The 72,089-nt window shown below is 38.4% G+C and overlaps 3 long non-coding RNA genes across 3 annotated transcripts; 1 reads left to right on the plus strand and 2 right to left on the minus strand.

The window, feature by feature from the left end:
• Positions 1–13,673: 13,673 nt before the first annotated feature.
• On the plus strand, positions 13,674–18,083 carry LOC111092469. The gene is made up of 3 exons (XR_005378278.1): positions 13,674–13,838; positions 16,722–16,896; positions 17,588–18,083. It is a non-coding gene; the product is annotated as an uncharacterized LOC111092469 (long non-coding RNA).
• Positions 18,084–18,649: 566 nt separating this feature from the next.
• On the minus strand, positions 18,650–41,625 carry LOC111092445. Its single transcript, XR_005378770.1, has 5 exons — positions 40,981–41,625; positions 37,019–37,226; positions 36,389–36,437; positions 34,979–35,048; positions 18,650–19,405 (listed from the first exon to the last, which is right to left on the minus strand). It is a non-coding gene; the product is annotated as an uncharacterized LOC111092445 (long non-coding RNA).
• A 94-nt stretch (positions 41,626–41,719) lies between these two features.
• On the minus strand, positions 41,720–42,632 carry LOC119865956. The gene is made up of 2 exons (XR_005378771.1): positions 42,579–42,632; positions 41,720–41,862 (listed from the first exon to the last, which is right to left on the minus strand). It is a non-coding gene; the product is annotated as an uncharacterized LOC119865956 (long non-coding RNA).
• Positions 42,633–72,089: the final 29,457 nt, after the last annotated feature.

Raw genomic sequence — 72,089 nt, forward strand, 5'->3', positions numbered from 1 at the left:
AAAGAAAAAGGACCGGGTTGAAGGTCAAGATAACAGGCTTTGTTTTGAGCATACTGAGTTGGCCTGTGTCCCTGTCAACTGGACACACAAGGAAAGATGTGCAGGGATGTCTGCCTGTGTCAGCCTCCCTTCACCAAAGGACTTCAGTGGTGGAAAGATGTGAGCCTCAAATCAAAGTGGCCATAATGGTGGAAACCAGAATAGACATGAAGGGTAGAGGGTAATGAGAGATGAAAAGAGAATAACAAAGTCACAACAGAAGGAGTGTTCCAGAAGGAAGAATCAAAAACAAAAAAGAATGAAAGAACAAATAATGGAATTATAACAGTACCAGAGGTGTAGAAAATGGGAGTGAGGAATGAGGGCACAAAGCAGGGGTTAAAACTGTGGAAAACATGACAGATTAATATTAAAGATGAAGGATTTATGAAAGGTCATTAAATTTGGGGATTTCCATCAACTGATTTCGGTTTGGTAATATCAATAGAATAATTCAGATGGCAATCTCCTACAGTGCAGGGAAGTATGTTTTGATCATTTCAGGAATTCTGATGGTAACATGAAGGTAAGGGTGTAGTATTAGTGGAAGAGGATGGAGGGATGTTAGGAAGCTACAAATAATCCAGAGCTTCCTATAGTCTCTTATCCTAGCAGCGTGGAGCACAACATATAAAATGCTTCTGCAAGAAAGAAGATGGCAGATTTGGTGCTCAGATGCTGGTGTGGATGGGCCAATTCTAGCAATTGGGCCAATTCTTAGCAATTCTAGCAGTCATCTCTTGTCAGGCCCCTAGAATCTCTGCACCTGCATGTTCTTCACGTGGGCACACATTAGGTAATCCTGAACAAAGTAAAAAATGAGCAGCATTAATGAGGTCCCCTGGTAGACACATTGCTGTTTTCCTACTTCATGTCTGGCCAGTCTGTGCCAACTTTTATCCCAAAGTACAAGAAGTATTGTCTGTCACTCTTGCCCTGAGCAGAGGAACCAGCATCTCAGGAGAAGTGATCTATGGAAAGTAAAACAGAAGAAATCTATTAAAGAAACAATCGAATGTACCCAAAAGACTTTGGATACAGTTTTTTTGCTTTTGGTGCCCAGATGAAAATTTTAAAAGATGATGTCATCATGATTAAAATTTGCCTTGTAGTGAAACTATCAAAGGTGGAGAAAGCATGGCTTAAAGGCAGTGTGAGCACTAGTGGCCAGTTGGCAGGTCCAGCTCAGTAGCCATCTCCTCTGGGATAACCCAGGCAGAGTTAACAGTCACCTTCTCTGTTCCTCTATCACATCTGATCCATTAAAAAATACAGTTCCCATCATCTTCTATATTTATCTCCTCTTCCAGGCAAGATACTCCTTATAACAAGGCCAGCATATATTTTATTGATAACTTAGAATTTTGGAGACAGACAAGCAAAACACCCAGGAAAAAGTTGAAAGATTATGTGCTAGACACAATCAAATTGAATATAAAATTAGTTATATCTGTAAGGATTTAAGAGCTGCAGAGAGTTAAGAAATGTTCATAACTCATAAACCTTTATAGAGCAAATTATAGTCTTCTTTAAGCTCCATTTATTGGCCATGCTGAATTTGTGTGTAAATATTTGAGTTCATATTTATATGTTTCTTATTTAACCATCAAAACCTGCATCCCATGTGTTTGGTATTCTTATCTCTGTCTTGAAGATCAGGAAACAAACATGAAGAGGGTTACACACAGTGGGCTGAATGGCAGCCCCTAAAGAAATCAGATCCTAATTCTTGGAACCTGTGGATGCTCCAGATGAAGTCTTAACAGATGTAATTAAGTCAAGGATCTTAACTCAGGATGGGGAGATTTCCTGAGAATTCAGGTGGACCCTAGTTGCCATCACATGCATCCTTAGAGGAGCAAGGCAGAGTGAGACCTGAGCACCCACAGAGGAGGCTGTGATGTGAAGATGGACCAGAGAGAGATTCGAAGATGCTGGCCTCCAAGCGATGGAGCTACAAGCCAAGGAGTGCTGACAGCTGCCAGAGGCTGGAAGAGTCAAGGAACAGATTCTGCTTTAGAGCCTTCAGAGGAAGTGTGGCCCTGCTGAGACCTTGATCTTGGGCTTTTGACCTCCAGAATGGTAAGAGAGTAAATTTCTGTTGTTTTAAATCACCCAGTTTGTGGTAATTTGCTACAGCAGCCGAGTAGCTTGCCAGGAGTCGGGTCATTACTAACAAAGCCAGAGCTGGATTCCAAGCCATCCTGATTCCAAAGTCTCGGCCCTGTAGGAGAGGACTCAGTATCTCCAAGGAGAAGGACGGGGTGTATAGACCATTGAAAGAGACAAGATAACCACTATGGAGAGTGTACTTCCCACTTCTTTTCCTTAGAAAATGACATGCTAAGTGGCCCCTCTTCCTTCCTGTCTCTACACCATTTCTTTCTACTGTGGAATGATTTCAAGGAAATATAAGGAAAGTTTAACCTATAAACCAAGTTCCTCTGCCCATAAATTGTACATTAATCTTTGAAGTTAGAGGTCGTAAAATTCTAGAGGAGCAAACCATAGTCTAAATCATTGCTTCTGCTTGACAGGTTTGAGAGTACTGGGCTGAGGAAAGAGAGAAAGAGATATTGTTACTTTAGATATAATTTTTAAGCAACTAAAATTATACAGGATTTTACCAAATCGAAGAGGGTATCTATTTTGTAATATAATGACATCAGCCGCTCCCACTGATAGTCCCTGCTCTGCCTTTCAAGGGCAACAACCTCAGGTGCCCTGAGTTTCAGCACTGGAAAGGATCCTCTGGGGAATTATTTCTGCTTTACCTCTGGCTTAAAAAATCCTTGATTCAAGACACTTTCATGGCATGGATTTTTAAGGCAATGCTCCTACTGTTTACCCAATGAGTGTGGTGCTTATAGGTAAGACCTGCTTATCAAATGAAACTCCCTTTTATCTTTAATTTATAGAGACTTTTTTGTCACGTGTTTGTGTTGAGCCTTATAAAAGGCTTTCTCTGTAGCTCTTGACATGTAACTAGAGATGTTATCTTTTGACTTAATATGGTGAATGGAAGTTTTAGATTTTCTAAGATTCAACTACTGTTGCATTCCTCAATTAGACCCCATTTGATTATAGGTATTATATATTTTTTATACACCGTTGGATTTGACTTCCTAATATTTTAAGATTTTTATATTTATATCTTAGAGTTGTATGGGCTGAGGATTTTCTTTTCTTAAACCACCGTTTCTGGCTTTGAAATCAATGTTATACCGATGAGATGGAGAGTTGTTCTTTCTTTTTATTTCCAGAAGGGAATTGTCTAAAACTAAAGCTATTAGTAAAAAATTCCTGGAAACCTGAGCCTGGTATTTATCTTGAAACACTATACTAATGTTTCAAATACTGTAATATTTATAAGGTCATTTAGACATTCTATTTCTTGTGGGACCAATTTTGGAAAAATGTCTTTTCTAGGAATTTGTCTACTTTGTGTTTTGATATCTGTTGGTTAAGTTGTTGATGACATTCTTTTCGTATGGTTTATGCACACGTTTTCTTCTAGATTACATTGATAACATCAGATATTTGTAACTTTTCTTTTTTCTTGATCAATTTTGCCAGAAATTTTGTTGTTCATCTATAAAAAGAATCAACTTTTGGTTTTAGTGATCCAACTGGATCTTTATGTTCTATTTTATTGCTTTCCATTGTTTTATTATATACTTGCAGTTTCTTTAAATATATTCAGTGTTCTTTTTCCACCTACTTAACTTGGATGCTAAACTCACTTACTCTGGGTTTATTTTTTTTTCTGATGTATTTAAGACAATACACTAAAAAAAAAAAAAATGTGGGTTTGCCATGTGTCCTCATTTTGATTCAGTTCTAGGTGTTACATTATGATTTCTTTTTTGATTCATGAATCTGGTTGATATCTGTTTTTACAAATGCATTGAAGTTTGCCTTATGGCCCAGTAAGTGAGAAATGCTAAAAGACTAATTCTAGTCCATTAAAGTGTATCCGATCATGCCAGGCCCCAAATCACTAGTCTGCAGTGGTTCCCATTTTTACCCAGAGTAAAAGCCAGTAGTCTCAGAGTTCCTGGCTTGGTTCTAAGGAGTTCTTCCTCCGCAGCCCATGCCTCTCTGACCTACTCTGCCACCGTGCATAGTCTTGGGCACTCTACTTTGGCCACACCAGTCTCCTGGCTCTTTTTGAAAGACACTGGGGTACTCCTGCCTTAAAGTTTGCTGTGTTAACTCTGGCTGCCATTGCTCTCACCACCTCTAGGATGACTACCTCACTGTCAAGTCTTTGCTCCAATCTTATCTTCTCAATGACTTCTCCGAAAATCTACCACCTACCACCACTCTCTCATCTTATTTCTTTTCCGGGCATCTTATTGACTTCTAATACACTGTTTAAAGCCCTGTGTGATCTACCTGTTAGCCTTGATTGGATCACTTTGCCTCCTCATGCTTCAGTCTCTATGTGGGTAAAATTAAAGGTCTAGAATATAAACAATATATGAATAATCTCCTCTCTTTTGCAAATAGAAAATTCTGAGATTTGGTTATTTGAAGTTTAATATTAAGCCCCGTGTTTTGCACTACATGGTTCTCAACTAGAACAGAGCAAAATGCATGTGTTGGGCAGAGTTCTGAGAGGACAATAAGCATTTACGAGGAGGACCAGCGGCACATACATCATGGAAACCCCTGCATGACAACACTGCACCCAAGAGTAATGTGACATGAACAAATTGATTCTCATTTTTTCTGGGAGCCATGGTGTCTGGTGGCTACTCTGAATAATTAGCTCACTCATGCTAACTTGCTGACACATTATCTTGGGGAAATGCCAGTCACTCTTTCTGTCCTAGTGATGAAAAGTAATTTGGATGTATGAAAAAGGATATTCCATTAAAATACGACTCCTAAGAGGGGTACCTGGGCAGCTCAGTTGGTTAAGTGTCTGACTCTTGGTTTCAGCTCAGGTCATGATCTCGATCCTGAGATGGAGCTCCAAATCAGGCTCTGTGCTCCAGCAGGGAGTTTGCTTGAAATTCTCTGTCCCTCCCCCCTCAGATAAATAAATCTTAAAAAATAAAATAATAAGAGAAAACCCTAGGGTAGATTCTTTCTTACTGGAGGAGCCATGAAAGGGAATCTGACTGACTATATAACTGCCAATTCCAGGCTTTGGTTAAATACAACACATTTCACTGCTAGAGGAGGGTGTAGTAACTAAGAACAGCTGATCTCCAGTTAGACTCCTGGGTTATCATTAGTACTCAACTTTTGAAAACACTACTCAATTTCTCTGAACTTTGTTTTCTCCATCTCAAATGTGTTCTATGATATTTGCAGCCTCATTCAAAAGTACACGTAAGTTCCGATCTCTGTTCCACATAACAAGGACAGAACAGAGAACAATATATAACATGCTACTCATTACTGAGTTTGAGGTTTATTCACAGAACAGGCAAAGGGACTTAATTTGCAAGCAGGAAGTAGCATCATAGTAGGATGTTCTGACTAACACTTAAGATGCACGATGTATTTGAGTCAATTCTTTTAATTTTAGTGAGGTGTTAACAGGATGCCTGCAATTTGAGAAGGAAAACCATGAGGGAAAATTGTTTCTAGTTAATATATTCTGGTGGAAATGTTTGTAATACCCAAACTACTTAAGATGCTTAGCAGCATTAAACTAGATATAATAAAAGCAATAAATGAATCAAAGTGAATTTGGCCTTGAAGTTTTTGAGTGATTCCTGATTTTACAATAAATTACAGCAGGATGTCCTTGATGACTCTCAAGCAGGAAAGCAATCAAAAAGGTTTGTACGTATCAAGAGTGTCACATCTTTTCGGGTGTCTATTTGTCACTTTCTCACCTAGGGCAGCTGTAAAAACTAGGTGATGAATTTCACTTTATTCTTACCACTTCAGACATCTGGTGGATGCAGTCTCAGTAGACAATAGATTCAACCAGGGTAGGATCATCTTTAACATTTTTACTGAGCATGCATCTCAAAAGGACCTCTGATCAAATTAGGCTAAGTCCTAAAATTTAAAGCAAGTTTTAAGTAATTGCCTATCTTTCAAAGCTAACCATTTCCTAAATTATATCTGTGGCAACAAGTCAAATAATCATAGATCAGTCATTAGAGATCTACTTCAAAACTATTAAAAGGTGACAGGTCCAGGGAGAGCAAAAGGTTTAAAAGGCTCTAGAATTAGAATAAACCATTTTATTAGTAATGTTATAACCCCCATAGGGTGGCATGCATTGTAACTTAAAGCACATTCATCACATTTATCACATTAGATTTTATAGTCTTTTGAATAAGATCTGACCACATACCACCCCCCTGCCCACCAGCTTTTCTTTTATTCATTCAACAGTCATTACAAACCTGCCATGTATCTGGTACTTGGGAATACAAGTCACATGGGTTCTGTCCTCCATATCTAGTGTTCAGAGAAAGACCTGAAACTAAAGATTCTGCATGCAGTCTGCTGGAGGAAATGCCTCAGAGTACCTAACACAGTTAAAGAAAAACATTACAGGTGGGGCTATGATTAGATTGAGTCTGGAAATAGTAAAAATAAGTGTGGGAGAAGAATGATAAAACCTTACTTCAGACAGATGAAACATCTGCAGAAGCCCAAGAAGATAGAGGACATCGTGTGTTTTAGAACATAAAGTAGCTGGCATTGCCTGCTTTGTTAGGAAGTTGAGGACAGCAGGAAAGTGTCATACAGTGAGGGCTGGCTATGGTTGGCCTGCATAGGTTCTTGAAGAGTTTGTTGGATAGAATTGGAAAAGACCTGGGTAAGTTGTAGGAGACACAGATCCTATATCTGGCTGCCACCAACTTTGTAGATATACTTAGAAAAATAATATATTTATTCGGTGTCTGCTTGGGTAAGATAATAGTGTTAGATTTTTATGAATGGCTGTCAAACATTAATAGCCTCTAAAACCTTTCACACTGAATTCATTTAAAGTTAAAAACATACATATAACTTCCATTAAAAATTTTTAACAGACTTAAGGGGATCTTACACACACAGTAAGTAAAAGGTAAAAACATCCCATAGAAAATGGGAGAAATATAATTAGTCCATTCAGTGAGGGTAACCCTGATTGGCTAATAATTATTTGGAAAGATTCTCAACCTCAGGGGTAACCAGGAAAATTTAAACTAAAACCACAAGAGGATTCAATTTCATATTTATCTGGCTGGTCATAAATAACACTTGAAATATAACCAATGTTTGGAAAAATATATATTGGCTAAAGGAAATTTAGGGTCCAGGTTTCCATACAAGCTGGAATTCAGAGCAGAACTTTGTGGGGGAATTGGAAGGTAAGCATGAAACCTTGGTCACATGGGCCAAACCCATGAATTGCAGTGTGGAATGAAACCGCATGCTCAACATACATGTCATGACCCATGGAACTACAGGTACCCTAGTCTTGTTTTAGTCACTGGTAGAGATAGAGCACAGGATGAGTGTCATAGGATGAGATTCCCATGAGACCAAGAACAAAATAGATCTAGACCTAGATTCTAAGTTTGTGGTTCTCAAACTTCACTTTGCCTACAAACCATGTGGGGTGGGGGTGGGGGGCTTTCTTTTTAAAAATACATTTTCAGAAATGAAGATTTTTGTTTGCTGAAGGGCAAGGGAGTAGAACTCCAGCATAAAGCAACAAATTTTACTCAGCTGTGAGACAGAGGTTAAAGTTCAAGGCTGTCAAAGCCACAGAAACTTAGAGGCTAACATTCTTAGAAAAGAGAATCCCAGAAAAGTGGCCCTAAAACCTATGTACAATCTACTCAAATAGTTGGCCGACTCCTAAGCTATGCATGTGTAAGATAAGCATCCAGAAAACATAAAAGACAATAGCAGCTAGGAGGTTCAAGTTGTGATCTGAGATGTCAGTGGTTAACCTGTTCTTGGGAAATTGAGAACAGAGTTTTTATAATTTTCCAAGTTGAAAAAGTCTGTGAAAACTCTAGGGGCTTTTCTTTACCCTGGAAGGCTTATGCTAGAGAAGTAGGACCTGTGCCTAAGAAATAAGAGCAAGGGTTTAGGAATAAGGGGTATGATCCTAGGAGTAAAAGAAATTCTGAAATAGTAATTGCAATGAAAACCAGGCTACAACAGAGTGACCCATTGCCACTGTATCTGCCCACCTCTTTAGAGGAAGATGATTTTTTAAAAAATACAATGTGTATTATTAAATAAAAATAAATAGGAGTCTCAGTTACAAAGGTACTTGATTAGAACCAGTAAAAACAAGAGACATTAGAAACAAACCCATAGTGAATAAGATATTGGATTAACTGGGCAGAAACTCTTCAAAGAAATGAACAAATAAAAAACTCCACTGTGATTTATATGCTCAAAATTATAAAAGAGATTGAGAATGTTTAACACTATGGCAGCCAGGGAAGTGTGACGCTGAGATCATATTTCAAGAGAGAACTTGCTATCAGAGATGTAGTTAGCAGATGGCCTTCAGCTGCTATACTCAGGATCCTCTACAGCATTTATAACAAGGCCATAGTCTCTCCAGAAAGCTCTGAGTCAATGACTGAACATGGCAGGTATACTGGTCACACATTTCTGCTTTATCGAGGACTCCTTTGTAAGCAATCTTTGCTCTGGTGTTCCCATCAGCCTGATTAAGACTCTCGGAGCTACACAGCTCTCTATGGCTCTTTCTACCCAAGCTTCCTGATGATTCTTGATTAACTATCCATCTTGACTCTTATCTCACATCATATGTAAGCTTTAGTTCTAGATGGATTGTAGACCTAACAGTGAAAAGTAAAACAGTCCAACTTCTGGAGAAAAATAATGGAGGGTATATTCTGATCTTGATGCAGGCAAACACATTTTAGCCAGTAGTAACTATAAAAGAAAAGATCAGTAGATTAGACTTAGTGGATTTTAAGAACTTCTATTAATGAAAAACATCACTGAGAAAGCAAAAGGGCAAGCTACTTTCTAGCAGATGATATTATTGCTTATCTGGGAAAATATTCATATCTGCAATACATAAATAACTATTACAAACAAATGAGAAACAGACAAACAGCCCAATTTAAAAACCTGGGCAAAACACTTGAACAGGCACTTCCCAAAGGAGGATATCTAATCGGCCAAAAATCAAAGGTACCCAACGTTATTAGTTATTAAATTAATGACATAAATTAAAATCACAAGACAACTATTTGCACCAACAGGAAAGCCTAAGGTGAAAAAGTCAATGCCAACTTTTAGTGAAGATCATAACAACTGGAAGTCATATGTTACATGGAAAGAGTCCATTGGAAGACTTCTAGCATTGAGGAAAGCCAAACAGATGCCTAATTAATGACCCAGCAACTCCATTGCTAAGTACATGTGCAAGAAAAATTAATGCAGGTATCTGTCAAAAGATATTAATTTTATTTATAATAACTATCCACATGGCTAAAGGAAAAGCTCCTAAATGAAACAAAAGGGACTTCTGCAGTCAAAGAAAGAAATTCCATCAAAAGGAATCATGAGGAATGCCTAGGTGGGCTCAGCAGTTGAGGATCTGCCTTTGGCTCAGGGCGTGATCCCAGAGTCCCGGGATCGAGTCCCACATTGGGCTCCCTGCAGGGAGTCTGCTTCTCCCTCTGCCTCTCTCTCTATGTGTCCCTCGTGAATAAATAAATAAAACCTTAGGAAAAAAAATCATGAACTTGAAGTTGGAAAGAGCTTACACAATCCTTTAGTCCAAAGAGTTCAGGTGTGATTGCCTCACAGGAGATGATACTTGAGGGTTTCAATTATGGACTGGCATATGAACTATGTTGGGAAACATCAGAATTGTCTACGTGGCCATGGACATAACAGGCAGATTTTAAAAAGAAAGAAAAAAGAGGACTCCCACCTAAAGTAATCTGGGAAGAGCTGGCCTTGGTAAGATGATATCATAGTGTAGTCTTGACATCTAAGGGCCGGAGCATGCAAAATACAGAGACTCAAGTGAGGATCACAGAAGAGAATGGGAGAATATTGTCAGGCAGCTTTGTTTGCCATTAGATTTTTACTACTTACTGCTATCCTATACATGGAGACTTTCCCGGTCCATTTTGTAAATGCCTTATATTAAAATTGTAATAACTGTCATCTTCATGTCACTGTGGTGTTTAAAAAAAAAAAAATCATCACACAAAAGCAAGGAAATGCCAGCTCAGAATCCATGAGATTTCCCAGAAGTACCACAAGCTTTCATGAATCTATCATCAGGGTTTCTCCATGAGCCCCATTGGCTCTGACTCAGTTTCCCATCCTATGAAGTGAGCAGAAAAGTTACTGGTATTGTAAGATGGGTGTGGTGACCTAATGAACTCCTGTATCTCAATAAAGCTTGAAAATATAGAAAAGATTTTCGTAAAAGGCCTAGAAGACCCCAGCTACACAAGAGCTTGTCTGTACCTTATACACCAAGAGAAGTGATATCAGAAACCATTTTGATTTTCCCATGACTATGGGGCAACTGCATTTTAGTCTTTTTTTTTCAGCTTTATTATGATTGACCAATAAAAAATATATTTAATATATATATTTATATTTGGAATATATTTAAGATGTATAATGTCTATATATCTGTGTGTGTATGTGAAATGATCATAGTCAAGCTGACTAACATATTCGTTGCCTCATATCATTAACCTTTTTCTTTTTGTGTGTGGTGAGAACACTTAAGATCTATTTTCTTAGAGAATTTAAAGGATTATAATACAGTATTAGTAACCATAATCACCATGCTGTACATTGGATCCCCTGATTTTTTTTGTCCTGGATAACTGAAAGTTTGTACCCTTTGACACCATCTCCCCATATCCCATACTCCAACTGTGTGTGCTTTATGCTCAGTACACCTAGGCTGACCTGCAGAGCTACAGTTGTAGAGAGGTGTCTTCTCTTAGGTGATTTGGAAGAGATAATGAGGAATCCATGTAGCTACACACACCTACCCTGAGCCATATTAACTATATCCCTCCATAGTCAACACCAATACCCATTGTATCAGTGGAGTCATCTTGGATTGTGGTATCATCTTGAGATGTCATGTGTTAAAACTCATTTTGGATTTCTCTACTGCTGAAGACTATTTCTTTAAGAACTGCAAGTCTTGCCACAGGATTGATATCCTGAGAGCCACCTGGACTTCAGATGGAAACTAGACCAATTAAGTGGGTATTTGGAATTAGAAATGAGATTCAGCTCCACTGAATCAGTCTGATATGGACTCTTCAGAGGTTGTAAATGAGCCTCAGAAGCTATTGAATGGCCAGGTGCTGTCTGCCATATAAAAGAAAGCAGCAAAGTCTGCTGGCTGGGTCTGAGGGGCAGAGATAAGAGATAGGGGTGTAGCAGTGACAATTTTATAGATAGTTCCTGGTCCTAATTCCCAAGCAGCCAGTCAGCATTCCTGAGTTTCAAGAGATAACCCTGTATCCTTTTAATGAGTTCCCAGTTCATATTTAGCTAGCTAGCTGGTTTCTGTTACTTGCACATAAGGATCTTGACTAAGATTCCCAGGATGCATTTTCTCAAATGTTAAACTATAAACTATGTAATGGTGATAGTATAGCGCTGTTCCTTCTATGAACCTTCACACAGTTTCACATTCTTTTTATGAGACAAACTGATTCAAGTTGCAGATAATGACTCATATGTTTTGAAGAACTTGCTTTTGAAATATGTGGACTACCAGTTCTGCTTTTATTATTTTTGCTTTTTTTTAAAGAGGAGTACAAACACTTTATTTTTCACTCTTTAGATGATGCAAGAGATAGAGGTAATGCTTCTACCTAACTGGCAACACACTTTGGATTGAATCAGACTCTTAATTCAACTGGTATTCTCTAGAAGTTATAAAAACTTGTAGTTAAAATGCTTCAAAAAGGGGAAAAAAGAAGCAAAGTCAAATTCATTATGATTCTAGAAAGACCATTCCACCTTCGCCAGCTAGTTTCATGACCATAAAACTTTCAAAATAAAAAGTGTTCAACCTGGAGATTTTTTTTTTTGTTTTGTTTTGTTTTTTTCTTTTTAAGCTGTTAATTTCTTCACAGGTTGACCAAGAGTTTCCAGTAGGATGGAGCGCCTGGGTAAATAATTTCCACTTAGGTAAGTTAGCTAAAGGGCTGCATTCTTTGCATGCTTCCCAGCTTCTTTGGTTATCCATTTGCAAAGGCTCTTGTTTTGAACTCCATGAAGTCTCTCATTCCTACAGTGTTCCTGCCTGGTAGCCAGGAGGCTGATGGAATCATGCAGCTTCTTCTGGCATGAGCTCCCAGGGTTCCACACTGCCACAAGCTGAGCACAGAGATGTGAACTCATTTGAAATGTTTATTACATTTTATGATTTTAATTCATTTCCTGCTTCTGTGAGGTTACCAGGCTATTTGCTGGAATAGGAAAGTATACGGTGGCCTTCCAATAATGATGTAGTTTAATATTTTTGGTAAAAAAATTCTCAAAGTTTTTCAGTTACAAACTAGTCAAAAAAATTCACACTGGGGCAGAGAACTCTCAGCTCTGGCTGACAATACTTGAGCAGCAAAATGCAGTGTTTCAAAGGACTTGGGAGTAAAGGACCCCTTTAGTAAAGTTCTTTTTAGGAAAACTAAAAATCAAAACAAAACAAAAAGTCACCAGTCTTTGCAAGGTTTCTTGTTATGAACCAAATTGATCATAATATATTGTCCTTTGTATATAGTATTGGATTTACTATAATTTTGTTCAGGATTTTTGCCTATGTTCATTAGGAATACCAGCGGGCAATTTGTCTTATAATGTCCTTGTCATTTTTATTATCAAGGTCATGCAAACCTCAAAAATGAACTGGGCAGTCTTATATCTTATTCCATTTTCTGGAAGAGTTTATATAACACTTGTGCTATTCTTTCCTCAAACATTAGAAAAATTCACCAGTGAAGCTATTCATACCAGCAACTTCTTCGTAAAAAAAAAAAAAAAAAAAAAGGGTTAATTTCACAATGTCTTTAATAGTGTAGGGATATTCATATTTATTGTTTCTCTCCATTTCATTATATTTGTCAAGTGATTTGTCCATTTCTTCTATATTGTAGCATTTATTGGCATAAAGTTCTAGATAATTATAATAGATTGAATTGAAGCTCCCATTTGTGGCTCCATTTCTCTCTAATGTACACTCATGGTCCCCTAGCTGGGCACAGCCTGTGCAGCTGAAACCCAACAGTCCCACAGACATAGGAGAGACAATAAATGATTATAGTTAAAAGCCACTGAAATTTGGTATGGTTTATTTTGCAATAATCCAGCAATAAAATAAAAACTCATGATTTGTTTTGTGAATGTATGTGAAATGGTTAATTTGTGTTTTATTTTCATTTTTTGGATCAGTCTTACAAGAGATTTAACAAATGTATTGACCTTTCAAAAACTGTTGCTTTGTTTTGTTTACTAGTGTATGCTTGCTTTCTATTTCTTAGATTTTTTTCTCTCTTATATTTGTTATTGCCTTCTATTTTCTATGGGTTTAATTTGGTGATTTTCTTGATTCAAATATTACCTCTATTTGTCCTCTCATAGTAAGAATTCTTTTTTTTTTTAATTTTTATTTATTTATGATAGGCACAGAGAGAGAGAGAGAGAGAGAGGCAGAGACACAGGCAGAGGGAGAAGCAGGCTCCATGCACCGGGAGCCCGACGTGGGATTCGATCCCGGGTCTCCAGGATCGCGCCCTGGGCCAAAGGCAGGCGCTAAACCGTTGTACCATCCAGGGATCTCAGTAAGAATTCTTAATACATGCATGTTAGACATTTTCATTTTGTTCCAGAGGTTTCCTATTCTTTTTTCTTCATGCATAAGTATGTATCCTTTCTGGGACATGTCTTCCAGTTCACTAGTCCTTTGCACTACACTTTGTGACCCATTATTATACCCATCTAATAAATTGTTAGTCTTAGTTTTGTATTTATCTGTTCTCAAATTTCTATTTGACAGTTTTGATGGATTCTGAGTGTCTCCTGCAATTCCCTATCTTTTCCTCTAGTTTCTTGATATGTTGACCATAATTATTTTAAATATTCTGAGAACTGTAATATCTGAATCATATATGGATCTGTTTCTATCTACTTCTGTTTTCCTTTATTTCTACATTTCTTCAATATTTTAGAATATTTCATATTTTTGATTAGATGCTGGACATAATGGGTAAAAACTATATTATTTCCTTCAAATAATGTGTAGTTTTCTGTTGAAGGGTAGACTCAGTCCTGTTGAAGATTGGTTCTAGATCTTGGTAGGCATGGACTATTTCAGTTTTGGCCTTTTCCTAGGGCATGGCCCTTCTGGAGTTTAAAGATAAAACTTGATTTGTTCATCAAGCTCATTGTGGTAAGCAAAATAACATATCTCCAAATATATCCATGTTCCAATCCCCAGGAACTGTTAATATATTAGATTCCATTACAAAGGAAAATTAAGTTTGCAAGTGGAATTAAGTTTACCGATCAGCTGACCCTGATATGAAGATAGTATCTTGAATTATCTGGGTGGGCCCAGCAAAATTGTAAGAATTATTATCAGTGGAAGAGAGAGGTGGAAGCATGAAAAAGACTTTAACAGCCATTGATGCTTTGATGATGGAAGCAGATCATAAGCCAAAGAATGCAGCCAGCCTCTGGAAGTGGAAAGGCAAGAGGATGGATTCCTCCCCCAAATTGCCTTCTCACTGTCTGATTTTAGCCCAGTGAGACCCATTAGGCTTCTGACCTCCAAAACTGTAGGGTAATAAATTCATATGGTTTTAAGCCTCTAAATTTTTAGTAATTTGTTACAATAGCAATAGGATATTAATGCCCATTGCTGTGGATTAAGTTGTGTACTCCCCAAATAATGTGGGGAAGCCTTAAGTCCCACTATGATAATGCTGGGAGATATATGATCTTTGCAAGGTAGTTAGGAGAGGACATGATGGTGGTGCCCTCTGGTGAGATTAGTGCCCTTATGAGAAGAGACACAGAGGGCTTGCTCCCTCTCTCTCTGCCATGTGACAAGACTGTGAGAAGGTAGCTGTCTGCAAGTTGTTAGGAGAGGCCTCCCCCCCATGAACTGAGCATGCTAACACCTGTCCACAGACTTCCAACCTCTAGAACTCTGAAAAAAATATATTGTTTAAGCCGCCCCAAGGATGGTATTTTGTTACAGTGACCTGAGCAGAGTAAGACCTACATAAAGTCAGATGGAGTGTTTCTCACTCTTCAGCATTAGGCAGCTATTGAAATCTCTGATTAGTTCTTTTGCCTCCCAAATTCTGTTTTCCAGGGAGTTTCTTAGACTCTTAACTTCTCTATAAGTACCCCCAAGTGTCTGCCTGTAGCTTGAAGGGAATTTCTTTGTATGTATATTTGGGTCCCACCCCCTCCTTTTCATTGTCCCTCAATATCCTGCCACTTTGACATTTGCACCTCTAATTTACATTTCCTCTGACCAGTCAGACTGGTATTTGCAGCTTGGGTTCCATTTCCTTCTGCTCCACTGAGCTGGAAAATATGGATAAATGGGGACCTTATATCTTGTGCTTTCTTGCTTTTAAGAATTGCAGTCCATCTAGTTACTGTTTGCTATAATTGTTCATCAGTGTCTTCAACAGGTCTTTTCCGCTATGTCTACTTTTTATATTGATGTCATTGGGAGGCTTAGTTCAAGTCAAGCTACTTTGACATGATTAGAACTGTAACTCTGAATTTAATTCAAAACATTAATTTTGTATTTTAATATTTTATAAATCCCAAGATCTTAGTAGATAAACTAGGAATAAATGCTGAATATTTACCATTTACATAGACATGGATGGAACTGGAGGTATTATGCTGAGCGAAATAAGTCAATCAGAAAAATATAATTATCATATAGTTTCACTCATATGTGGAATATAAGAAACAGTACAAAGGATAATAGGGGAAGGGAAGGGAAATTGAATGGGAAGTCATCAGAGAGGGAGAAAAACCATGAAAGACCTTTAACTATAGGAAACAAACTGAGGGTTGCTGGAGGGGAGGTGGGTCGGGGAAAGGATGGGATAATTGGGTAATGGGTTTTAAGGAGGGCACGTGATATGATGAGCACTGAGTGTTATATGCAACTGATAAATTATTGAGCACTACATGTGAAACTAATGATGTACTATAAGTTGTCTAATTAAATTTTTTAAAAAATAAAAAAAAGAAATAGAGCAATGGGCATGAAGTGTCCAGTTCAGTGAAGGGAGTACTCCGTGAATTTGAACAAATGTCTTTACCCTGGGACCACTACTCAGATCAAGATATAGCACATCTCCAGCACCCCAAAAAAGTTCACCTGCCCTTCCCCCATCCCCGGCCCAGGACAACAAATAATTGATACCAACATCAATTTCTTTGCCTGTGTTACATTTTTATTTTAATTAATAAAATCACACATATGTTAAAAAATGTTTTACAAAGGAAGAATTAATATTGTACTTCCAGATGAGTCTATTCCATTGCTTTTCATCTTTTAGGCCCCTTTTTTTTAAAGAAAGTTCAATTTATTGCATAGATATCATATTAGGAGGGCTACCCTTAACAATAACAACAGACAACTCTACCAATAGCAGTTTATTTTTTTTTATTTTTTATTTTTCCAATAGCAGTTTAAAGAAAAACAAATTTGTATTTATATAAGAAGTCTAGAGCTGATTAGTGTCATCAAAGACCCAAGATTTTATCATCTTCCTGCTTGGCCATTCTCATCTTCACGCTATTAAGCCTCACAGTAGCAGGAAGGCTGCTGGAGCTCCAGTACCACATCCTTTTCCTAGTCAGGTAACGAAGGGACAAAGGATGGGCAGCCTGGGTGGCTCAGTGGTTTAGTGCTGACTTTAGCCCAGGGCATGATCCTGGAGACCCAGGATCGAGTCCCATGTCGGGCTCCCTGCATGGAGCCAGCTTCTCCCTTTGCCTTGTGTCTCTGCCTCTCTCTGTGTGTGTCTCTTATGAAAAAAATAAATAAAATCTTGAAGAAGAAGAAAAAAGAAAAGGATCAGCCAAATCTAAACTCACGTGTATAGTTTCAAAACATTTTATTGTGGAAAACTTTAAACATATACCAAAGTAGAAAATCAAGTGTAAGGAACTCCATGTACTTATCAAATAACTTCAGTAATGATCAACTAACGCCAAGCCTCTCCAGCTATAATCCTACCCAGTTCTCACACTCCAGAAATACTTTGATGTAAGCCCCAGTCATTTTTATCATTTCATTTGCAAACATTTCAGTATTTGTCTCTATATGAAAAAGTTTCTTTGTTTAGACACAAACACACCACTTTTGCATGTCTAAAAAATTTTACATTGGATTTAAAAATAAAATATTTGATATTTTTGTAGATGTCATACTTTTTTTTTTTTTTTTTAGTTTCTTTGAAACATCATCCCCTGCAAATTCCTGACATGGTTCTTAAATCTTTTTTTAAATAGATGCATAGATAATATTTCTTTTTTCTTTTCTCTACAGTGCATTTGTTGAAGAAATAAGACTGTATTTCCTGTGATTTCCCATGGTCTGGGTTTTGCTGATTTCTTTCCTGTGATGTCATTTAATATGCTTCTTGTTCTTCTGTGTTTGCTATAAATTGATAGTTGGATCTAGAGGCTTGATCTAATTCACAGATTCACATTCAGCACCGTTTGGCAAGAATACTTTATAGGTGTGGTGCAGTCTTCCATCAGGAGACAGATAACCTGCATCCCCTTTAAAAGTAAACTTTCCCAGAACACTCTGTCATCCTCTCCTCTGCCAAACAGTCTTCTGCTTCAGACTTATTGGCCAGAACTGGATCATGTGACTGTCCCTAGCTGCTAAAGAGGAAGGAGATTAAACATCTGACAAAGCGAGCAGGACTGGGGCTTGGCCAATTACCACTCCGAACTAGCTCAGGGCTCTCTTGCAAGGAGGGCCACAGGAATTACATGGACAACAACACTGTCTGCCACAAAAACCCATGATTAAATGTAGGTAATAAATGTTTTTTATAAAGCATTATGATATAAATAATATTTATTGATGGCTATTAAATATTAACAAGGAATGATTAGGTTAATGATAATTTGTCGTAATACTCTGTTATATTTCAAGTAAGTTCAGCTGTATATGGTAGTTTGTAGTAAGTACAATACAAAATGGCCCTTTATTTTTTTTTAAGATTTATTTATTCATTTATTTGAGAGAGAGAGAACAGGCCCGCCTGTGAGGAGGGGGCGGAGAGAGAAGGTGAAAAGCTGACTCCCTGCGGAGCATGAAGCCTGACATGACATGGGGCTCAATCCAAGGATGCTTAGATCATGACCTGAGCAGAAACCAAGAGTCAGATGTTCGATTGACTGAGCCATCCAGGTACTCCCTAAAATGTCACTTTATTTTAAAGACTATTTATTAGAGCAGTTTTGAGTTCACAGCAAAATTGAGTAAAAGATACAGATTTTGGGGTGCCTGGGTGGCTTAGTGGTTGAGCATCTGCCTTTGGCTCAGGTCATGATCCCAGGGTCTGGGAATCAAGTCCTGCATTAGGCTCTCTGTGGGAAGCCTGCTTCTCCCTCTGCCTATGTCTCTGCCTCCCTCTCTCTGTGTCTCTCATGAATAAATAAATAAAATAGTTTTTTTAAAAATACAGATTTCTCATTTACCCCTTGCCCTCATACCTAAAGAGTCTTGACCATTTTCAATATCCCCCACCAGAGTGGTAGATATGTTACAACTGATGAGCCTACAATGACACATGATGATCACTCAAAGTCCATTGTTTACAGTAGGGTTCACTCTTGGTGTTGTACAGTCTATGGGTTTGGACAAAATATATGATGACATGTATCCACCATTATGGTATCATGCAGAATATTTTTACTACCCTTAAAATCCTCTGTATCCCACTTATCTATCCCCTCTCCACCACCCCCTGGCAATCCCTGTTATTTTTACTGCTTCCATGGTTTTGTCTTTTCTAGAATGTCATATAGCTGAAACACACAGTAAGTAGTCTTTCAGATTGGCTTCTTTACTCAGTAATATGCATTTCAGTTTCATACATAATGTTTTCATGGCTCAATAGGTCATTTTAGTGCTAATTAGTATTCCATTGTTTGGGCATAGCCTCTTTGGGTTGATTGAATGGATAGTACGTTTACTAGAACAGTTCATAGAATATAACAGAGGGCATGTTATATAGGGTGAGGTCCAGAAGGGTCCAAAGCACAGGAGTGTCTGTTCCTATGGAGCTGGAGTCCACCACCCTCCTGGCACATGGAGATGTTCAGCAATCTAGAAGTTCTCCAAACCCTGTAAATATTTTTATGAAGGCTTAATCACATAGGCATGATTAATTATTAACTCAATCTCTAGCACCTCTCACTTTCCTGGAAGATGAGGAATGGGACTGAAAGTTCCATGCTTCCAATTGTGGTCTGGTCTTTCTGATGACCAGTCTCCGTTATGAAGCTATCCAGGAGCTCACCAGGAGATATTCCTTTCATGCAGGAAATTCAAAGAGTTTTAGGTACTTTGTGTCAGGAACCAGGGTCAAAGACCATATACTAAAACAAAAAATGCTTCTAACACCTGATCAATTTAAGAAATTATAAAGGCTTCAGGAGATCTAGTCAGGAGCCAGGACAAAGACCAAAATGTATATTTCTTATGGTATCACAATACTACAATTGTGGATTGGATATGTGAAATCTTTTCTGTGTTGATTATAGAATCTGGGAACCCCACCCCAATACAATCTTTTCCTTATACTGTTAGAAGTTGCAAAAATGTCATTGTCTATGTCCTGCATTTTGATTGAATACATACATTTTTTAGCATATTTTGAAAGCATTCTGAGTTGGTTGTAATTCCATGTACCTCCATACAGGAAAGTTTTACAAAATGACATGCCTGATTTTGAATGGGCTATTTCTTCTAAAGATTCAGCTTTCTTCAGTTGCCTTTTAGACTAAGATTTTTAACATAATCCTCCCAGTCTTTAAGACCCTAAACTAAATGTTAAATTAAAGTAAAACTTCTAGAACTAGAATCTAATTTCTTTGAAAGGCAAGGATGTACTTTTACTATTATAGGTGTTTGGGACAGGAAATATTTTTCCATATAGCTGATGGAGGTCCAAGGAAGACTGCTTTCTCACTAAAAGCTTTCAGGCCATTTTGTTCTAGTGGAGAAAGGGGGAAGAGATGGTGAGGTATGGTGGCAAAAAAAATCCAAAAAAATGAAGACCAAACAAAACAAAAAAAACCAGTGAGATAAAAAAAAAATGTAAAGAAAAGACTTGTGGTAGTTTTTAACTGAAGTTCTTTCTTAACATAGTCAAAAATGAAATTCCATAAAGAATAATAAATTTAATGCTACTATTGTGAACATAAATATGAACCATAAAAGAATGCAAAAAAGAAGAAAGAGCATATGTATATGGCATTTGAGATCCATAAAACATTAATATTTTTCTGATAAGAATAAATTTTTATATATTGAAACAGGATATTGATATATAGACATGTATATACCTTACATCTAGTGAAAATTTAAAAACAAAAGCCCTCATGGTACATAACTTATTTTAAATATAAAAGCATGTTTTAAATAGCCTTTTAAAAATTGAACCTTACCTTTACTCTGGAATATTATATATTTCAGTATCAGGATAAAACACATCTTCATTATATGCAGAGGACACCATCAATATCTAATCTATTCAGAAGCTCTTTCTCTGCCAGTGAATCTTTTATTTAGTTGAAGAGAAAATAACTGTCCTTGGCATAGACAAGAAAGATACTCAGTGATGTTCTGAAAACATCAGAGCAGCATCCTTACTCTCCATTAGGGTTTAATACCATAATTATAAAAAATGTCTTTTATTTTGAGAAATCCATTTTTCCTCAGTAAGACAACAGCAAGCCTCTATTTACTTTGGATTAAACTACTCTAAATCTCAGTACACATTCCCATACTGTCCATTACACCAACAGAAATTCATTTCCATTTCATTACATATTTTTGTGTCTCTATGTTTGTAAATCTTAATTCTTCCAAGTAGTCACTTTTTATGTGCTTTGTAGCTTGTATTGCTATTTCTTCATTCCAAATTCTTGCTGAAATGAACGTGATATTTTTATTCTCCTTCTAGTTTGCCACAAGTAGTGACAAAAGCATTCAACATAGGCTTCATTGCATTTCTTTCTAGCAATTATTATGCATTATAATTAGCATCCAGTAATAAATCTATTTAATTCATAAACAACCTTTAGACATATACGACCTGCCAACTATTTTGCTTGGTGCTGAGTATGCATTTTCTGAAGACATGGCATTTGCAAGCTATTTAGAAACCTAAGAGGAAATATAATTTTAAGGCATGACCATTTGGATGACGCAAGATTCAGAGTACCTCAAAAATTCTGATGTTATATTTTTTTCTTTGTCTATAAAAAGGCTTTAAAGGGGGAGAGAAGGGTTAAATTGCTTTAATCTGAGATAAATAGAATTTAAAAACCTAATCCCTCATTTCCTAACAAGCCAAAGTTTTACTGTGGCTCAAATATCTCTAAGTCTACCATGTGGATATGAACTGTTTTCCAGTTATTAAAAAATGTGTCAGTAAATTTCACTTTTAAGTGAACATACATCCTTGCCTAACATTCCTTAGCACTATTTAAATTAGGCATTAAAATAATAACTTCCACATTAAATATTCAGCAAAGCATCTATAATTCTGAGCATCTACCATGTATGAACTATATCAGAAATAAGAACATAAAAATATAATGTTGAGATAGACTACGCCTGAATCAGACACACTAAGTGTGGATTTTACTTTCACTACTTAGAAGCTTTTGGTCTTACTTCCTAACCTGGTGACTCTTTAATTCACTTTTAAAACATTGTTTGCAACCATATGATTCAGTAATTCCACTACTGGGTATTTACCCAAAGAAAACAAAACCACTAATTAGGGAAGGTGCATCCACTCCTATATTTATTGCAACATTATTTACAATAGCCAAGATATGGAAGCAACTCATGCCCATGCATGGAATATTAGTCATAAAAAATCGAAATCTTATCATTTGCAACCACATGGATGGACCTAGAAAGTATAATGCTAAGTGAAGTAAGTTAGAGAAAGACAAATAGTATATGATTTCACACATATGTGGGATTTAAGAAACAAAACAAATGAACAAAGAAAATAGAGACAAACAGAAAAACAGACTCTTAACTATAGAGAACAAAATGATGGTTACCAGAGGGGTGGTGGGTAAGGTAATGGGTGAAATAGGTGAAGGAAATTAAGAGGACATTTATCATGATGAGCACTAAGTAATGTATAGAATTATTGAATCACTATATTGTACACCTGAAAATAATATAACATTATATGTTAGTCATACGTTGATAAAAGTAAAGTAAAACTATTGTATAAAATAAACACATCAGTGAATTACTGTGAGAAGTAAATGAATTAACATACAAAAATCTCAGTGCCTGGGGCTTCCTGGATGGCTCAGTCAGTTATGTGACCAACTTTTGATTTCAGTTCAGGTCATGATCTCCTGCTTAGGAGATGGAGCCCCACAGTGGACTCTGCAAGCTGAGTGGGGGGTTTGTTTGAGATTCTCTTTCCCTCTCCTCTGCCTCGCCTCCCCACTTGTTCTCTCTTTCTTTCTCCCTCTCTCTTTCAAGTAGATAAATAAATAAATAAATAAATAAATAAATAAATAATAAATAAAATCTTTAAAAAACAAAAAAAAAGCAGTCTCAGTGCCTGCATGAACTGAGTGAACTCTAAGTAAATGTTATCCACTATTATTAACATAAGTGTTCCAAGCATTGATAGGTCAATCTCTAATATGTTTACCATTTTCTAATTTCTTCTTTTTTGAGTCTTGTTCTGTTGAAAATATTCTGTTGGATTGGGTTCTTTTTTTTTTCCTTAAATATTTCTAGGCTTATCATCTAGTCATGAACAGAAAGGAACTATGCAGAAGGCCTGACACATTTCAGCCTCTCCCATAATCACAAGGCAGCAGATTTTTAAATTATATTGCTATAACAGCATGAGAAAGTAATATTTTTCTACTTAGAGAGAGGCATACAGGATAAGGAACTCATCCTAGGATATCAGTAAAGGGATGTCCACCCAGTATTCTCAAAGTATTTCTAAAGCCATGTTCTCCTGAGTATTTACAGACAAGCATTATCTTCTTTCCACAGACACCTTGCTTCAAAAATACATGTAGAAATTTAGGAAGTTATCAGTACCAAGCACAATCTAAGTTTTCACCTCCCACAGCTGCCAACATACTTTTTGGGATCAGGGAACCTTCCTAGGCTCCTCTTCCACCATCATAGGACTCAGAGAACCCCCTGTTTCTATGGGGTAAGTTGAATGGAAATGTGTTCCTGATGTTTTTGAAATGTATTTCCCATAAAAAAAAATATTCTACATGAGGTTTTGGTTAGTAAATCATACTATTAATTTTACATTCTAAGTATAACATCAGGTCTATAGTTTTAGACTACCCTGGAGACTCGATCATTATTTAATCATATTATTTCTAAGGAAAAGTGGTTTTGCCAGAGACGTTCCTGAAAAATTGACTTTTAAAAAACACAATGTCTTGACCAGACTCTACTTTCACACCAGAGTCTACTCTTAATCTGTGTTTTATCACATATTCAAAAAAATCAGATATTTAGATATATCTATACTGGTGTTTTCTGAAATCCAAAGTTTGCTTTTCTGGAAATTTGACCTTCAAATGCAGTTGTATCATGAAGAACCATTATTGATTTTCCTCTGGGATTAAAAATAGATACTTGTATCCACTGAAGAAATTTGCTTTCCTCCTCACTTCTAATTATTGACGAGTATAGTACATTTTTCCATGCATACAAGCATGATATGTTGCAAACATCTTGAGACTCCTACCCATCCAAGCTCTGATGCATTACTGATTGCTTTTCCTTCCAGTAAAGTTTTCATTTCTCCTTCAAATCCAATAGGGGACATCTGTGTGGCTCAGTGGTTGAGTGTCTGCCTTCAGCTCAGACTGTGATCCCCTGGTTTTAAGACTGAGTCCCACATCAAGCTCCCTGCAGGGAGCCTACTTTTCCCACTGCCTATGTCTCTGCCTCTCTCTCTCTGCCTCTCATGAATGAATAAATAAAATCTTAAAAAAAAAAAAAATCCAACAACAGAGTTGCCTTCATGGTTATATGACCTGTGCTCCTAAGGGCCCCACGTTTGGTTTAATGCTCTGCTATGGTAGTCTTGAAATTCTCAATAATTTATCTTTGGACTTGCATTTTGTAAGTGAAGTCTGATGAGATAGCGGGGCACACTGTGGTCAGGAGAGGTATGCTCAATGTGCAGATCCATGATCCTTGATGCCCCTTTAAGTACTACATTTACAAGGTGCCTTGAGCATAAAAACCCAGTGGACTCCAAATGTGTGGGAGTTCGGCGTGACTCAAAGAGACCACACAGTAAGTGTGTGGAGTCTGTGACTGAGTAAACAGAAACACTGACAGCCAGAAGTGGCCTACTTTGTGGTCAAACCAAACTTATATCAAACCCATAAAGAAGGCAATGTTATTCTGTATGTTGGCAAATTGAACACCAATAAAAAATAAATTTATTATTAAAAATAATAATAAAATAAAAAATAAAAAAAAGAAGGCAATACATTCTAAGAAACACAAATGGCCAAGGCACCTTAACTAGTCATCTTTTCTTGTGTTACTTCCCTGAATTAGCTAACAGCCTATAGATGGAGCAGCCCACGGCTCCTTTTCCTGATGTCCTCCATCACTCACCAGTACACCAAAGGCAGAGAATGTTGGTGGAATGTGTGCCTGTCAAGAAGTGCTATGACAGCTGAGTGAGTTTTCCACAGCATTCCCCAACCATTCTGGTAGGAACGTGATACATATGCATGTACGTGCTAACAAAGAGCCTTTGTGGCATTTCAACGATTCTACACCCAGTTAAATGCTCTAAAATATGCATCGAAAGCTGGCCTTGCTCAATATAAAGATGAGCTGAAAATTCATACTAATAATTTAAATTTTTAATTTTCCTTACTTTGAATGACATTAATTAGCAAATGAAAGCACCATGACAAGTCAACAGAGAAATTACAGAAGAAAGGAAAAAGCTTTAGATGTTCGTACCTAAAAGATGATACTTTTTCCTGTTTTTGGAGCAAAGGGCTCCTGTATTTTTATATTTTGCACTGGACCCTACAAGTTATGTAGCCAGTCCTGACTGACAATGAACACGTCACACACAGTTACAGCGGGTGGCTCTACTTCATTGCTTTCCAGAAAGTTAATAATATAAAAGTTGTGAATGTAGTTTCAATTCCATACTAAGTAATAAATAGTCAGGATGGTAATTCATTTGAAAGGCTGAAATTTGGCCTTTTTAATTGTATTTACTGTAGTGCTTCATTTGATTCCCTTCCCATGTCACACCCCTTGCCATGTGGTTTCAAAACACATTACAATCATTGTCAAAATATGCTGCCTCTTATTCTCTTTGTTCCTATTATTAAGCAAGGAAATGCTGTGGGATCCAGGAGAGAAGTGAACCACAGAGGCCTTCTTCATCTCAGAGTCCATCATATCTGATTTCCAGAAAATGTCCTCAGCAGGTGCAATGCTTATTTAATGCCAGAGCAGAAAGACAGCTCACACCTAGCAGTCATGCACCAGCGATGCCTTTGCGTGGATGTGCAATTTATTTGTTCCAGATTCTAAGATCTCCTTTAATCTCAGGCTCATCCTTCTCCCCTGCCTATTTCTTCTGGCCTGAAGTAAGCCCTAGGCGGAGCGCCCGGCCTTGCTGAATCTCCTGACTCAAATCCGGAGATAAAAAAAAAAAATAAAAAAAAATAAATAAAAAAAAAAAAAAAAAAAAAAAAATCCGGAGATAGCTGGTGCCAGCCCAAACTCTCCGCCTTCCCCCTCACCAGAGTCCCCCCAAATGCCAGATCTGGCCTTTTGACTCAGCACAGCCCACCCTTGTTTTGAAACTTCTCCTGCTATGTCTGATGATCTGAGGTCAGCTTTGTCTTTGGGACTCAAGGAATCGACACATCCCTCCGGGCTACTTGGTATCTCAGCAGTGAATGTAGGTATGACGGGTCTCTGAGTGAAGCGCAGACAAGAAAGTGATGTACTGAGCCCGGGAGGGTGAAAATAAGGTTGAGCAAGTAGGAGGATGGAAACCATTAAGGGAATCTTTCCATCATCTACTCTTTTTGTCATTCAGGGGGACCCAGAAAGTATTATGTGGGTGACTTCAACGTTGTAGGCTCTGGGAATATAATGGTGAAAAGGAAAAAAACAAAAACAAAAACCCAAAGGTCTTTGTGGCACACACGGGTAGAGACATTCAAGCTGAAGAAGACAGTACATTGCATTCCTTCATTTTTATAAAACTATTATTTCTATTCCGTTCGCGAGGGAAAGAGCAACCATAGAAAATAAAACCAAAAAACACCCATAGTGAAAGAAAACCAAAACCAAAACAAAACAAAATCCTCCCCACAAAACAACAAACCACAGGGCTGGTGCAAAAAGCTGATTATGTTAATTCTTCCTTGGAGGACCGAACTTGAAAAGGAGAGATTTAAGTACCAATTTTGAGAAAGGATTTGCCTCATGATTCCACTTGGGGTACTACTATTAAAAAAAGGGGGGGGGGAGCTGAGGAAATGAATAAGCTTTCAGGAGCATTTAAAAAGAACCATGACAGCATCCATAAAGGGGGGAACAAAAAGGAAACTCTCATCACACTCATTATTTTGGCTTCTCAGTATCCTAGCTTTTCTCTGTTTGCAGAATCCTTCATTACGCCGTTTTTGGTGGGCACAATGTGAGTATTTTCAATGCTTTTGAAGGCAGCCTTTGTGTGCAAAAAAAGAGTATTCAGAAGAGAACCTCTTTACAATAAATAAAAGAATTAATCTTTAATGATTAAACATCCAAATTCCAAACCCTAATTCACCCTTGAACGTTCACTTCAAATTATGATTCTTATTAATTTATGCATAAATCAATAAAACTATGACAGGTTTTAAGGTAATGAGTAGTATATATGGTCTTATTCACAAATTTGCTTTATCACAGCCCTTGAAACAATTTTAACTGAATTTCTAAATTTAGTATGGCTGATTTTCTTTTTAAGTGCTATTTTCTGACTGAAAAAAAAATATCAAGTACTATGGTAAATTTTTGCTAATGGGTTGAGCATAAATATTATTAAAGTAACTTCTCAGACAAATTGATTCAGAGCTTGGGTCAAAGTTTTGCTGCAAGGGAATAAGCCTTCTAAGAAATTCAAAGAGTTCACCTTAGTAGAGGCATTTTATAGTAGGAAAAAAATGGCCAGAGAATCATTTTAGACTGGATTTTTTAAATTCTTGTTAAGGAGACTGCAGGCTGGATAAACAGTGATTACAGGTCCTGAGGCATTTTGCAGGGTAGGAAGTTAGCTGGAGTGTTCTTAGAAGAGGTTCTTAAGCTAATTAATGTCTATCAGAAAATTGTTCAAGCGTTTTATCATGTATGTTAATAAATACCTCCCAGAAGGGGCTCCTGATCGTATCACACCACAAAGTTCTGCCTCAGTTCAGGACTGGAACAACTCTCTCAAGATGGTGACTCTTAAATTAACATGCATGTTCTAACATCATAGTAAATTTCTGCTTAAAATTTCAACCGACAAATTATCCAGTTAAACATGTTTTAGTTTGAATTACTCTGTCATAGTATATTATCTTTGATATAAATATCGAGCATGCTAAATTGCACAGAATCCTTAACACAAAAATGCCAATATGATCAAAAACGCCAGTTGTATCAGTCTGATTCCCCTGAATGTTCTCATAGGAGATTAGATCTTCCCAGGATTAAAAGATCCTTATATACTAGAGAGGCACTAATCCTGACTGGGGTTATTTATTGACCAAAGATCTCAGCTGAGTTTGAGGTGTGAGACTTTGTATGCACAGGAAATTTTTTTCCCATCATACCTGCGGGGGTCCCCTTCCACGGTCACCAAGTCCAAATCTCCAAAGAGGGCTACTCTCTTAGTTCATGTAGTTTACGTCCTCACATTTAAAACTTAGAGTTACCTAATTTTTCCATTTGTCAGGGAAAGCCTGAAAGCTCCACCAGGACTATAGCTGATTTTGTTAAATGGTGTTACATTTCTTTGGCTCTTATATATTGAATGATGTTGTGTCAAACTCTACAGGCCATTTTGTAGGTTCTTCACCTCCTGAAACAATTCTCCTGTATCTCCTTTGAATTTGCTGGAATCTTTTAATCATCCAATCTGGAGCATCTGATGTCCAGTGAGAGCAGAAGCAGTCAGTGGAGCTGGAGGCACAGATGTGGTGGTGGCCATGTCGCTGACCCATGTGTGGTGGCGATGGCTCTGGTACCAGTGTGCTCCCAGGGCAGGGCCTGGCAGTAGTTCTGGCTAACTTGCTTCCTTTGGTTCGGAATCATTTGTCAAGTCTAGTTCCCCATCTCAGTGGTTCCTAATAGCTTTCTAATATATTACCTTGATGCTTATCTGTTTATAGCCAGGAACCTTGATATGCAAACTTTTGCTGAAAGGAGAAAACCTTTCATGAAGCTTTAATTGATAACAGTTGGGTTTAGTGTTGAGCAACCTAGTAGCAATTTGTACCTAGATGTTTCTTTAAATCACATTTTAACTGGTGTGTCATTTTAAAGCATTTTGTACTAAACAGTTAATCTGTTCCTTTGATAAAAATTAATAAAAATATGTATAAACTCTTGGAGATGCATAGCAAATTACTGAAGGTGATTACTTTCGTGTGATGGAATTATAGATGGCATTTTCTCTATTTGTGTATATTTTCCAATTTCCTAAAATAAATATTAACAACCTAAGTAATGTTTAATGTTTTGAAGTTGTATATTTATAGAAAATAGTGTATGTGATTTGAATATTGCTAGGGCCTTTGAATCATATCATCAACTTTAACTGTTGAAGACAATATCCAAATGATAGACACAATACCTAGGAGAATTTAATTGGAATCCGTGGGGCAACCATGGAATCCAAATGTATTAAATTTAAAGAAATATGCCCCAATCTCTTAAGACCCTCATAAGACTGAAGTAATAGATTGCCTTGTTCTGTTATTTCAGGTTAACTTATTTCAAGTTATCTCAAATTTGCTCTTTACTTTTAGGCAATAGTGATCTTGTTTCTTAATTATTTGTATGACTTATAAAAACTATCAAAGAGCACTGTGTAAGAAAAAATAGTACTTATATTATTTTAACCTGTATCTCATTGTTCAACCAACCCTTAAGCTTCTGGTCATTAAATTAGTAACTGAGTAGAGCATTCTCCTTGGGAATTTAACTTGAGAATTGAATGTTAGAGAGGAAAACAGACTGATACACAGAGACATTGATAAATCAAATATGAGCAATAACACTAAAATATTTCAGGAAAATGACACTGCTAAAATAGCATTTAAAGCTATAAATTCCTCTCTGAGCACTGTGTTAGCCACGTCCCATATGTTTTGATGTGTCAAATATTCATTATCATTTACTTCAAAATCTTTTCAGATTTCAATTATAATATCCCATAGCACTCATGGATTATATAGAAGTATGTAGCTTCATTTCAGCACTGTATAGCTTCAGGCAGCCGAATAAATTGAAAAACATAACATTAACAATGTCTAGATAATATTTCTCAGACATTATTGGGAACTTGAGGAAATTCCAATCGATATTCCCTTGGGATTTAATATGGCACCCCCAAAAGTAATGCCTTATTTTATCTGTAACAATAAAAGATGCAAGAAGAGCCCACAATTCTGTTCCTTTCTGTCAATATCAGTTTCCTATTTTTGTTTTAAAATATGAGCTTCTGGGTTGCCTGAGTGTTTCTAACACCGGAGTTGTCTAAGGGTTTCTCACTCTTGGCCCCTGTTTCCTCCGCTGCAGGATGGCAGGGCTGGACTAGAAGATCCAAGTTTCTACTGTCCCATGGAACCAATTGTTAGGACAGTGTAACGTTTGGAGATTTCTTGGCATTGGGGGAATCCCAAGGGCAGGTAAAGTGGTATGAAGAGAGGGGGATGACACAAGCCTTGTGGGTTACCCTGTACACAAGAGCGTGGCTATCCAAATGACTCTCCAAGGGGTTTTCCACCTCTCATCATGAGCCCAAACTCTGGGGACACCTACTGGAGACCTATTGGCAGGATGTCATAAGAGCACTGGGTCTGGTGTGGGTAGCATGTGAGGATCTTTAGTAAGACACTCCCCACAGATGCCTGTCCTGGGTGTGGTCAGCCTGCCACTGGTCCTGTTTGCATTCTGGCCAGACATCATTTCAGCAAGGACAAGATTACAGACTAGGAAGCAAGGAATTTGCACATTTGATACTTCAAGTATTTGTAACAGGAACATAACTTTAACTAATTAGAATCAAAGGTCACTTTTATAACTCCTCTTTGGAATACAGAACAGAGTTTAAGCCACTGTGTTTTGTTTTGTTTTGTGTTTCTTGTTTTGTTTTTTTGTTTGTTTGTTGGTTTTTGTTTTTGTTTTTCTTAGTAAACTTTTGTTTTGTTTTAACCTTAGGAACGTTTTAGATTCACAGGAAAAAAAATGTGCAGACACTACAGACAGTTCCCATACACCCCACACACAACCTCCCCAATTATTAGCCTCTCACATTAATGTGGCACATTTGTCACAACTGATGAACACTATGGATATATTCTTATTAACTCAAGTCCATATTTTTTCAGATTTCCTTAGGTTTTAATCTTTTCTTTTTTATAATTCAGGATCCCATCCAGGAAGAGCATATTACCCTTAGTTGTCATGTCTCCTTAGAGCCTTAGTTGATTAGGCTTTGAGATGGAGTTGTGAATATCATACTTGCCTGGAAGCAGACAGCCTTGAGGTCCCATCCTATATTAAAAGCTATGATTTTTATTTAATTCTGGGTCAAGCTTTTGGTAACAGGGGGGTCTCTGGGATTGGCCGTGGCTTAATGATGGCAGGGATTATGTTCCTCTCAAGGTGCCTTTGGACAAGGGATGGGAACATGGGAACATGGGAACAGTGCTCCAACAGGACAGGGTCCTGAGCCCAGGGGGTTTGACAGGGGGCTGGCTTCAGGCCAGACACACAACTTGGAAACATCAGGCACAAAGAAAACAAGAATGACTTTGTCTCGAGACACTTTGTTTTACTAGAATAGTCTACCTTCCTTCAACACTGTGGAGGGCTTTTTATCACCCTGAAAATGAAGCAGTTGGGTAATGCAGCAAGGTTGACACAGTTGGACTTAGCACATAATGTATTTTTTTTCCTAAAATATGTGTTTTTATTGTCATTGCTGGCTTTCTGAACGATGTGGAATGAGAACCATTTCCAGTAAAATGCTGACGACATTACACATTGTGTAATTATTTGCAAAGAATGCGCTTTTGTCTGTATGAAAGACAGAGTGCATTTATGCTGTATCCTCTGAGTGGTCTGTAGGTAGAATCGGTGCTGGTTCTGCATAAACATTCACAGGGTCACTGCTAGGATTTGCTGTACAAATAGGCACAGATCAAAAGAATATCGATGTAACTTTGCCAGCCTACAGTCTGTTCTGGGAACATTTGATTAGAAAAGATGAGAGTGAATGTAAAATTGTATGCATATCATGTCTGCCTCTGACAACATGTGCTTTTGAGGATATTGAGGCAAAGAATACACACATATACATGTGCATGCATGCATGTGTGTGTGTCTATCTTTCTGTCTACACATACAGTTTTGTTTGTTGTTTGTGCTAACGATCATTTATTGAGCACTGAGCTGTGCCCAGCATTGTCCTTAATGGATTAAATGGGTTATCTCATTTAGTTTAAACTTCCCAACAACCCTGTGGGTGTGGGTAGATGTCACTTTCCTCTGCCCCTCTCCCATTTCAGAGGGACTCAAGGACAATACTCAGCATCTCAGATCTTAAAAGTGACAGAAGCTAGATCAAAGCCCAAATCCAGCTAGATAAATGCCTGGGCTTTTACCAAACAGATGACGTAACACTTCTAGAGCAGGGGTTCATACATTGGGTATGTGCCCTGAGTTTACACCAAGACTTTGTAGTGCTGGTATGGGCACAGACAGGTCTATGGCATCAGTGTTCAGATCCTTGATTCTTCCTTAGGAGTTCTTTCCTAAAACTGGTCAGCCCAGGGAAGCATCATCTGGTGAGGCATCCTGAAGGTTCTCCTTCCTGATTCCCCACCCCCTTCACTTGCAGGGCTTACCCCCTAATGGTGCTCACTTCTGCCTCACTGTAGAGGCAAATCTCTCATCCCTCCCAGATCTCCTGGCTGTGAATTGTCAGCTGTTGTCTTTTCTTAGTTGTTGACACCGATGTTTATGACTTTGCCAGATACTGTCAATTCTTTCTAATTTGGTTGGCCATTTTTTCCCAACAGAGAATGGGAGGTTTGCTAATTTCTAGAAAGTGTGTAAAGCATTTGTCTCTTCTAATCACTATATTTTCCAGTGCTTATTTTTCCGCACAGAAAATAGTAAAGGGAAAACCAACCAACCAACCAACCATGTGATTCATAAGATTTAGATCTCAACAAATCTGGTTATGACTTCCTGCCCCCAAATCAGTTGTCTTATTGACAGGTTATTGACTTCCTAACTGGTCAGGTTGGCCTGGAATATAGTGATTTCACATCAAACATGTCAAGATTTTTTTTTTTTAAACTGTTTAGCAACTCCTAACTGCCTTTTTAAAAGTTTTTTTTTTTTTTTTCCTACTATACGACTGATTACTCTAGAACATGATCAAAATAGAGACATCTGGGTTGTTCAGTGGTTAAGCGTCTGTCTTCAGCTCAGGGCATGATCCTGGGGTCCTAGGATCAAGTCCTGCATCGGTCTCCTGACAGGGAGCCTGCTTCTCCCTCTGCTTATGTCTCTGCCTCTCTCTCTCTCTGTGTCTCTCATGAATAAATAAATAAAATCTTTAAAAAAAAGAACATCAAAATAAAATTAAAATTAAAATCAACAAAATGCCTATCTATATTCTAGGATTCATGCACTGCTTCCTTCCACAATCTCTGAGGACCATATGAGGCTACTATCTGGCTCAGCCCACTGTCAGCATGAGCAAGTATAGCACCCTTCCAATCTCCCATGCTTCTGTCTCAGAATGATATGCTAGAATGAATGATAGTTAAAATTTGGAATTGGAGTCAGAGTGATCACAAATAAGAGCACAGACTGCCAACAACCTGACACAAACTAACTTTCCCAAGAATCATAAAAACTCCAGTCAAAATACAAACATACCTACCTACTTACATGCATATATTTGAAACCTGTTTTATTTCACAGACATTAAAGATCCATGCTTCTGATAGAAAGCTGTTTTAACAGAAAAGCAAAACTTAGATAATCATGGGAGACTGGATGTTCATCACACAAAAATTTTCATTTCAGTTTTATGTCACAGTGCTTCGAAGATGGATGACTTTCTACCAGGATGAAAAGTGTTTATAAAAATAGACACTATATCTCTTCCCAAGAATTATGAATGATGGTGAAATCTGACCAGGCATGGAAGCTTAACTATTCTCTGGAAACCATGGATGAAAACAGCTTGAATTGATACCAAAAAGAGCATTAGAGACTCTGCAGGTGTTTCTTCAAATCGAATCCTCATTTTCCAAGCAATTAATGCTGATTCAAACCAATAGGACAATAACAAGGGGCCACATTCAGAGGATCCCTGTTGTTTTGCACAACTGTATCTGCTAAAGTAGCTCAGCCACAAATCCTGCTCTTGCAGTCTCCTGGGGAGTGTGAGCAGCATGGAGGAGCTATAATCCCACTCTGTGTGAGTCTATGGGTCAAACAGTGACAATTATTTATTCTGGTAATTAACTCCTACCTCCTAGGAAGGACCAAGACTGTCTTCTTCTTCAGATTCTCCTCAGGCATAACCCACACATACATACATACTAATAATACAAAATATTACTACAGACTACTAAAAAAGTAGTCCAAAACAAGAGGAGTGCTTAGTTGCAGCCAACATCAAATGGAGCATCACTAGGAGAATGGGGTTACATCCTATGTCTCACATCTCAGTTCAATTTAACTCATTTTCTGAGTTTACACTTAACGCCCACATGAGATAAGGCTCCTATTTCAGGTTTAATATTAGCAGCAATGACAACAACTAAATTTATTATTTGGTCATCAACTATTTACAAGGCCCTACCATGCATCTAACACTGTTCTGGGCAGTGGCAGACGACACAGTTTCATGCTGCTGACAGTTTAATGGGGGTAAGAGACTATTGTCAGCTAGGTAAGTCAACACATGCTATGTCCATGGTGTTACATGTATGGCTAAAATAGAGTTGGGTAGAGGCAGGCCAGGAGTGCTGGTATGGAGGCAGTAGTGGGGCTGCTCATATGTCACCCTCGGTTGCGTGGACACTTGAACACAAATCTAGAGGAAAGGAGGCATTGGCCTCTGGGGTAACAGGTGAGAGAGTCCAGGAGAAAAAGCATGGCAGCAGTGGGGAAGACCTAGAGGCAAGATGGCCAGTTTGACTGAACAATAAGTGTGTGGAAACAGAGAGGGCAAGGGTAAGAAAATGTAGATAAAATTTTGTTAGGACCTCGGCTCTTCACCGTAGAGAAGGCAGCCTTGGGAGGGCTGTGAGCAGAGGCAGTGCAGAATCCAGCACCCTACCCCCCCCATATTAGTTAGAATGATGGAAGCACAATGAAACAGAAACAAATTACCTGACTCCTAGGGGTAGATCCAAGTTTTGTTTGCTCTGAATCTTACACAATTTCTGGCTGTGTGGGATTTCTGTAAGAAAAAAGGGTATGTGTTTATGAATAACAATTAGGTATAACGGTGATTTTGTTAGACAAGAGAATAAATCACAACTTTCAAAGTATTTAAATAACACAAAATCATAAAAAAGTTTTAAAAATACTTATTTTTAAATGAAGTATTTGAAATACCTCTGTTACTTTTTTTGGAGAGGGAGCAATATTTTTGACTGACTACTCTTGATCACATCTTTGTATGACAAGTTAGTAACATTTTCTCAATGGAGAGAATTAGGAGATAATTTAGTCTTTTTTAATTTTATGGGTTGCATTGTATCCCCAACAGAAAGAGATGTTGAAGTTCTAACCTCCAGTATCTCAGAATGCGATCTTACTTGGAGATAGAATTGTCACAGATGTAATTAGTTTAATATGAAGTCATACCAGAGTAGAATGGACCCCTAATCCAAGATGTTGGGTATCCCTGTGAAGACCCAGAGATATAGGGAGAAGACCATGTGGGGATGTGGGCAGAGATTGCAGTGACACTGCTACAGGCCAAAGAATCTCTGGAGTCACCAGATGCTGGAAGAGGCAAGGAAGGATCTTGCCCTGGAGGCTCCAGAGGGAGCATGGCTCTGTAAACACATTGACTTTGGATTTCTGGAACTTTTCCAGAACTGTGAAACAATATATTTCTGTTGTCTTAAGTCACCCAGTTTGTGCTACTTGGTTATGGCAGCCCTAGGAAATTAATCTAGTAAGATTGATTAAAATTTGTTTTGTATTATAGAGAATTTAGAAAATATATAATTTAGCTTCACAACTCATTATCGGCAATGTGATAAAAATAATCAGTATTGTTGAACTTGAGAAAGACACGATCAAGTTTCTGTCCTATTGGGCTGTTACGGATGATTTCATGTCATTTCCACATATATACATATATATACTTGTGTGTGTATGTGTGTCTGTGTATAATTAAATTGCTGAAATTCTTGACAAAAAGAATCTATTTTGACTAGTGTTAATGAGAAATAAATCCTTCACTAAAATTTTGCATGTCTGATGACCAGAAGATATTTTATGCAGATTAGCTCCAGGTTCTGGGAACTTCAAACCTTGTTTCCCCTCCTTTATTTACATTTTTTGGAATTCCAGATACAGGGTTGGTGTTCATATTGCAGAATAACCTCTGGCCTGGCATGTTCATAACATGGTGCTCGGTAAGCTGGCAGAGTGGATGGTAGAAAAATGCCTGGAAGACATTCTGTATTTGAAATAGCTAGAAATAATTTGGCTCTACCCAAGAAATGACTGAGAATCATAATAACCACATAGTACCAAACTCAAACACTATGTACCCAAACTTACTTTGCCCTTATGTGGATCCTCCAAATTTCATTGGCTGCTCCAGTACTTCCTAGTGGTAGGGGAGGTATGACAAGGATAAGTTAGAGTGGAAAGAGGAGGCAATCTTGACCAATCAGAATTAAATACCTAACATTTACAACTTGTACAAAACCATATGAATTTCCAGGGCTTTGGAGAGCTCTTTGTACAAGGGAGAGGCAGTGCACCTTGTATCTTATTAGCTTTGTGGTAAATACTTTCCTGTCTCACATTTGTTGTTAGGGACCTGACAGTTGTTTTAAGGGCACAATGTGATGATTAATTTTGTGTCAAATTGACTGGCCTAAAGAATGCTCAGATGGCTGGGAGAACTATTTTTGGGTGTATCTGTGAGACTGTCTCTGGAAGAGATTAGCATTTAGATCAGTAAGTGAGGAAAGGAGATTCCTTCACCAATGTAGGTGGGCGTGATCCAATCTATTGAGGGCATGATCCAATCCAAATAGAACAGCAAGGTAATGAAAGTGTAAATTCTTGCTTTCTCTTCTTGAGCTGGAACACCCATCTTCTCCTGCTCTTAGAAATTGGAGCACGTGGCTCTTAGGCCATTGGATTATGGGACATATCCAAGTACCCAACCTCTCCCCTTACCTTGGTTCTCAGATTTTCATTCCAGACTGGGAGTTACACCATCAGTTGATGCTTGAACTAAATTATACTGCCAGTTTTCCTGGTTCTCCAGCTTGCAGATGGCACATCAGCAACTCTCAGACTCCATCATCAGGTGATCCAATTCCCATAATAAATAATTTTCTTCTTATATATATAGTTCCTTCTGGTTCTCTTTCTCTGTAGAACACTAATACATCTGGATTTATAGATTTGTTTTGTCCTTTAGCACAATGATTCTCAAAACACAGTGTATATAAGAATCACTGTGCAGGGTTGTATGTATGAAATATGTATTTTGTAAGTAATTTAAGAGATGTTTTAAGTTAGTCATTAGAAGATAACTCTCATCATGTAGAAGGAAACTCCACAGATGCTCCCTTTTAAAATCAGATATTTCCGCAAATAAGCAATGGAATGTACCTTCTAACAAGAATGGTATTGCATCCATATATCTAAAAATAAGATTCAGAAAAGGGAAAGCCCCCACTTCTTGATATGAAAAGGAGGCAGGTGGCCTTTGCACATCTTTGTTTCTCAAGTGTTAAAGCCTCATAGGACATGGAGCAGTTTTTCAATACATCTGTTTCCTGGATGAGTAAAGATTGAATAGCCAACATTAAAGATCAAAAGTATTCATTGCAAAGTTTTATTTTTATGATATATGAAAACAAGATCTCAATTTAGAATTTATAAGAAATAATTTAGTCTAAAATGTCTTTTTAAAAAGATTTTATTTATTCATAAGAGGCACAGAGAGAAAGAGAGGCAGAGACACAGGCAGAGGGAGAAGCAAGCTCCATGCAGGGAGCCCAATGTGGGACTCGATCCCAGGACCCCAGGATCCCAGGATCATGCCCTGAGCCGAAGACAGACACCCAACCACTGAACCACCCAGGCGTCCCGTAATGTATTAAGTGAGGAACACATAATTCACCTAAGGTCCCATGGTTAACTATTTGTTTTGAAAACATCTGCTAATAGTAACAAAGTCAGTATTATTGTAATTATAAAAACAACAATTAGGGATCCCTGGGTGGTGCAGCGGTTTGGCGCCTGCCTTTGGCCCAGGGTGCGATCCTGGAGACCCGGGATCAAATCCCACGTCAGGCTCCCGGTGCATGGAGCCTGCTTCTCCCTCTGCCTGTGTCTCTGCCTCTCTCTCTCTCTCTCTCTCTCTGTGTGACTATCATAAATAAATAAAAATTAAAAAAAATAAAAAATAAAATAAAAACAATTATTATTATAGAAATTATATAGGGCTCAGCAATCACCAAAATAACATCTTTGATCAATAAGAAAACTTATTCTATGCTGCTCAAATTCAGCCAGAATGCCCATGAGACCTGTAATTACAGTGACTCATCCCTGAAAATATTATTGTGAATAGTCCTTGTTCCTACAAGAATGCACTAGTCTTTGCTTATAAAATTTCCCTGAAGTTAGAACAACTTAGAGGTGATGATTTTGGATACAGAAATTATTACATCAGGTAAATCCATCAACAGTGTTTCAACACAGTGGGTTTTATGTTTTTCTCAACTTTTTAAAAATTCTGCTCCAAACACATTGTTTACTTACACAGACTTCTTTCTATCCTGGTGAAATCACAAGTTTGGTTAATGACCTTATTGAGGATAAAATAAAATGTAGTCTCTGGATTCTGAAAAGGATCTTAGGAATAAATCTGATTCAAACTTTTAAATTTAGAGATTAGGGCATTGAAACCACAGAAATGATTTCCCTGAAATCACATTTTATGGAATAAAGCACCTGGTATTTTATCTGATCTCTCCACTATGTTGCTCTCCTGTAGCAGACAGATAGCTCAGTTTTCCAAAATCATTGGCTTCACCCTCCTCTCTTTCAAGTTAAAATTTAGACTCCTAAGCCTGGCATTTGAGACTCACCCTAATTTTATTTCATGAAATTTGCGTGAACAACATTCACCATTTCTCCTCAGCACACCCATGCTGCTAAAGGTAATTTGACCTTTTTCCAGGTCACACAACATGACTTGCTCTGTGTGCAATTTTATAAAATCAGAAAGGTCTGTTGAGCTGACGAGACTGCCACATAAACAAGATGCTAGACAATGGACTTAGCTAATGGATCAATTTCATTTAGACGAAGGTTTGTTCATAAAATCCAAAGACCAATAGGTTCCGAGTCAGAGTTCTATACTGTTGGAAGAAGAAACTGAAGAGACAGAAAGAAAATTTATAAGTAGACTGATATCAACATCTTATCATTTATAAAAACCAGGTCATGTCAGGAAGGGAGTAGATGCTGAAAGAGGTTGTCAAGTTTCTAAGTATAACGTAGAAACATGCAGGAAGTTAGCTCTTTCTAAAGACATCTGGATTTGCATTCAAGGCATCAGGTGGAACTAAATGGGATGATCAGGAACACAAATTCCAGATAGAGAGACAAGGGTAATGACCTAGGGCTAGGCTCAGATGACTGAGCACCACCTGTGGACAGGACCATGACAGTCAATACAAAGATGCGGTCACCTTTAATTCTGATTTTCTTAGTCTTGTGTAATCAGAATTGACAGATATTTCTTGAAGGGCAAAGAAAGACCATTCTTTTCCCGATATTTCTGGATAGCCAGTGGCCATAGCAGAAATCTGAAGCAAAAAAATCTAAACAAACACACATTCTTCTGCAACTATCGCCCTTCTCCCTCTGTATCCAAATTTCAGTTTTTTGTCTCTGAGTTTGGTGGAGACATGAGTATTCTTTATTTTGGATGTTCTTCATGGCAGATTTTGTTACTGATATCTGCATTACTTTAAAATCATTGATAAGAGTCCCTTCAGAGGAGATTCATAATAAGAAACTAAGAACTATAAACAGCAGGACCAAAATTCAGTTCAAGTGTGCTGGTACGTGGCCACAAAAAAGGTAAAGCTCCTTCAAGCTTATCAGTATGGAGAAGAGAATATAATTTGGAAAGAGTTTTCATTACGACTATAAAACATACACCTAAATTGCTGAAAAATGGGGTGGATTCAGAAGCTCAAAAACAGGGCTCTTCACAGGATCACCCCTAAGTAAAATTAGTCATAATTTTATGTCCTGAGGGTCCTGAGGGTCAGGACAATTGGGGAGAGGAGGAAGAGAAGAGCAGGAGAAATTTATCAGGAATGTTTAGATAATTTTCACAACACCAGCAACGTGTATTGTCTCCACTTTCAATGAAACCCATTATTCTAAGACATGGCTACCTGATATGCCTTCTTAAATGGGAAAAAAAAGAATGGAAGAGTATCAGTTAGATTCCCATGTTTGTCAAAGAAGGTATCATAAATTTCTCATTATGGTGCATTGTTTGTTATGTCAGTGTTTATAATAAAACATAAATATTCATATATTAAATATTAGAGTAATTGAGATATTGAAGTGTAACCCAAAAAGGTAAATATTCTTAGGCATCATTATGATGTCAATTTTTAGTTTTTCCCTAAGAGTTAGAACTTTTTCTTTTGTTTAGGATTTCATTTATTTGAGAGTGAGAGCAAGAGAACACAAGCTGGCAGAGGGGCAGAGGCAGAGAGAGAGACAGACTCACTGCTGAGCAACCTGACATGGGGCCTGATCCCAGGACCCCGAGATCATGACCTGAGCTGAAGGCAGACACTTAATTGACTGAGCTACCCAGGCGCACCCCCTTCTAAGAGTTAGAATTTAAGAAAGCAACCAGTCCCCTTCAGTTACAAAGGCACAGCCGTAAGCTCTTTGTAAAGTCTTTGCACATGTGTTGTATCTGACTGACTCCCATAGCTATGCATGCTGTCTCCAGCCAACAGCACATCAGGGCTATTTCTTGCCCTCAAGCCAAGTTCAGCTCATGTAAAATTAGTATGTACAAGACAAGCACATCAACTTGGTGCAAGGAGGCCAAATAGAATATGAAAGGAAAGCACATGCTAACGCACCTGCTTCAAACTGTCTGGACTCTTGGCCTTCCAAGGTTATCCACCAGACATGTGGAAATATTAACTGAGCTAAGATTTACTGCCGAGCTGCCTCGCCGTCTGCCACACACTTCTTCCACGCTGCAAATCTGTTTTCTAACTTCAGTCTGTCTGATGACTAGAAGAGGAAGAAAAAAAAAAAAAAAAAAAAAGGGCAGCAAGAAGAGCAAAAGGCCAAAAGGCTCTCGACAGGTTTTTCATCAAAGAGGAAATATCCATTCCTTGTTTGATCCAAATATAGAAATTTTCAAGAAAGAAAATAGCGGCTATCTTTTACAAAATCTCTTGCTAGACTTCATTTGTTGTCCTTTTCAAGAGGCTATGTTTCCGTATTTGCCAAATTGGCTCACTTTAAGGGCTCTTTGTTGCGTCCCTAAAAGAACAGAATGTCTTGTTCATTTACATACAGTAAACAGATGTTTCCTCCAAACAGCACAAAATTGGGAAATAATTCCGAAACTCAATCCATTCTCTGTAGCTTTGAAAATCCTGGCTCACAAGAATCCCAAAAGGATGTACTGCCAGTTGTTTATATGTGCAGATTATGTTATAAAAACATGTTTATGAAAGACCATTCATCTTTTGTTTCCTGCATACTGAGTTCAGTTTAACTACTATTTCAGAGACAAGCATTATGGTCTTCTATTATTTATCTATTTGTGTTGTGATAAAACTGGGATCCATAAACAGACTGGCAATATACATGTCAAACTTGCTTTATTGTCTTGGTTCAGTTCTGCTTCGGATGTTGAAAATGAAATTTGAAAGAGAAATATTTTCTTCAGAGGTCATTGGTTAATCCTCATTCATCTGGCAAGGATCATTTTCTCTCTGTCTTTCATTCTAGAAATTAGGAAAAATAAAAATAATTCTTCCAACTGTCCTGGGATTTTTTTTTTCATTCTCATCAATTATCTTAGTAAGTCATCTATTGACTTTTCTCTGAATTCCAAATAGAACAATAATTTGTACCTCGATGCTGAATATAGCAGAACCTAAAGAAGGAAGTTGCAGTGGACATAAAACATTATGGAAAAATTGCTCAGATCCCTGTAGGTTTTGTTTGCTTTCTTTTCTTTTGTTTTAACAAGCCAGCAAACTAGGTCGTTCCAAGCCTACAGACCTAGGAAAGCAAACTAATTATAAAACTGAGCAAGTAGTGGGGAAACTACCTTTTCCCATCCCATCTCAAGCCCCTTCGCCTCCACCTCCGCCATATCAGACAAGGAAGACAAATCCTAGAATAATCCTTGGATAAGACACCTAATACAAATAGGTTTTGGATTCTCAGGTGGTTTCCCAAGAAGGTCTCAATTCCAGAAATTACCGGATTCTGAGCAGTTTCATTAGGTGGGAGGTTAGCATTTGTTTTTGTTTTTTTTTTTGTTTTGTTTTTTTCTGGTGAGGCACTTTTGAAGATTACAAAATAAAAAGTAAAAAGCCCCACCATGGACACAGTCAAATTTTTTTAGCCTATACATAACCCTAGTGCCAACACTATTTGAGGTCTATGAGAAGACTACTTTTTTCCAACTACAGAAGAAAGGCCAGAGGGGTACCTTGCTGGCTCAGTCAGTAGAGCACGTGACTCTTGGAGGTTGTGAGTTCGAGCCCCATGTTGAGTGTAGAGATAACTCAGAAATAAAATCTTAAAAAAAAAAAAAGAAAGGAGATAATGTTCTGAGGTAAAAAGTCTGTAGTCACATTGTTTTTGTTAAAATTAGTTTCAAGCATTTATTAAGCACCTACTATGTTTCTGATACCATACTAGATGCTGGGAATAGTCATAAAACAAAAAATCCCTTATATTCTAGTGGAGGAGAGAAAAGAGACAATAAACAATGAAATATAATATATGTTAAATAGTAATAAGTGCTAAGGAAGAGAAAAAAGAACAGGAAAGTGGTATTACCAAACATATGTGGGTTAACATTTCAACCAGGGTGAATGAGAGGCTTCACAGGGATGGAGACTTCAGAGTACAGCCTAAGGCATCTCACCACTGTGAAGGAGCCCTATGGGTGTTAGTGTAAGAGTGCTCCACATAGAGGGAACATCAAATGCAGAGGCCCTGACATGGGACTGGCCCTGGAGTGCTTGAGCAATGGTAAGAGGTGTGGGGGCCACGGAAACACACTGCTTGGATTTCCTCCTGGTGGGCGGGGGCGGGGGCAATAGTTGGTACAGCCCTAGATGCCATTCCCTTGGATTCACCAGGATGTTCACACTGAGGTCATGCTTCCTATGGGCTTCTCCCAGCTGATGTCTGATCATGGTGGTGGCATTAGTGCAGGTCCCTTCCTATGGGATGGGGGGACTCTTCTAATCATGATTTTGAGGACTTTTGAGTATTCTCCATCAGCCTGGCAAAAGCTTTCTTCGACTCACCACACAGTCAGACATAATTCTAACCTAATCCTCCTTCTTTTCCTGTCCCCTGCGTTAAGTCCCTGTAGTGGATGTGTATCATGGTGTGAACACTGCCTACTTACTCCTGCTCACCCTCACAGGCATGCATCATGGTGTGAACACTGCCTACCCACTTTTACTCCCCACCCTCAGTTCAAAGGCATGCATCATGATGTGAACACTGCCTACCTACTCCTTCTTCCCCCCTCAGTTCAGAGGCATGCATCATGATATGAACACTGTCTATTCCTGCTACACCCTCCCCACTCAGTTCACAGGCATTATAAGAACAGAACTCTCAGGGGTATCCCAGGTGGCTCAGCGGTTTGGCGCCTGCCTTTGGCCCAGGGTGTGATCCTGAAGTCCCGGGATGGAGTCCCCCATCAAGCTCCCAGCATGGGGCCTGCTTCTCCCTCTGCCTCTCTCTCTCTGTCTCTGTGTGTGTGTGTGTGTGGGTCTAGTGAATAAATAAATAAAACCTTAAAAAAAAAAAAGAACAGAACTCTCAGCAGGCACATAACAACTCTGTCCAAACCCATGCATGAAGAGACTTGACCAAACTCTAGCATGGCGTCTAGCAGCATAAGGTTGTGTCCCTAAGATGAGTCTAGCCCTCCATTAAAATGCCCGCCTGAGAAAGCTAAAGTCTGTCACGGAAATTTTCTATTTGTTCTAGGCAACATCCAAAATTAGGCCCAGATCTCCCTTTCTTAGTATATTTGCTACAAAGGGATTACAATTGTGAATATGTATCTCCTACAACTCAGAAGCATCTTCCTCAAGGACCTGAAAGCCAGTCGTATAAAATGTTATCATCAGCAAAGATAGAGCCTCTGTCTCCCAGGATCTTTGGGAGGATAGAATCCTAACGTTGGTAACCAGCAGCTAGCCACCACAGTGGGCCTGATGGCGTTTACACTGACCAACCCTTTTTAACTGTTCACTTCTCTGCTTCTGTTATGTCCCTTCCCCCGCCTCTCTCACTCTCACTTTAAAATATTCAAATCACTTCTGCACACATCCGAATAGAGCTCGGCTCTTTCCTCTACTGTCAACAGCTACTGAATAAATTCTGTTTTCATTGCTTTAACTAGTGTCCAGCTGTATTTATCTTTGTCAACTTCTACCAGCAAATCTCTTGCTCATCTCATTCCATCTTTGTGTCTGCTTCTCAGAGGCACTATACTCACCCAGGAGCCCATGTGGCCGGAGTCTTGAAAAGTGGGATAGGGATAGAGATGAAGCCAAGGAGGCAGCAGTAGATCAGGTCATGGTAAGGACTGAAACTTATCTTGAGTGAAATGAGGATGAAATAGAGTTTTGAGTAGAGCAATCCTTTTTTAAAGGATCTTCTACCTGCTTTGGGAAGGCAAGGCCAGGAGCCCTAGTTGGAGGCTATTATAATAATCAACAGGAAGGGTGACTTATTTCAGGGTGGTGTCAGTGGGGGTGGTGGAAAATGGTCATACTCTAGATATATTTTAAAAGCAGAACTAAAAATATTTAGTGGTGGAAAACAATGTGGGTTGTAGAAGAAAAAGAAAGGTCCGTGCAGAAAATGAGGCCATCAGTTTGAGCATCTAGATGAATAAAGTTATGAGTGAGCCTGCAAGAAGATATGCTTTGGAGCAGAATATCAGGAGCTCAGTTTTAGTTATGCCATGCATACGGATAGAAAAGTATCCAAAAATATTATTTTGTAGTTCCATATGAAGAATTTTGGTTAAGAAAAAAAAAAAGAGATAAGTGGGAGAAAAAGTAAAACATTCTCAATAATGCAAATAACAAAGTGAGAATAGCTAAAATAAGATATTACTTGTTTTGATTTCCCAGTTGACATTTAGCTCCAGAAGAAGATCATTGAATTTGCATTTTGATAACATGTTGTCCTCTGGGTCATATGATCTAGATTCCAAAGCATGGGCAATGGCTCTGTTCTGCCTGGATTGCAAATAGTATCTCTGCTCAAACTCTGGAGATTTATAATCATGAACATCAATGCCTCTTTCAGCACAAATTAGCTCATCAAAATAGCTCATCTTAAATATCTCAAAACCTCATTAATTTCAACATGAGTATTTTTGGTATCTTTATTTATGTAGTTTTTTTTTTCTCTAAGAGTTGTTTTTATAATACCTTTGTTGCCACACTAGAATCTGCAATTGCATCCCTTGCTTACACATTCTTGAATGGTTCTTTATCAACCCCCTCAAACTCTTAGCTTCAAGCTAAGATTTATAGCCAGTGAAGTGTCTCCACCTTCACTTTGGCATGATACTGACAGCCAAATGCTCCTCCATATCTCAAAAACGTAATTTATTCACTTCATTTAGGACATACAAGTTAAATAACCTTATTTTAAAGCTTGTTCCTCTTATATAATAATAATAATAATAATAATAATAAAGTCAACAGTTCTTTTAACTACTCTAGTAATGGATTCTACTGAATATTCAACCCATGACCTATTTTATTGTCAGAAAGTGGTAACTTATCTTTTAACTTTCAACCATTAATTACTATTTGATTTGCAACAGGAGCATGCTTAACAAGGGATTTGAAGTTAGAGACATCTGTTAAAATATTGGCCTACTACTTTTGAATAATATTTAATAAGCCTTGGCAAGATAGAAGATCAAAACTGTAAAGATCTTTCAACGTAATTTGTGGCTAGTGCTAAAGGTAGAGGACCCTCTCACAGTCTGCTTTGAAGAACAATGGCAGCTAAAGCAATGTGCACAGAGGAGCTTTAGGGAAGTTTAATTCCTGGGGTTGGAATCTAATCTTCAATAATTTAGACATTACTTGAGCAAAGTCTGTAAACTGAGAAAGTCAAACTATGAACACAAAGAAACCATATAGAGAAAGCTTCTGTGGGGATGTGATAAGCCTAAGTGGGGTAAGGCTAGTGCCAATCAGGAAGGAGCCAGAAAGAAAGTTGGATGAATGCTGTGTGGTCTCATAGTCAGGGAGAAGAGGACTCCTGCATAGCAGGTGATAGAGCACCTACCAGTACATCCAGGGGCATTTTTAAAGCAGTTTCATTTGTTGAAGTGAGTGGAAGTCCTCTCATATTTCTCACAAAATAGCCATCAAAATATATATTCCTCACTTATGTTTTGAGAAATGTGAGTAAATGTGTATGTGTACACTTGAGTAGCTGTAGAGAGGTTGGTTAAGATGACAAAATGTTGAGTTTTGCTTCAACTTTAGACTAAAGGCTAAACTTTAGACTAAAGGCACATCAGAGGATAGTCACAAATGGGTTGACGTGAATATCATAATCATATGTGATTAACGGCAATATTTAGTTATGGTTAGAATAATATCTATGCTTAATTTTTCTAATCTCTACTTGACTAATAAAGCAGTGCACACTGTTACCCCCCCCCCCCAAAACACTGTTCAAGTGGAGAAAGTAAGCCATGGTGTAATGGAATCTGCAGAGGAAAGTAAGAGTCAAGCTAGACAGGATTTTTAGGCTATATTAAGAATTTTAGAAGCTATTAATTGACATTAACCAAGGAAGAGTTAAGATCAGATTCACACTTTTAAAAGTTACTTAAAACAAAAATAAGAAGAATTTATTGAAATGAGCCAAAATTGATGCAAAGAGATTAGTTAGGAAACTACCACAATGTTTTAGGCAAGAGAGAATTGTATCTTGGACCAGGGTGGGAGGATTAACATTAGTGAGAAGCAGATATATTCAAAGTGAAACAGGACATGATAATCGGGGGGTGGAGAGAACTGGTGAGAGACAAGTGAAGGTAATGCAGAAACTTTGGCTTTAACTAACTAGATGATTGATCCAATCATTTCCTGACATTGGAAAATGGAGGCAGAAAAAAAGTTGAGTGGGAAATATCACTGGACTAGTTCATTTAAAGTGTTAAAGATATCCAGCTGAGAATGTTAAATAAACATATCATATATTGGTTTGGATTTCCAAAATTAGATCAAGACTGAAGACACAGATTTCAGAGTCATTTTCTACCCAATATGCATTCTCCATTTCTCTAGTGCTAACCGCACTCTGATTTTGTTCAGAGATAGCACATCCAACTAAAAATGTACACTGCTCCAGACTTATTAACAAATTGAGTTGGTCACATGACTCAGATTTGTTCAATGAGACATAAACGGAACTCTTCTGGGAACTACAAGGAAAGTGTTTGCTTTCATGGCACATGTACCATCCTTTTGCCCATGTGTCCTTCCTCTTTCTTTCTGCCAAAGGAACCATGATACAACTAGAGATACAGCAGCTCTATTGCAACTACTTTCTTACTTTAAGTGTTAATTGAAGTGATGGGACTAAAGTGTAGGAGAAACAGAAAGGCAGAATGCAGAGCAAGAAGCAAATATGTCCAAAGACAAATCCTAAGCAACATCAAAATTGACTGATTAGACAAGAAAGTGTTGGAAAATAAAATGAGAATGAGTAGCCGAAGACGCTGGGGAAGAAAAATAGCAGAGTGGGCAGGTAGAAAAGGTGAGCAAAGAGAATGTTTTCAACAAAGAAGGAGTAGCTAATCATTTTAAATGATGTTGAGAAGCTAATAAAAATAGTTAATATTTTCCATCTAGAGAAAGCCAAGATAAACAAGTAAAAATTAATACAATGCATAGGAGAATTTGGCAAGTGGATCAGATAAAGGATAGCAACCAAAATTTGTCTTACTTGAAATTTCAACCCTTTCTGCAACTGCAACATGAATTCCTTTTAAGTATCACTTTTTCTCCCTTGATTTGACTGTTCTATTTTTTGTTTTATCGCCTTCCAGGAGACTCATCTCAAAGCCATTGCCAGATAGTCAGTGGTACCCTCCGCACACACTATGTCACGTGTACTCTTTCAATGTCATTTGCAACTCATTTGTAGAAAAGTGAATTTTTCATGTTTGGGCCTTTTAACTGTTGTTTGTTAGTTTGGGGAAATATTGAGGCTCTCAAAGTCATTATTCTGTAGAAAATTCTCGGTCATCTCGCCAAAAATCAATCCTTGTCTGAGAAAAATCTAACAGCAATATTGAAACGAAGTCCATCCCCAACCAGTGTGTTCATAATTTTTCTTTGTGTAGGAGAAAATTGTTACTACCTGAGCAAAACTTTTCCCAGCATAAGAATATGACTACTATTATTTACTATCATTACTGCTGAGAGACATGTAAAAAGATGAATCGTTGAATCCTTTTATGGTTATAGAAAATGCATTTTATAAAGATGAATGTCATAGAACATTTATTTTTACTTCAGGCCATGCCCACTGTATGGAAGCCAATAAAATATTCATTTTCTGCTGTCCTCCCTTTTTTTGGGGGTAATGGGCTATCATAAAGGGCCATAAAACATCATTACTCTAAGAAGCTTTGAGACAAAGGGAGCCAACTTACCTCATCCATCCTCAAGTCAGGAGTTAGTGCCTAGGTGGCATTATTTTGCTCCATGTGTTTGATAACCAGCCCAATCCCCAAGAAGTGGTGAGCTTGGGCGTGTTTAGCAAGGGGAGGGCCCTGTGTAAGTGAAGGACCTTTTTCTGGCTGCCAGGTATTCTTCAAGGCAATTATAGAAAAAATATCCCATGTGAGCCTGTGATTGCTCTGCCTTCTCTGTCTTTTCCCTTGAAAGTGAAATTCTGGAAGTTTGAGAGGTGTGAGGCTTGAGAGGTGAGGAATGTTAGCAAATTGTTAGGCTTGCCTTTTGGGAAAGGAAAATTGGTACCTGTTAATATCACACTGTATTGATTTTCTATCACTTCATAACAAATTGCCATAAACTTTGTGGTTTAAGACATCACTTATTTAAAATCTCTGTTTCTGTAGGTCCAAAATCGAGGCACAACATAACTGAGTTTTCTGCTCAGAACCTCATAGGACTAAAATCAAGGTGTTGGAGGGCTGAGATCTCATCAGGAGCTTGGTGTCCTCTCCCCCAATTTGTCAGATCCTAATGGATGTAGAATGAAGGCTTCCCCTTTTTAAACTGTCAGCCAGGGTAGCTCTCAACAACTAGAGGCCACCATCAGGTCCTAGCTAGTTGGCTACCTCCTTGGATGATGGTTCATAATGTGGCTGTTTGCTTTCTTTCAGGCCAGTAGGAGAGAACTTCTGACTTCCAGGATGGCCTGGACCCTTTCAAAGGGTCCACCTGATTAGATCTTATTCACCCAGAAAAATCTCCCTTTTCATTTATTCGAAGTCAACTGATTAGGGATCTCAATTGTATCTGCAGGATCCGTTTTGCCATATACTATAATCTCAGTAGTGAAATCCTATCTTGTTCACAAATTCCACCAGCACTCAGGAGAGAGGGTGATCCAGGGTGTATATATATATATAAAATGCAGGTTTTCTGCATCCTAACCGGATGCCCTATCCCCCCGTTGCCCACAAGAAAATGAAGAAAGTCTCACCAGCCCACTGTGTCTTACCTCAGGGCTACAGTCCTGCAGACAGCAATCTGGATTTACACTTGAGCCAGCATGAACATGTTTTCTATCTGGCACTGCTGTATGATTCATGCTTCTGGTAACCTTGCCTTTCATTTGCCCTCTACTCCTCTTGTTTTTATTTCTAATGTTAATTTTATACTTTTCTCAAAGTAGTATATACACAGAGCTAAAAAATATTTTATGGCACTAAAAGTCCTGCATATGAGCACACATACGCACACGTACACACACAGATAACCAGCCCCTTTGTGTTCCTTCCACACATCCACTCCTGGAAGCCACTTGACTTCTAATACATTTGTAAATAATAAACTCTTGCTATTTCTTCTTGACACCACTTTTGGGGAAAATCTGTTATGGTAGTTGAAGACATGGCTCCAGATTTCAAATGTGGGGTACAGATCAGTCACTGGGCAGCTTCCTCTCTTTGAAATCCTGAGATTCTTTCAGTATAACAGCCTCTGCATGACAGTGAACAAGAGAATGCTGACACTAGCTCATCATTGAGTCCCTGGAAGTCATAGAAGTGTGATCTCCACCACTTGTAATGAAATAGTGACAATTTTTAAGGAGATTTGGGTTGATTTGAAAGGTTGCTGTTATTAGGCTGCCATGAGAAGTAGAGGGAATCCAAAGTGACAGTGAATAATTGAAGCATTTGATTACCTGAGTGATTGCTAGCCTGGCATTTTTTCTGTCTAGCATGTGGCCCATTTGTCACTTTCCTTACTCTTTTACACATTCTCAATTTATTCTTCAACCTTCCTCCCCAGCCCCTAGGTCCCTCGTAATATAGGTATCCTCTTTCCCTAGCCCATTTCTGCTGTCCTTAAGTTTTTTTAACCCCTTATCAATTTGAATGCAGTCCCAAAGAACACTCTGGCATCCTTGCTTCTCAGTATTTTACAAGGTACTTCAGTTTGTATAGCTTCTCATTTGCATTTCAGCTTTGAAATTCAGGATTTTGTGACACTGGAATAAATTACTTAACCTCTCAGATTCTCTGCTCTCTAGTCTGTAAAACCCAAAAGAAACTCCTCTAATGACTTCACAGTGTTGTTAAGAGGGTGAAATAAATAATATATGTAAGTACTGTTTGTGAACTACACAGCATTATTCTGATGTTATTGTTAGAATGCAAAGGGATGAACCTGCTGTTGCCATGGTTGAAGCCCCAGGTTCAAGTACTGCTGAAAGCATTCTCTGCATCTTGGGTGAGTCGCTTCATGCAGTCTTTCATCATTCTAACCTCCATATCTCTTGCTTTTACTATTTTCATGGTCTAAAACATTTTCATTTGCAAACTGAGCTCTCAAACTGAATTGACTGAGGAAGGGTCTGTAACTCCTTCGTGCCTGCTGCTGTCTGGTGAGCCAGCTTGCCTTTCTTCTGCTTTCATGGCTAATCTTTCTTCAGAGCACCTGTGAGGAAAGGTGCTATGACCAAATGTGTCCCCCAGATTCCTATATTGAAAACTACCCCCTAAAGTGATGGTCTTAGGAGGTGGAGCCTTTGGGACGGTCAAGCCCTCATGAATGGGATTAGTACTCAAATAAAACATACCTGGGAGAGCCCCCTGTCCCTCTTGCCATGTAAGGACACAGCAAAAAGTCTGAGATGTGGAAGAGGGACCATGCTGGCACCTGAGTTCAGACTTGCAACCTCCAGAATGGGGAGAAATGAATTTCTATGATTTATAAGCTACCAAGTCTGTGGTATTTCATTATAGCAACTTTGATAGACTTAAGCCAGAGGGAAATAGCCAGGATCAGTGATCCTCAGCACAGCAGTCAGGCTCAGGGGCTACTTCTCAAAGATGGCCCTTGGCCTGGTAAAGGGCATGACGGAGACATCTTTGTTGGCTGCTGGTAAGTCAGCACTGCCATACTCTCAGACCACCCAAAACAACCTGATCAAAGTCTCCCTTACTAATGGATAAACTCAAGGGAACAAAAGAAGGGTTGCCTCTCAGCTCAGACTATGCTACTAAGAAAAAATGATCAAACTTCTTTATTAATTAGGGAAATGGCTGAATCATCCAGAATCAGGACTGGGACTCTGTGTCATTGTGCTACTTATAAAGCAATTTCCATCTTATTCAAATTCTTAAGTGTTTAAAAATGTTTCCCCATTAGTAATTTGTATATTTCTTTTCCTTATGAACTTGAAAGCTTGGATGGCTACACCGATCCAATTTTCAAGACTAAGTTGTCTTTGGACACTGGATGACAAAGATGACCAAAGCTACCCAAAAGTGAATGGGGAACAAAGATGCAAATAGGCAGACTGTGGATAGAAATATAGTGTGACGGTCTATGTACATTTAATTTTTTTCAAATAGTAAAATTATTTGACAATTAACTCTCTAATGCAAGTTTACATTGTACATTGAGAACAACCACTGGCCCTTTGCACATAATTTCACTGGAAGGATTTGGTGGCTGAAAATGATTGGATTACGACACAGGAGGGACAAACAGAAAACACACCAGCCCCTGTCAGTTTGTCAACATAGAGATAGACAAGCTATAAAGCGAGCTAGTATTAATTTCTAGTGCTAAAGGCAGGAGACACCAGGCAAGAATGTTTCCATGGAGCTGGAAATTTCTGGCAGTAACACACTCTGCTGGATGTGGAGCAGAACAAGGTTGCTGGCTGGGGATGGGCAGGATCTTTCAAACCTTTTTGACCACGACTGATGGAAAGAAATGTATTGGATATTGTATTCTGCATTATGACCCAGTGAAAATCACACACACACACACATGCGAGCGCACGCACAGGCACATGCACATACACACAGATACGAACATACACATATAACTGAAACAAAAGTTAATACAATACTTTGTCTTATAACATGTGATTCAGGCCTCCATTTTCCATTCCATTTTATTTCATTTTTTATAAAATATGGTGATGACCACATTGGATGTGACTCTTCATTTATAAAACATGTCAGAGGACATTTTCTGAGAGTTATAGTAGGCCTGTCTTGCCCTTTATTTATTCATTGGAAGTGAATTTTTGTCTTTTTTGGAAGAGATGAGGAAGGTTGAGGGTTGTGATGACTTTGGTGCACAACTTCCTCATGTGCAATGTTATTTCAGGAACACCAAGAAATCAAAACCTTTTCCTCATGACTTCTCTGACCCCTGAAGTTCATCATCATTTCTATCTGTGGCTTCAATAGAGGTGTCTCAAGTGTGTGGAGTGTGTCAGGTACTTTTTTTTCTTTAAGAAGGAGCTTTGGATGATTATTTTCTTTTTTTTTTTTTTTCTGCCTTTTGATTGTTTCCTTTTTCCTAATAAAAGCAATTTATCTAAAAAAAGAAAGCATTTCAGAGTTATTTTAAACTACAGTAATGCTGTGTATGTTAAAGTCTTCAAGCTAGCATTCAAAATATATAACCTACCACCTAGACCTGCCTGACCATGAATTTCTAAGATATCACTCTTATGTTGGGAAACAAAAATATTTCATTCGCCTTTTGTCAATGGGAAGAAAAAGGCACCAATAATCAGTGGATACTTGCTAACTAATAGACGCTTTTCCTTTCTCAATTTCTAATAGTATGTCAAGCCATTTTTCAGTATGGAACCACATAAAATGGTTTGGTTCTTTTGTCTGTCAATTTATTTTTATTGGTATATTCAGAACATTGGTCTGAATGGCTTGTCTTACCTATTATAATGTCCTGATGTGTTTCAAGGTCCCATATAATGGGACCAAAATGTTCATCAAAAATGTTCTTCCTTCCCGCAGCATTATTTACAATAGCTGAAATACTAAAACAACCCAAGCATCCAGCAGTTGATGAATGGATGAAGAAGATGTGGTATATGTATATGATGGAATATTACTCAGCCATAAGAAAGGATGAAATCTTTTCATTTGCAACAACATGAATAGATCTAGAGTATATTATGCTAGTGAAATAAGTCACTCAGAGAAAGATAAATACTATATGAACTCACTTATATGTAGAATCTAAAAAAAAAAAAACCTCAGAAAACAAATGAATAAACAAAAAACACAAACAGGCCCATAAATACAGAGAACAAACTGATGGTTACTAGAGGGGCAGGGGTGGGGGATGGGCAAAATGGATGAAGGGAAATAAGAGACACAGGCTTTCAATTATGGTATAAGTCAGTCACAGAGATAAAAGGTATAGCATAAGGAATATAGTCAATGGAATCATAATAGTGTTGTATAGTGACAGATGTGTAGCTTCATTTGTGGTGAGCACAACATATAGAGTTGTTGAATCACTATGTTGTACACCTGAAACTAGTATAACATTGTACATCAACTTCGATAGAAAAATGTTCTTCCTTCTTACCTCTATTACTACACTAGCTTTCTAACTGGCTTCTTTCTCCTCCAGATTTATCCTCCCTAAGTTTAGCCTACTAAGTAAGTTTAGCCTACTTACTGTTCTTGTCAAAATATTCACTTCTCTGTTTCTTATTCATGTCCCCAAATTTTCCAATTCTGTGTCTTGCTTTATGCTATCCTTCCTGTTGGAATGTCTTTCCTAACTTGGAGTGTTGGAAGTTTACCAATCCTTCAGGGACCAACTGAAATCTTATTATTCACTCAGTGAAGTATTCATTCAGTAATATGTGCTTATTGTATACACACTTATTGTATGTCAGACAGTCTATTAGAGCTCAGGAATATACATAATAGCTATCATTGTTATATATTTCCAGCTCTCATGGTGCTTACAGTCTAGTTGGGGAGGAAGGGGCAGTAAACAGGCAATTGCATTACAATGGAGTGACTATCATGTTAGGGGAAGAATAGGGTTTTCTGAATTTCCATAAAAGAAACATTTTAAAACCAGTTTATTGGAATTAGGGAAGGATAATTAACAGGCTAAAACTAAGATTCATGGAAGACAGTAGTGGACAAAGGAGAATGATCCAAACCAAAATAAAAGCACATATGAAAAAGAGCACTTTTGAGGAACTAAAATACAATGGCAAGCTCAGGACTGTGTCAGGGTTTAGTGCTTGGCTTGCACATGTGGTTATAGCCTTAATTCCAATGTTATTTTTCCCCTATATACATTCAACAAAGAGCCATATCACAATGATGTAGATGTAATACAGTGTTTGTAAAGCATAATTCACTGCTCTTATTCTAATGAGGATATCAAATTGAATTTTAAAAAGCACAGCAATCTCTGATTATGTGCAATAACACCAAATTGAAAAGAAAAAATGTGACTGAAAAAAAGTCAAAGCAAAATTGCATGCTCAGAAATGAAGCAAAAACCAGATCAGGCAGGCATTCCATCCTGAAAGAAACACGGGAGCTCTGGACATATTTTCAGCAGAAGATTGGCTGTGTTGGTTTTGCCTGTGAGAATAACAGTTTTGGCAGTGATAAGGAAATCTGATTGTAGTAAGGCAAAACTTGGAATGAGAGGCTCGTACAGAAATCCAAATGCAAAAAGATGCTGGCCTGAACTTGACAAGTGGCAGGAGAGAGAGGGAACTAGGAAGGTTCCAGACATTTACTCGTGGGCTTTGCCCAAAGACTGGATGTAAGGGTGTACAGGAGGAGGGAGTGGTGGAGCATGGTGCCCAGTCCTGGGAGCTGGGCAATGAGTGAACTGGGAGTACCACACAGAGTGCATAGGAGAAGGAATGATTGTTGAGTGAAAGATTTATTTTACACTGTAACACGTTAATTTTCCCATACTAGTGGGAAAGCTGGAAGAAAAGGTACATACAGTACACAGTAGGATATCAGGACCTGAATATCAAGAGTTGTTTGAGTTTTATTTGGGAATTTGTGAATTGGGTCAGTAGATGGCAATTTAAACCTTAGCAATGACTGGCATTCACAGGAGCAGATGAGGAAGAGTTCTGGACACACACCCCAATGAATGCAAAAGTTAATGGCTTAGAGGTATAGAAGTAATGGTCAAGAACAACCAGAAGGATGTGGAGAAACCAGAGGGTATGCTGTCACAAGAAGTAAGAGAAAAAATGATTTCATGGACAGGGGCTTGGGAAGTGCAAAGCTTAGAAGTCAGAAGATAGAGTTGGAGAGAAAGAGTACTTAAAAGGAAAGAGGCTTGGAGTGTGTAAGGCTCAGAAGGCAGGAGAAGATTGAGTTGGAAATACAAAAGGAAGAGCATTGGAAAGTTACATGGTAGCTTTCCCATCACATCCCAAGAGAAGGAAGAAAGGAGGCACCATCCAACAAAGATAATCCTGTAGATATGTTGGGAATTTCAGATGACCTTTCTCTGCAAAATTAGAGGCTAGTTTGTTTGCTTGGATTCCTTTCTTGTAATCTTCAAACTACATTTGTTGAGTGTTGTGAATCAAAGTATAATGGGTTAGCTTGCATCCGCCAAATTTTGTGAGAATGAAACTGAGGACTAGCTATTTTAGGTAAGTCCCAGGGTTTAGAGTCAGTGGTGGGTGAGGGTGGGGTAAGAAGAGTGCAGGAAGGAGGTTTGGGGGATGTTCTGTGACGACAAAGCCTGACCTCTGAATCTGTGCAAGTCTGCCACTGCTTCCATTTCCAAACGCATTAAACAACAAACTTGTCCAACTTTTAGCCCTTGTTTTGAAAGCAGTAGGAGACAACCCTTCAGTTAAGTGTCTTCCTGATTTCTCCTTTAGAGATTCTTCTACACATTAAGAAAGAGGAGTAAAATGGTGTATTATCACAGTACTTCTGCATTCGAAAGGAATTGTGCTTGTGTTCTTCCAAGTTTGAGAGTAGTTCTGGTCATTCCAACCTAACATGTAAAATTAGGGCTGGACAATATAAATCAGACTTTTATACCATGAGGAGAAAGAAGTCTTTATTTTGAGAAAAGATACCTGACCTTAAATCTCAATTTTGCTACTTAGTAGTTGGTGTGATTTTACAAAACTTATTTAAATCCAAGCCTCTGTTTGCTCATCCATAAAATGAGGATATTGAAGTCTGCTCCATTGAATGCACACAGCTTCTGTGAAAATTAGATCGAGCAGTGAATATGAAAGCACAGCTAATCAAATGCAAGTTATAAAACCCAAACAAGTGCCTGGGCCATTTCTGTGTGCCATGAGATCCATGTGGGCTCTTCAAAGTAGGTTCATTTTGATGTAAGAGGGTAGAATCAAAAATGGAATAGAAAATATAAAGAACAATCTAAAGTCAACTTTCAAATAACAGAATTTGACTAATCAACACCATTAATTAATCAATCATGGTTGTGGGGGGGAGGGTGGGTGTGGGTGTATGTGTGTGTGTTTGATATTTAGGAGAAAGGCACTCCCTCTCCACCCCTATGCTCTCCACACCTTACCATCAAATTCCTAGGATATAATCTGGAATCAAAAAACACCTTAGTATCTGTATCAACAGTACCAGAGATTTATGCAGGGCAAAGTTTAAATTACTTTGAGTTATAATTTCCATTACAATATATTTCAGAAGGCAGAGACAGTTTAGTATTTTATAAATAAGTTACAGTTTCCCCCCATTAATTTTGAGATGACCAAAAATATAATACATTGTTCAAGTAGTTAAAGAAATTAAAATTTTACTTTAGGCCATTAGACATTTGACTCTGTTCAAGCTAATCTACTTAAATTTGTTTATAGGAATGATAAATTCTTAGCTCTAAATTTTGCAGTCATCTTGCAATCATCTCCCTCTGCCTGAAGTATCTTTTTTCCTAAGTGGATCCTTCTGATAGTTGCAAGTGAACACATTTCCAGCCTTGGTTTACAGACATGTCTGGAAGTGCAGTTACTTTGAATCTCTGCTTTTGCAATTTAGAAAAAGACTGTTGACGTGTTTTAGCAATGGAAGCCGTGTCCAATAATCTGCTTCTCCCTCAGCCCTTTACTGTAAAGTCCTATGAGGACAGCAGGAGGAGGTCAGGCCAACTTTCCTCCAATCCCTACCTGAATGGAATACCAACTAATGTGGGAGTCAACCTTACAATAATGAGGGAGAGTAGTTATTCTGAGAAGTTTAATTCGGATGTGATCCTGTTCCCTAACATTGTAATTTTAAATGACACTGAAACACTCCAAAGACAGACACAAGCAACATGATAGCCATTTCCCTTCCACCTCTCACCCCATCTTCCACTCTCATGAGCTTAGGAGTGGAACTTACTCCATATCCCCAGTTAGTGAACAACAGTTAAAAGAGTCCAGTTGTGATGATTCTATGCCCTTGGCCAATAATCGGTATAGGCAGGTGTATGATAAAAATTCTAGTCAACAAATATAGGTGAAAATCTGCTCAAAATCTTCTGGGAAAGGTTTTATTCATTATTACAAAAAAAGTGTAAAAAGAGGCTTCAGTGTTCTCCTCTCCCTTGGTGAGTTGTGTGTGAACAGTTTTCTAGAAGCAGGATTTCTGAGGGCATGGCTGCCATTTTGTGATCTAACTGGACAATGATTGCCAACGTGGTGCAGACAGCAGAGTAGAAATTTAGAAAAGAACTGAGTCCTTGATGCTGTTGTCATATTGCTGAGCAGATGAATTCTGTAACCAGCTGCCTCTAGGCTCATTGTTATTTGCAGCCCAAAGCACCTTACACCACCCTTAATTAATTTTTCATGAAATGATTTCAAGCTTTTGTTCTCATAAAGACAAGGTTCATTGGCAGACCTTCCATTACCTTCTTGCTGGAATGAATATTCACAGTTTCACTTCATGGAGGTAGAAAGTAACATAAATAGGAAAAAAATAGCAATGTACTATTGTACTATTCTAGGATAATAGTCATCAAATCAGAACTTCATTCACTCTATTTGCTTTATCAGTGCTATCAACCTCCTCACACACTGAGTCCGGAGCAACACTTCTGCCTCTTTGCTGCCTCTGTAGACCTTCTTGAGCATGGCTACACATTTCTGAGGCCTGTGAAACCCCTCAACAGGTCCTGTCTGTCTAGTTTCCCACCCAATCTCAACCTTTGCCATGTGGTCTCATCCCACTGCCATCCACAAATCAATGTGATATGTTCTCAATCATGAGTTTGACTCCTAACTTTGGCAATACTCACCAGTATCCTCTGTGTCATTGGCTTCCACCCTAGAACCCAAAGAGTGTCTGAAGATCAGAAACCTGCAACCACAACTCAACTGAAATAAGAGTTTTTTAAATCAAACATTACGCTACTGTTACAGTATGAATGTTGAGACTGTCTTGTTTCAGATTCTCATTAATTATCCAATGAAGACTGTCAACATTTTTCCTCTTCTCCTATCTCAGTCTCCAACGTATTCTCTTAAGATTTACTCTGTTCTGATAACACTTTATAAAATCAATGATTAAAAAGTAATATATAAAATGATTAAATAACTTACTCTTGTGTTTTCAAACTCTAAAAATTTTAAACTCTATTTAAAAATTATCTATTACTATTTTCCTTAGATCTCCTTTTATATGTAATCATGTATAACATACTATATATATATATAATTATGTATAATATACATACACCCCATATAAATTATATATCATACGTAAGATACATGTATGCCCTATATTTAAAAGTTCTGAAGACAAAAAGTAACGGCATTTATTTTTTTTAAATATTCAACTATCTCTTTTTATTTCTAGTGTGAAGTTTCCAATATTTCCTATATGGGTCTTTGTTTATGTCAACCTTGTTTTTGTTTGTTTAGTTTTTTCTTCTTAGGCAAAACCTGTCTCCTTACCCCAAAACACCACTACTCTCACTTGCACTATTGATAGTGATCATCTTCCACTGTTCTTATTTCATGTAGTGTATGTGTATGTATGTGTGTACAGGTATGCATACTTGCATGAGTTTGGGGGCATGACGTTTTAAGAAAGAGAGGAAAGAAGAAGCTGTTTCCCATTGCACTCTCCACATCAGCCATCAACCTCATTTCTTTGGAAGATTCAGATCTTTATGTTTTATGTCCAGTATTCCATGACAACCCCACATGTACTTCAGGGATTTGGCATCAAGCTCCAAGTTCACACACCATGCTGAAGGTCTAACTTACTTGGGTACTTGGACATGGACGTCATCCGAGGGTTTTAAGCTTGAGTGTGATAGTATCATATTTGACTTTTAAGTTAGTCACTCTGGAGGCTGGTTTCAAAATGGATTTGAGGGAGATACATCTGGAATGCAAGAGATCCTTTTAGAGACTGTGTCAGTAGTCCAGAAAATATCTCAGGTTAAAATTAAGGGAATAGAACCAGAAATTAAGGAAATGCTTAGACGGTAAAGTCAGTAACTGATTAGATACCAAGAATGAGGAAGGTAGGCAGGCTTGAGCAGAAGCTAGAAATCTTGGGAAGTCAGTAGTGCCCCAACAAAAAGGATAATACTAGTAATAATAGCTATCATTAATTGAGAGCTTAGATGCCAGGTATTCTTCAACATGAATTTCATATTTTTCCCTTTCATCTTTGCATCTTGAAGAGACTAAAATTTATTTTCATTCATAAAATGCATAAATGTTAAATAGCTTGCATAAGGTCACACAGATGGGGAGTGATGGAACCAAAATTCATTCTGGGCACTTTGACTTCAGACTGTACTCAGACTTTTACTAAGCAGGGCTTTGGGGGATAAAAGAGGTAAAGAGAGGCCTGATGATGAATTCCGTCTTATGGATACCAGCTTTCAGTTACCTTGCATGAGATCCCAGAGTCTTCCTTAAGCAAGGAGTTGGAGATAAGAATCTAAAGCTCTGGATACACTTAGAGATTTGAGAAACATTAACTTAACAGAGGAGAGAATGAAAATATTGATGTGGATGACATTATCCAGCCTTGTAGAACTGTTCTGAGTGCTGAAGACAGAACGCCAAGGAACAACATTGAAGATATGGGTAGAATAAGAGAACCTATTAATGAGAAGGAAGCAGTCAGGGATGTAGAAGCAGATCCAAGAGAATATTCCAAGAATATTCAAGAGTGAGATTGAGGGTCTATGTTATTGGAGAATCTAGTGAGATAAATGCTGAGAACCTCCACTTACTTCTCAATGTGAAAGTCATTGGTGGACCATCAAAAATAACTACCCAGAAACATGGGGGAGTGGAATAGGCACAAGCCAGGAGGGCATAGGCTTGGCAAAAAATGGAAGGTACCCAAGTAGTAAGTCAAATTTAGGTTAATTCCCAAAAAGTATAGATAAGACAGGGAGAGTGATTAAATAACAGCTAAAGATGTAGAATCAAGGGAGCATAGTTCTTTTTTATTCATCTATAGACCTATTTAGGGTGAAAGAAAATTAAATAGACTGTTGCAAAATTGCCTGCATAGAGGGAGAGGATGAAGACAGTCCAGGTGGTTATGGAGGAACCCCACTCCCACCCCAAGGAGAGCACCAGAAGATGAAAAACCCGTGGAAGAATGTGGGGAGGGCAGTGCCCTTATCACACTCTGTACTTCCAGCCCACTCCCTCCATTAACAGTTTCCTCTTGGTCTCTAAGAAGGCCCAAGAAACCCTATGCCCCTTCCTCGATTCTACTATCCCTTCCAGTTTCTAACCATCTGGCTTCTATACTTCACTGCCAAGCTGTTAGAAGGAGTGGTCTACAGGCAAAGATGTCATTTCTTTTCTGCTTACTCATTCTGCAAATGTTTACAATCAGTCTTTCGATCCCATTGCACTAGCATTTTTTTTCTCTCAAAAGCGGCATTGCTTTCCTGATTTCCACATCTGATGAATTAAGTCCTTTACTTCTTTTACAACAATTGACTTCCATTTTCTTTTGCTTCTCCTATTTCTGATTATAAATCTTTCACCATTCCAGGTAGTAATAGCACTGATTAAAACTTCCTGGGGTTCCTGAGTGGCTCAGTTGGTTAAACGTCTGCCTTTGACTCAGATCATGATTTTGGGTTCCTGGGATTGAGCCCTGGGTCGGGCTCCATGTTCAGTGTGGAGTCTGCTTCTCTCTCTCCCTCTGCCCCTCTCCCCTGCTTCATGCTTTCTCGCTCTCTCAAACAAATAAAATCTTTGAAAAATAAAGCCTTTCTGAATACTCATTATGGCCTATAGACTCCTCTTAAGGACATGGTAAATATTAAGCATTTAATATGCATACTTATGTATGAAGTAAGTACTATTATTATCCACATTTTGTAATTGAGAGAACTCAAATTCAGATTGGTTAATGAACTGACACAAGATTACATAGGTCCTGAGTGATGTACATAAGGTTTGTACCCGGGCTCTAACCCAAACCCTATGCCCTGAATCCCTCATCAATGACACCTGGAGCAGTCTTTATCAGGATTGTTTTATGGGGTGACTATACATCCTGGTTGTCCAGGACAATTCAAGCCTAGCCTATCATTGCAGCATAATTATTAAAGCATCCTCTTTTATAGTCAGAAATGCCCCAATCTAGGTGATAAATTACACAATCACAGTAACATTATAGTCCCCTTTTCCTGTGTTCACCCCAAAGCCACCATTTCCAGAGTGCCTACTTGCTGTACAAGACATATCACATCCATAATTGCTAATCCTTACAACAATACATTAAGCTTGGTTTCCTTATCCCCATGTGAAAACTGAGGTTCAAGTAGAGGTTAATTGCCTTAATGAAGGCCACATACATACCAAGTGGTTGAAACTGGCAGGATAAAAACATCCCGTGTGTCTGGCTCTGAAACCTTCCTTGTATTTTTTCTCTCTAAGCATTCTACTCTTTCCTTCACCTCTCTCTGGATGTCTTCACATGACTCCTTTTATTCTACCTTATGTTACAGTTGTATAGTTGTTTATCAGTAATGGGAGGATTTGCCAACAATATGGGAAATTATTTTTATATCTGGAGTGTCCAGGGCATTGTTTGGTCCATGTAAAGCACTTAGTAACTATATGAGCGTGTGCACACGTGTGTGCATGTATGTGTGTGTATAAAACTATATAGAACTTTAGTTATAGTTTATACACACATATGTATATATACACACACATATATACTATATATAAAATATAAAATTACTAGGTATAAATATTATATATAAATGTTTATATATGATATATATGTGTGTGTGTGTTTTGTAGTCTACTATTCACATTTATCCCAGGTGTTGGATTTAACTCTCAAGCTTTTCTGGCTTTCCTAGAGGCAGGCTTCTCACACATTCATTCCACGTACTACTCCATCCTCTGATATAGTCAGACACAGTCTGTTGAACACAATTTCCACCCAATGATTAGAAAACTCAGTCCAATCTAAAGCACATCTGCCCCAACATCCTCTGTTATAATTTGTTAGCGCTGGGTGCCACCTCTTGCATTCTGAAAGCACCAACCTTTCCTCCTACCCAGGCTGCACAGTCAGTGATATCCTCCCTTAGCAAAGGAGATGTGATTCACTGTTTATGTTCACATTCCGGGAGTGGATTAAAAACATTTTTTGATCCTCCACTCAATAACTAATGCTTAGCATTACATGGTTTTAAGCTAAAGCAGTGATTCGCAGAGCTGGCTGCACAATAAAATCACCTGGGGAGGTTTTTAAAAAACTGCCATTACCTGGACCCCACCACCAACTGGCAATATCAGAATCTCTAGGTTTCCACAGAGATCCATGTTTTATGAGACTTTCCTTCAGGTGATTCTAACGTGCAGCCAGGTTGAGAGATGCTAAGATAAAAAGAATTTTTCTGTCCCCTTTGAGACTTTGGGGAAAAAATATCCTCAAATAAGAAAATATCAAATAATATGAAGAAGCCATCCTATTAATATGGTGTGAATTTGTGGATATTTATTGATGGCACTTATGTAGTCGTTGCTTCTGTAAAAATGCAGGGTCAACTTCATCCTTACAAATGGATATTAGAGAAGCTCTGATTTATTGTTAAGGTGGTAATTTATTGTTAAGGTGCTTCTACAGCTGTCATCTACAAACCTTTGTTCTTTTTCATCAATATGTGTATGTATGGACGTATTGTTGTTGATACCCGAATCATCAAGACATCAACAGATCATGTTATGAGTTGAAATGTGTCCTCCACAAATTCATATGTTGGAATTCTCACCCACAGCTCCTTCAGAATGTGACCTTATTTGAAGACAGGGTCTTTATGGAGGCAACCAAGGTAAAGTGAGGCCATGTGGATGGAGCCCTAATTCAATATGACTGGCGTTCTTATAAAAAGGGGAAATTAGAGACACAAACACAGAGAGGATGCTCCATGAACAGGACAATAGCCGTTTGCAAGTCAAGGTCAGAGGCCTGAAACAGATCCTTCCTCAAAGATTTCAGAAAGAACCAATCCTACCAACACTTTGATTTTGGACTCCTAGCCTTGAAAACTATGAGAAACTATGTTGTTTAAGCAACTGTTTGTGGTACTTTGTTACAGCAGCCCTAGGAAAAGAATACAGTTTACCTTCACTTTACAATCAAGTTGTATCAGAAAAAAAAATTTCCAAGTCAACTGGTGCTAATCAAAAGACAGTTTCCCATAGAAACATCATTATCCATGGACATGTGGTTCCTAGGTGAGCCACAAGGTCTGTTTATACCTGGAATGTACTTATGGAATTAGATAAAGGAGCCAGGTGATAAGCCTGTAAGAAGAAGCGAAAACAGTGGTGAAGGAAACTTGCAGCGAGGGTATATGGGTTTTCTTGACCTGTATGGGGAATGTCGGGCTTAGTTAGAAGAGGGAAGCTCTGATGGCATGAGGGGAGGGAAAGACAAGAGCTGTAGCTTTGCCTCAGGACTGTCTCCCAGCAAAGTGAGTGCATGGAAATTTAAGGTATATGCAAACGCAAGATCTGAGAAGATCTGATCCGAATCCATAAACCCCAGTAGAATCTTTAGGTGAGCTTTTAAGAAAGGAGGTAAGTTGCAGGGATCTGAGCCTGAAGACACAGGACTGAAGTTACAGAGAGAAAAACAAAAATTAAACAACAAAGAAATGAGTGGAAGGTCGGGTGATAACACAAGAAGATAGCTTGGGCCAATGCCAGGGGGCAGGGCTTCTTGGAGAGAGGTTCTTGTGTACCTAGGGGTCATCTCCCCAATGCATGGACAGGACTGCTGCAAGCAAGGCCCAAGAATATGCACTCTATTGCATTGTTTGAAGAAGTCTCTTCACATTTTTCTCATGACAGATCATCAACCACCACTAATCCAAATATGCATTGACTCTCTTCCTTCCAACTTCAAAACCTACTAGCATTGTACACCTCTCCCTGTGGGCAGGCAGAGCTTTCCTAAGATAGGGAATGCTTGCTCCACTCAGCTCTGCTTAAATTCAACCTGTTTCATGCTTCAAATCCCACTCCATCCAAACCCGACTCCACTTCCCCCAGTGCATATGAACTCGCCCAGGACACTGGATGCGGTCTCCTAAAATTAGTTCACAATGGGTCAGTGACTGATAGTCCATTAAAACACATGGAGGTGACTTGCATTCTCCAATGTGGATGTTTATCAACCTAAATGAATTCCGGTTTCATGAAACTCCAGAAGATGGAAGAATTGAATTCAGAAATCCGTCAGTTTAGATGAAGCTTTTGGGAGTAAAGGCTGTGCATACTAGGCAGGCAGCCAGGCCAGCCCCCTCTCCTGTTTCATTGTTAACTGCTCTTGTCTTTTTGTAGTTAACCTCTATCCTGATTTCACAGATTTAAAACTAAAAAACAAATTTCCCATACAATTGTTCCTATGGCAGAGAAATCTGGTCATTTGGTTTTTTGGTAATTTAGTTCATTGCAAATTAGAGACTGTCACTCAACACTGAGCTCTGTAACACTTCTCTGACTTATGCCTGACATATGATTCTGTAAAAACTAAGCCAAGGGGGAAAAGAGCCATTCAAGAAATAATTAAAACTAGAATTGATGATAGGGCTCCTTGGGTCCTCCCTAGGAAGACAGAGAGGTGGGGCTTGCAGGTGAGGGCCAGCTTCCAGCTCTGTCCTTGCTAGATGTGTGATTCAGGGCCACTTTCCTAACTCCCCTCTGAACTCTTTGCTCTTGGAAATGCTTAGGTCTAAATCCCAACAGATGCCATGCCAGGTTTTTATTAGGACTAAATGCTATAACATGGATTCTCTCCCAGTTTGTTTCCTTTCTGCCCTTCTAACTCCAGGGGAAAAATTTCTTGGGAGAGGATTTCCTCATTTAAAACCCTCATCAGTATGGAACTGTGAAATATGGTGATAATTGTTGCCATTAATGGGGTTTGAAGATGGGAATAAGTCTTCTCTGTTTCATCTAGAAATTTTCCTAGTGTCATTTAGACTAGAAGTTACACTGGACACCATTGAATAAATGAGCCACTTTCTACATAGATTCCTTGAATAGTTACTTGGGAAGGAGAGGTTACTGCTGAAGATCTCTCTTTGTTAACAGAGTGAGGTTTCCCCAACTAGGAGCCCATTACACAGTCTGAACTGAGCAGGGCAGCTTTGGTGAGTGACCACTCATTTCATTTTCTACTCTCTCATCCAAGCTCTAGGCCTCCCTATTAGGGGAAAGTCCATCTTTAGTGATGACCTTGGCTGACGTGTGTCAAAATAACTTAAGTGGTTTCAATGTTATTGGCAAGCAAACCTGGGCCGTCATGACCCAGTCATCTCATTTATACCATGCAAGGCTGGGCTCGCTGGCTCGATAAGAAGAGCCTCACATTTGGGCAGAATTATAAAAATCATCATCACGTTCCTCCGAGGGCTTAATCCCAATTATGCATGCCTTCTAGTGCCATCATTTAGTTCACCTTCCAGAGCATGCACGGCTAGGCATGATAATTATGTCTGTGTTCTAAAAATGGAATATGAGAAAGTCTTAAAAGATCCATATTTCATATTAATACCAAATTACATTTTGGGTGGGTTTTTTTTTTCTTGGTTTAGAAAGAACTGGTGATGAAGGTTAATGATTTAATTAAGCCCACTGTCCACCCCCGCAGCCACACTGTCACGGCTGGAGAACATGGAGGCTGACATAGTTAACAGCAGACACTGGAAGGAGGCACTCACAGAAGAGCAGCTTGGATATTTCAGTTGATGACAGTTTTATGATTGCATCTTACACTAATGTAATTAGCTCATGGAGTTGCAGGGGAGAAGTTCCTCTGATTGATAAGGTGCAAGTACAATCCATGCTAGTAAAGTACAGGATTGCAAGCAATCCGCAGGGATTCAGACTGTTCACTTTGACAAGAACAAAGGTCTCATTCTTTAAATTGCTTCACTTTTAATCTAATAGTCCAGGGTTCAAGGCTATTTTGTAGCCAGTGATGTAGTCAGGGAGAGCAGAAGTGGCTCAGGCACTGGCTCTGTTTTATCCGCACAGCCCAGTAGTCCAGCTGGGGCCACATGTGATGAGTGAATGATGGAAAGCAACTTGAAGGCCAATGCTCTCTCTACCACTGACCTACTGTGTCACCATCAGCCCATTCATTCATCCCCTCATTCCATTTATATACCCAACGTGTACTATGTTCCTTTGTTACTAAGCACCAGGTACTTGAGATACATCATTGAATAAAACAAGCAGAGATTTCTATCTTTGTGGATCTTACATTTTAGTGGAGTAGAGAGTAATAAGAAACATAATATGCGGATTACATGGTTTGCAAGAAGATGGCAGACGCTGAGGAACAAAAGAAAAACCAGAGTAGGTAACAGGTAGCAGGAGCCAGGGAGAAAGGCCATACAAGTTGTAATTTCAAAACATAACTGTAGATTGACACGATTTAAAAAGTCTCCATTGGGCAGAGACACGGAAAGGGACAGATGTAGTCAATGGGCATCTGGGAGAAGAACAGTCTAGCCAGAGAGAAAAGACCTTGCCAAGGTTTGGCATGGGTAACCCATGGCAACAGCAAAGGTGGAAGAAGTAGGCTGAGCTGGGCAGGAGGAGACAACAGCCAAGCCCTGTGAGGCCTTGGAGCCACTGTTAGGACTTTGATGTTCACTCTGAGTGAAAGAGGAGTCATTGTAGGTTTTGAGTAGAGGAATGACCAGAACTAACTTCACTGTTTTGAATCTCTCTTGCTGCAGTGAATACACTGGAGAGTACAGGCATGAGAAGAAGCAGGCTGGGTGTTTAGACTCTTCAAGACAAGTTTCTTATTTAGCCTAGAACATGGTAGGTGATTACTGAGGATGCTCTTGTTTCTCCACCAGTGAAGTGATCCTGTGGCTTCCAATAGTATCTACTGCAGTGATCATTCTTTGCTGATGATGTTATTAATCAGTACTGTCCTAGACGCTCTTTTCCTGAATGCCCTCAAATTTCTCTTTGATCTGGTGGAGAACATCGACCCCAATCAATAGTGACTGCGTGCCACAACTTACTCTGAGGGAGCCCACAGACTAGATTCCTGCTCCTTGAAGGATAGTTGGGGTCATAGACAAGCTCTGTCTATTATGATCCACACACACACCCCCACCGCAGACCATACTGGCCAACCTGGATGAGTTTTCTCTTCCCTAAGAAACTCAGTTTTGCAGTTTCTTCATTCAGCCAAACTGATCCAGTTTTCTTTACCATGCCCATGGTTGCACTGCTTTCCATCTGCTCACACATTATTAGCTAGTAATGATCCATTTTTCTCTTCTCAGTTCAGTCCCCAAACCCAGAGTGAATGGTGATTGCTAACGTCTTGATAGACCATGTGACATATAGAATTTCCTAGTGTTGACTCTTAGTTATGAATGGTATCAGCATTGCAAAATGATCCTTTTGACATTAAACATGGTCAGTATCCTTTCTCTATAAATGAGAAGAGTCCAAAAGACTAAGTGTTTCATCTTTGCCTGATCTCTAGAATTCCCAGGGTCTGCTTTGTGTGCCGTTGATTCGGTGGAGTATTAGTATATAGAAATTTGGGGCTAAGGTATTTAAGAATTCTGGGAGGCTATCACACGGTGACTTTTAAGAGTTTCAGACATTTGTGAAGAAATCAAATCCAGAGGCATGATTTGTAGCTCCAGATGTCCCAGAAGACAAAAACTTGTGGATTCCTTGATCATGACAGCATTGAAATTCTGGGGCAAAATTTTCATAAAGAACACATAATGACACTCATCTTTCCTAAATAACACTGACTCTGGTTTCTGAGTTATATACAAGATACAGTAATAAAACTCCATAAACACACATCAGCATTTTGTCCCGTATAAACTGAAATCATTGTTTACATACTTTGAAAATAAGATTTCTTCTAGTGAAATGATCATTTAAGCTATAAATTTCCTTAAGAACTGTGAATTTCCATCTCATAGGAAGAGTTTAGTAACTGTAAATTACTAAATTAACATAAGCATGTTAAGAATTATTATATGGTTAATGGGTTATAATTTATAATAAAGTTTCTCTAATCTCACTTTAGCCTGACTAATGGTCAAAATCAGTGTTTGTTGATACAGAGCTTTAATGGTATTTATGAAGCTGATTCATGTGATTAGATTTCAAACTCCCTACCACATGATGAAATCCATAAAGCCTAGAATTGTGTCTTCTCCATCTTCATTTGGTTTTGCTTTCCAGAGCACAGAAACCAGTCACACAGGGGAGATATGGTCAAAATTTTATCTTCTTTTATTTGGGGTTCAAACTCATCTGTGGGCTGCCAGGGGGTGATAAAGTGTTCTCAGTACCTGTGTGTGAGCAGCTTGTCTTCTGTGTTTTCCAGAGAGCTCCCATTTGGCCAAGAGAAGAGACTATTAAAGCTTCATTATCAGGGGCCTGGGTGGCTCAGTTGGTCGTGATTGGCTCAGGTCATGACCCTGGAGTGTGGAGATCCAGCTCCCCATTGGGCTCCCTGTTTAGTGGAGAGTCTGCTTCTCCTTCTGACCCTCTCCCCTCTCATGGTCTCTCTCTCTTACTCTCTCCTTCTCAAATAAATAAATAAAATCTTAAGAAAAAAGATCTTCATTCTTACCTGTTGCATTAATTTGCATTGTCTTAGAGACTCTTTCCTCCCCAGCCATGGGACTTCTGGGAAACTCAAATTCATTCAAGTTCAGGTGAATTCTATCAGCAATATTAAAATAAAATGAACCTGTGTATATTAATATTTCTAATAGGTTATTAATAAAACTATACTCCCTCCAAAAACAATTTCTATATGCCATCAAATAAATCTACATGGTAGTTTCTTTCAGGGTTAAGCTTCTGCCTTATATCTTGATTGATATTCCTTTAGCACAGGTTAAGGGTTGGGAGAGAAAAAGGGATCTGTTCCCAAACTAGAATCCAGGCAGGTAAAATCTATTTCCCACATCACAGTTTGGACACCATATCCACATGAACACTAAAAAGAAGAGAAAAGGGGAAAAAAGGTCTGCAGTCTTCTGGTTCACAGTAATATTTGGAGAAAAACATGCATATTGGATGAATGTAAGAAAAATGTTAGATGGTATTGCATAATTGATAGAACAGAGCTGCATAAGATTCTGAACAGTTATTAAATGGAAATATATATTTTGGCCCATCCAGGAGAAGTGCTTCCAGAAGAACATGCTTGATATAGCAAAAGAAGAGCTATGGCATTCATATGACTATGACGTGACCTTTATTGAGAGGATAAAAGGAACCAAATGGTGATTACAGATGAATTACTCCATAGCTTGGGATTTTTAAAAGGAATCTTGTTTCTGGATCTTGAGACAGTGGAACCAAACAGACATATCTGTTTCTATTATTAGGAAGAAAGTGAATCTCAGGATGAAAAACAATCTGTGGCTTCAAAGAGAAAGAGCTGACAGCAAAATATTTGAATTAATTAAAGAAATACAGAGTTGTTCATTGGTGGGCACTTTCTGTAGACATATTTCAAAACATCTGTGCTTGTTTCCACGGCAATGGTGGCTGGTTTATTTTGTTGTTATTGTACCATATGGGCCTGAAAGATATTAGAGGAAGCTACCTGATGGAAAACTAAATATAGACATTTCCAGGCAGTCTGAGAGAAGTGAAAACCTCCAGATCTAGGTGGACAATGTTTCAACTCTTTCACGAGCTATGCCAAGTTAAATGAATATTGGCTATTTTCTTAATACTTAACAAGTCTCCTTAGAAATGATACCAAAAGATATTGATCTCGATGCCCATTGTATAAGGTACTCAGGTTTGAAGAATTCCAGAAAATAAAAATAAGTTCATCCATTTCAAATTCTTATTAAATCATAAATAATAAAACCACCTCAGAACCTAAACATCTTCTGTGAAAGGCTCAAACCCCCAGGGTTTTGTTTTCTTCTTGAGCCTTCCACTGTCTGTTTCAAGGTCACCTTTCTCCACTGTTGATTTCCCTGTAAAGCAGAGAGGTCCTTGGGTACCCTGTGTTCTGAACTTCCCACCTACATTTCTATCAAGGTAGGAATATGGAGGAGAAAAGGGTGGAATCTGCTTGGGATTCTCCTCCCCCCACCTCTCCCCCTGTGTGTGCTGTCTCTCTCTCTCAAATAAATAAATAACATCTTTTTAAAAATGCAATTTATTTCAGAACTTCATAGTTTCATTATTGAGCTAAGAAGCTCATCATCATGTATTTATACCTTAGCTCATGTGAATATACTGTTCCAAGTTTAAGCAGTTATTAGTTCTAGAATTTCCCATGAGATGGGCAGATATCCACAGATGCCAAACACTTGGGGGATGTTTCCTATCTAATTAGCAACAGAATTATGGCACCAAATTAATTTCAAGAACTGTTCTTGAGGGACGTCTGGGTGGCTCAGTGGTTGAGCATCTGCCTTCAGTTCAGGGCATTATCCCGGGGTCCTGGGATGGAGTTCCACACCTGGTTCCCTTCAGGGAGCCTGCTTCTCCCTCTGCCTAGGTCTCTGCCTCACTCTCTTTGTCTCTCATGAATAAATAAATAAGTAAATAATCTTTAAAAAATAACTTCTCTTAAAATTCAGTAATCATAAAGATTTATTAATTTAGAGAAACAGAGGGGAAGTTTCTCAATGTGAGACCATGATCTGAAAGTGTCATTTAACAAAATGTATTACTTGAGCTATGCATGGCTTTTAAGTTATTTTTGAATTATTTTCTTTTCAAACACCCACCATGTGGTTAAAGGTAGCTAATGTTGCCATTAACTTTGTTGTCTAAAAGTTTACCTTTCATATTTGAAAGACACTGGGGATCAGTTCAGTGGGTGACATGAGGAAGAAAATATAAAATAAAATACCACAAGGGTAAACTTCCACAAAGTCAGTACCGATTTTCCATTAAACTT

Source organism: Canis lupus, chromosome 25 (genome assembly GCF_011100685.1).
Source record: "Canis lupus familiaris isolate Mischka breed German Shepherd chromosome 25, alternate assembly UU_Cfam_GSD_1.0, whole genome shotgun sequence".
Taxonomy (NCBI): Eukaryota; Metazoa; Chordata; class Mammalia; order Carnivora; family Canidae; genus Canis; species Canis lupus.